Source organism: Solanum lycopersicum, chromosome 9 (assembly GCF_036512215.1).
Source record: "Solanum lycopersicum chromosome 9, SLM_r2.1".
Classification (NCBI taxonomy): domain Eukaryota; kingdom Viridiplantae; phylum Streptophyta; class Magnoliopsida; order Solanales; family Solanaceae; genus Solanum; species Solanum lycopersicum.
The window spans coordinates 7749232-7821320 of record NC_090808.1 but is presented as its reverse complement, the minus strand read 5'-3'; the positions used below and the strand labels follow the sequence as shown (position 1 = coordinate 7821320).

General features: G+C 34.1%; 1 protein-coding gene, 2 long non-coding RNA genes and 1 other non-coding gene across 4 annotated transcripts; 1 reads left to right on the top strand and 3 right to left on the bottom strand.

Annotated features, from left to right (window-relative positions):
- Nucleotides 1-7845: 7845 nt before the first annotated feature.
- Nucleotides 7846-9846, bottom strand: LOC112942157 (uncharacterized). Its single transcript, XR_003248165.1, has 2 exons — nucleotides 9730-9846; nucleotides 7846-8146 (listed from the first exon to the last, which is right to left on the bottom strand). It is a non-coding gene; the product is annotated as an uncharacterized lncRNA (long non-coding RNA).
- Nucleotides 9847-10577: 731 nt separating this feature from the next.
- On the top strand, nucleotides 10578-11286 carry LOC101260261 (wound-induced protein 1). The gene has a single exon (XM_004246778.5). The coding sequence runs from the start codon at nucleotides 10665-10667 to the stop codon at nucleotides 11157-11159; it is 495 nt and encodes a 164-aa protein (XP_004246826.1). The 5' UTR covers nucleotides 10578-10664; the 3' UTR covers nucleotides 11160-11286.
- A 48099-nt stretch (nucleotides 11287-59385) lies between these two features.
- LOC138338224 (uncharacterized) lies at nucleotides 59386-67128 on the bottom strand. The gene is made up of 2 exons (XR_011211658.1): nucleotides 66823-67128; nucleotides 59386-59873 (listed from the first exon to the last, which is right to left on the bottom strand). It is a non-coding gene; the product is annotated as an uncharacterized lncRNA (long non-coding RNA).
- Nucleotides 66882-67053, bottom strand: MIR164a (microRNA MIR164a). The gene has a single exon (NR_130075.1). It is a non-coding gene; the product is annotated as a microRNA MIR164a (primary transcript).
- Nucleotides 67129-72089: the final 4961 nt, after the last annotated feature.

The following is a 72089-nucleotide window of genomic DNA, read 5'->3' as shown; positions in this document are numbered from 1 at the left end:
GATTGATGGATTTGTGAAAATGACATATTTTGACAACTAGCACGGTTGTGACATTTTAACGTCTTGCCATGCTGTGTATGTTTAGCAGCAATAAGTAATATTCCTAATTAAAATTCTTAGGTTACTAAACTTAGTTTAGTGTCATAGATACCTCGTTTGTTCCCAAAATTTAAATCAATGTGTTAAAACTTTTAGTAATTTAATGTTTGCTAAAATTTTAATATTTTGAGCTAGAAGGGACAACAAGATATTTCGAGTAATTTGATAGTTGCACCCTTATGTCCTATTCAATCGTTTTTGAATAATTTGCTCTTTAATCTTTTTAGTTTCTTGCAAAATCATAAAAAAAAAAAATCTTCTTTTTGAATTATTTAAGTGGAATAGAAAAATTAACAAGCTACAACTCTCTTAATTTTAAGAAGGATGGTCTAGTTTGATTTGATACGAAGTTTAAGAAAGTAAAGAAAATCTTCCCATTTTGTGATTCTAGATTAAAAGTATATCAAAAGTCTTGGAGTCTTAAACATGTCACATGCGAAGCTGAAACTAACGTACTGCGAAAAAAGAAAAAAAGTCATTCTTTTAAAACAAACTTAAACGAAAAGCAGATAATTCTTTTTTAATAAAGAGAGGATTATATTTGTTAGGATTTAAAAATATAATAATAATAATAATAATAATAATAATAAATTTATTTTCTATCAATAACATAGTTGATTGTTCTAGTCTTTCTTTCTCAATCACGTACATCAAAGATTGCAACGAATATCCTCATAGACCTGCAAATAAATATAATTCATTGCACAAAAAAATTATTTATTTTAACAACTTATATAAATTAAAAAAGAAGAAAAGATGTAATGGATTAATTGAGTAACATCACAAATATCAACTCCATGTTGAGCACTAAAATTAGTTAATTCATGGCACAAAACAAACAATAATAAAAGAGTAAAGGACAAATTAAACCTCATTCACCATTATTAATCCTGCCAAAAATTATTGAATATTACCAAGCAATATCCCCCTCATTCTTGTAACAAAGTCTCCTGTTTTATGTCTGCCTTGGCTGATAGTGTTGTATAGTATTCTGTTTCTTGATAATATTTTTGGCCTTGACTTTCCCCTTTTAAGGAAGTAATTTAACTTTATCCTAAATGATGACCTTTTGTATCATAAAAATATTATAACATATTTAACGTGAGAAGTTTTCGATTTCTCTTTTTAGGTTCTCGTCAGATATTTGAAACTCATAAAATATTTTTACTAGTTTGAATTTATACTTGAAGATTTCATTTTGAGGTAAAACACTACTTATCAAATAAATCTCTTTTTTTAAAGTTCAAATCCAAACTATTTAAGAATAAAGAATTATTTATCTAAACAAAACTAACTTTGCTCATTCTCATCGAACACTATTTCTAGTAAAACATAATAATACAAAATGAGACTACATAGAGGAGGAAAGATTGAAACTAAGGAAAATGAAACTAGAAAATGGGATAATTTGCTGGCTTTCACATGTTAGACATATATAAAAGTATAAATATTAAATTGGAGTGTGAGAATCCTAGAGGCAAAAATGATTTTACAATTATAATAAGTGATGATTATTTAAATTATAATATTAGTAAAAATTGAAGTAAAGGACAGACACTAGCTTCCAATTTACCATGCACATTATTTTGAAATATTTTTTGAGTTTTACTTAGTCCTTGTTACAAACTACAAGCTCATCGTTTGTCCTAGAAATTATTAATTAATTGATTGATTTCACCATGAATAAATCTATAGTTTTGTCTATTTTGCCAACCACTTAAAATTTCATATTTTCAAATTTCGGTCATTATTCTGTTTTCATTTGAGCTCAACAAATAAAGAGCTTTTTTATAAGTTTGTTATGATACATTTATGTAGATGTTTTTGCCGTATTTTTTTATTAAGTTCATGTACTAAATGAATGAACGTCTTTTAATCATTCTAACTTGTGAAGACATTTTATACCGGAAATAAGCGACGATTATGTAGAAATTCATGTAGAAATCTCAGTTAGAGAAATTAAGGATTGTATTGATATATTGATGGTATTGATCAATATTGATATACTGATGATTATAATGTTGAGTTACAAGCTCCTTATATAGAAGAGAATTGTAGAGTCCTAAGTTAATTATACTTAGAGTCCTACTATAATGCCTATTACTTCTATAATAATAACAATGCAATTATATAATCTAAATCCTAATTATACTATAATTCTAATAGTAATCTAATCCTAGTTGTAATATAATTCTAATCATAATATAATTCTAGTCGAAATATAATCCTAATTAACATAGGTATTCTAATCCTAATGCGATTTTAATTCTACACCAGTGATGTAAACTCGTCGGTCAGCTTCGTTGAACCTGTTCCTTTGACATGTTCCAATCGTCAACTTCCTTCCTCATCAACACCTGCTGCAGATAGGTCAGTCAACTGCGTTGGACCTGTTTCTTTGACATGTTTCAATCGTCAGTTTCCTTCTTTTTCAACACTTCCCCTCAAGCTAGTGAGTTGAGGAACGGTTACTCCTAGATTGCTTTGAATATCCAGCAATTTTTTTTTGAATACCCAGCAAAAACTTGTTTTTTCAATGCTTCGATATATTGATGTTGTTGCCGAATATATAGCAAAAAAAACTTTGAATACCCAACAAAAACTTATTTTGTCAATGCTTCGGTATGTTGATGTTGTTGTTTTCTCTTCCCCTACCTTTTTGGGCAGATAATACCATGTTATGGTCTTGTTATGACACTTTTTCTTCCTCTTTCCTTATATCAAAGTCTGTGAAGGCATTAACAAATTGATTAAGGGTGGGATATGGTGCATTACTTTAACCTCTAGCAACATGAATTGCTTTTGTTGCTTGAATATATGCTTTAAAAAAAAGATATCCACATCTCCTTGGCAGTTGAGCAACCCACAATTAGGTCCATGCTTTCTTCGGTCAAGGTGCTTGAGATCCAACTATTTAGAAATGCATATTTCTCCTTTCAATCATAAATGGTGCCACTATCTTTTGCATCCTTCTAAGCCGCTATAATATTCCCAGTGGTATAACTACTTTTACTTGGTTTATATTATCTGAGATATAAACCAATTTGGATATGTGTGTAATTTTTATGAGGTAGTTTGCTGACTTAAATTTAATGGAGTAAGCGACAATGAGTTGATGAAGTAAGGAAGTCGAGACATTTTTGGTAGAAGTTGTCATTGCAACGTGTAGTTTTTTTTTTAATCAATACTCAGGTGCAGAAAAGTTTTAAGATCTGATACCATGTAGACTTAGATTCCTACTACAATACCTATTACATCTATAATAATAACAATGCAATTATATAATCTAAATCCTAATTATACTATAATTCTAATAGTAATCTAATCCTAGTCCTAATATAATTCTAATCATAATATAATTCTAGTCGAAATGTAATCCTAATTAACATAGGTAGTCTAATCCTAATGCCACTCTAATTCTATAACAGTGATGTAAACTCATCAGTTAGCTTCGTTGGACCTGTTTCTTTGACATGTTCCAATGTCAGCTTCCTTCCTCATCAACACTTGCTGCAGATAGGTCAGTCAATTGTGTTGGACCTGTTCCTTTGACATTTTCCAATCGTCTTCTTTAATAGATTATTCTATAAAAGAAAATTAAAAAATACAGAAGAAAGAAATATGAAAACATTCTCTCTCATATCTTTTATCTATATATATTGTTTTATATTATTCCATATTGCTAATTGTGGGGGTAATATACCACAAATAATAAAATATTACAGTTGAAAACAAAATGACAAAAATGAATAATAGTTTGAGGCGTGGATATCTCACTCATTTTAATGAGATTCAATCTCATTAATTGCGGCATAATTTACACCGATTCAGTCGTATCACTCTTGGCTTGTTTCCTCCAGGATACAACAGCCCAACAACATGTACAACTCAAACAACTTCGTATTAGTTGAAAAGTCCAAAGATGACCTTCTTCAACATATAATTACTCTGTTTTATATAGTGAATATAGTTAAAGACTTGAAAAATTATTCCTTATCTCAACTCTCTCTTTAACTACACTAACTCGTTATATACAAAATACAACACTTCTCATATTTGACTAAAACTCTATCTCATCTTCCAACAAAGTAACCACACTATTTATAAATAAGAAATGTGTCCTTGTATGAATGGAAAAACAATGGATGGTAAATTGAGCAAACGAATTGCCCAAAAGTTACATAACTTACAACCATAATAAGATAGAATAATAGGTGAATAATGAGTTAGAGGTTACAAGATTTGGGGAATATTATAGCCACATTCTACCATGTTAACTAATGTGAGTAATCCTTCACCCTCATTGTCCCTTGCGCTGGATGCATTTGGAGAATTTTTGAAGCAATCTATATCTATTTTATTCTTTTCAAAATGCGTGGAATATGTAAATACAATTTAATTCTTAACCCTATATATGTGTAAAAATCAAATTGACCCAAAATTATTGGGTGCTCAAAATTTAAATTGTTGCACCGCATTTCCATAACTTTGGGACTCCACATGAGATGTCCTTTAGTAACTATGGATCAGATCGTTACCATTATCTATTGTTCTCTTTTGTATTATCTTATCGCGTAAATTATTTTGCCCTGAAAAGTGTTTATGCATGGAAGTTGTGAATAATACTCCATAACCATGCTTCAATCATCCATAGATGCATTTGGAGAGAAATTAGAGAAGATAGAAATTTGGGAAAAAAGAATGAATGATTCTATTATGAATATAACACTTATTTATACAATGTGGAAACGTTCAAAAATATCTAATGGCTGTGTAACTTTTAAAAATAAAAGAATTGAAAAATGACTAACTAACTGTTGTTGTTCTAACTAATTAATTGATTATACTGCAGTAACTATTCTAACTAATTAAATAATTGTACTAACTATAATTATCAATACCCCCCTCAAGTTGGAGGTGTGGAGAACACAAATAAGTTGCTTAATGCTGTAGAATGTTTGATTGTTGTCAATATCTTAGTCAATATGTCTGCTAATTGATCATCAGAACTTATGTGATGTAGCGAGATGAGACCTGTCTGAAGTAAGTTCCTCACAAAGTGGCAGTCAACTTCAATGTGCTTGGTGCGTTCATGAAACACTGGGTTTCAAGCTATATGTAGAGCACACTGACTATCACAATACACTTCAATAGGTGCAGGCAATGTCAATGTTAGTTCTCCTAATAGTCTGTTCAGCCATACCAGTTCTCCTGCAACTTTCCTTAGAGCCCTATACTCTGCTTCTGCTAAAGATAGAGATATAGTCTCTTGCTTCTTGGATTTCCAGCTGAGTGGGTTGTTCCCTAGCAACACAATATAACCACTTACTGATTTCCTAGAGTCAGGGCATGCAGCCCAGTCAGAGTCATAATAAACTTTGACATTGTATTATTGTTCTTTGGACATGAAAATCCGTAGAGTAGGGTTTGTCTTAAGGTACTTTAGTATATGAAAAACTTCTTGTAAATGTGGCTCCTTAGGATCTTGCATAAACTGACTGAGATGTTGCACACTGTATGATATATCCATCCTAGTATTAGTTAAGAAATTTAGCTTCCCAATAAGTTGTCTATAAAAGAGTGGTTCTGTCAAATGTGTTCCTTCTTTGGCATGGAGTTTTACTGCAACATCAAGTGGAGAGGTGCAACTGCTCATGCTTGCAACCTTATAAATTTTAACATATCAAGAACAAACTTTCTTTGAGATATAATCAGTCCATCATCTTTGTAGAGAACTTCCATTCCTAGGAAATAATGTAACTTTCCCAAATCTTTGATCTTGAACTGGTCATGTAGAAATGTTATAAGTTCTTCAATTTCAGAAACATTTGTGCCTTTTAGAATCACATCATCTACATATACAAAAACAAATATGCTAGAGGTTTCAGACTTTTTATGAAAAAGAGAATAGTCATTCAATGAGTGAGTGTACCCTTTTGAATATAAGGCTTAAGCTAACTTGGCATACCATTGCCTGCTGGACTGTTTCAGACCATATAAAGAATTGTTCAGTCAATATACCAGCCCTGGTTTGTGTATTACTAAACTTGGGGGAGCTTTCATATAAACCTCTTCATGTAAGTCTCCATGGAGAAATGCATTATTAACATCAAGTTGAGATATATTCCAACCCTTTTTGACAGTTGTGTCTAATAAAACTCTCACTGTTGTCATTTTAATCACTGGTGGAAAGGTTTCTGCATAATCAACTTCAGCCTCTTGTGTAACCTTTCACTACAAGTCTTGTTTTGAATCTTTCAATAGTTCCATCAGCCCTATGTTTCACCTTATAAACCCATCTACATCCTATGGCCTTCTTGCCACTAGGCAGAGGAACAAGATCTCAAGCATGATTTGTGTGCAAAGCTTCAAACTCCTGTGTCATTGCTTGTTGCCATGCAGGGTTCATAGAGCCTCCCTATATGAAGAAGGCTCTTCATCATTACTGATATTTCTCACAAGAATTTGACTCTCAAGTATCAAGACCTAAGGTGGTACATGTTGGTGTTTGGAAAAAGCTGTATTTAGGGAAATATTTGAGTTCTGTAAATGTTTAGTCAAATTCTTGGGTAGAATACAATCATGCAGGTGTGTTGGTAACTTATGTTGTCTAGATGGTCTGTTGAGAACTTTGGGTACAGGTGCAGGTGTAGTTGCATGATTGGAAGATTGATTGTGCTGAATGGTGGGTATTTCAGTTACATGATTAGGTGAAATGTGAGGTAAAGTGTCATTTGCATCAATTACATTATTGTCAACTTGTTGTCCAGTTTGTGATTAAACATTAGTAGAACAGATCAATGAAGAGAACAGAATTCAAGACAGAAGGAAAAGAAGAAACATCAGAAAGAATAGTAAAAGGAAAAATATTTTCCTTAAAAACTATATCCTTGGAGATGTGTATATTTTTTGTGGCTAGACTAAGAACTTTGTAGCCTTTTGATCCAAAAGGGTAACCTATGAAAATATGGGGTGTTAAACTGGCTTTGAATTTATCCTTATGAGGTTTTGGGACAGTAGGATAACATAGGCAACCAAAAGTTTTCATATGAGAATAGATTGGTTTGGTTTTGTATAGCAACTCATAAGGATATTTTACTTTCACATGAGAATTAGGAAGTCTATTAATGATATATGTGACACATAACACACTAACCCAAGTATTTAAGAGGTAATTTTGATTGAAAAAGAAGAGCTCTAGCAGTTTCTAACAAGTATTTGTGTTTCCTTTTCACCACCCCATTCTGTTGTGGTGTATAAGGACATGTCTTTTCATGAATAATTCCCTTTGTTTTGAAGAAGATTGAAGTTTCTACATTGACAAATTCAAGTCCATTATCAGTTCTTATGGTCTGAACACATGTGTTGAATTGAGTTTCAATCATGGATAAAAAAGTTTTTATAACTCATAAGGTGTTACTTTTACATGTTAACAATTGAGTTCATGTACACCTACTATAATCATCAACAAAAGTGATAGAGTACCTACAATTATCATGAGTCACATTATGGTATGGACACCATAGGTCTATGTGCACAAGTTGGAATATTTTGGTAGAAGTATGGGTGCTGTGAGGAAAGGGCATTCTTTCTTGCCTTGCCATGTGACAAATATTACAAAGGAAAGGTTGTTTGGTAGAAAAATTCTCAGGTATGGACTTAATTTCCCTCATTTTCACAAAAGGAACATGTCCAAGTCTATTATGCCACAACACATTCACATCATTACTAGTATGAGATTTAAAGGAAGCAGAAATACAAGGGCTTTTATTGAATAGTATACAATGTTGATTACATTTACTATGTGTGCATGAAGAAATAGGACAAGAAACAGATTTGAAATTGTGATTACATGTACTATGTTTGCATGAAGAAATAGGACAAGAAACATAATTGAAATTGGAAGACTTGATATGAAACTAGGAGAAGAGGTTGAAGAGGTACATGCATCACCGGAATGATTGGATTTCATCAAGCATTTAGAACACAAAAAATATAACCCATCTTTTGCCTCACCAATCACTAGAGACCTCTTCATTGAAGGGGCCTGCAAAATACATGAGAATTCAGAAAAATACACAATGCTTTTAGGCATAGATTTTGAGAGACAATTAATGGAAATAAGATTGTATTTAAAGGAAAGCACATACAAGACTTCATGCAGAACAATGTTTGATGCTAGTATCACACTACCTATTTTCACTACTTTCACTTTGTAACCATTTGGTAGGGTAATCAATAAGGGACAAGGAAGGTAAGCAATATTTGTTAAGAGGGTTATGTTAAAAGTCATGTGGTTAGAGGCTCCTGAGTCAAGTATCCAAGAGTCAATTTTATTGTGAGGACATCTGCACGATAATTTGCCAAAATCAATTGAGGAAGTACATGCTATCATACATGCAAAAGCAGAATTCACAGTACCACCCGAAAAATCAATGTGTTGAGTATTGTCTTTCTCAGCTTGAAAGTGTTGTAACATTTCCACAAACTGAATATACTGTTCTTTTGTCAGCTGATGACCTGTTTCATTATGATTTGCCTTGTGCTTTTCTTCTCCTGAACAATTTTCACCCTGAACATCAACCATGAGACCTTTGCCTTTGTTAAACCTAGGAAGATTCTGATTGTTTGTCTGTGGATAACAATGCAACTTATAACATTTATCCCTAGTTTGCCCTGATTTTTTGCAATAATCACATACAAATCGAGACCTGTTACCATTGTAAGAATTGGTCCGGGAGTAATTAGTTCTGAAATTGGGATTATCTGTGGAAGAGTAATTTGATTTCATGGACCTAGAATTACTTGCTCCTGCTAAACCATTCCCATTGAAGTTAACAGATCAAATGATTTTCTTCCCTATACTTCTAGCATATAGAGAAGTAGACTCCATGAACATTTAAGTGTTAGGCTTAATTTCTCTTTGTTTTCTTCCTGTATCAACAAGGAAAACGTTTGTGGTAGAGAAGGTAATGGATTCATCATGAGAATGTTCCCTCGTATTACAGTATAAATTTCATTCAATCCCATAAGAAATTGTATCAATCCTCTATCCTGATTTACCTTGAACATATTATCCTTAGCTCTACAAGTACAATTACAATTACACTGAGTTTTCGCATGCAATGTATTCAATTCTTCCCACAATCTTTTCATCTTGGTGTAGTAAGTAGTGATGTCTAAAGTTCCCTGTGATAACTCGTTAATTTCACATTGAACTACTTTGCACCATTGATTTGGTCATATCGATCCTCTAGTTCTTTCCACAATTCGAATGAATTAGAAACATATTCCACACTTTCTGCAATTTCCTTTGACAGAGAATTGAGAATCCATGAAGTAACCAGTGAAGCACTTGAGTTATCCCAAGGATGCATATACAGAGGAGAACTGAGTTCTTCACTAATAACACCAGTGCTATTTACAGTAGTATCATTTGAAGGCGAACCAGTTTCAATTGTCATAGTAATTCAATTCAAGGATCTAAGTGAAGAAATGCAGCGGAAGAAAAAAAAACAACTCGATCTGAATTCGATCTAGCAATCAATCAGAATCACAACACAAAGAATAGAACAAAGTAATTCAACCTAGCAATCGATCAAAATTATAACAAAAAAAAGAGCAAATTACCTCCTACTCTGATACCATGTGAAGAATACTCCATAACCATGCTTCAATCATCCATAGATGCATTTGAAGAGAAATTAGAGAAGATAGAAATTTGGGGAAAAAGAACGAATGATTCTATTATGAATGTAACACTTATTTATACAGTGTAGAAACATTCAAAAATATCTAATAGCTTTGTAACGGAAAAAATAACAAAATTGAAAAATGACTAACTAACTGTTACTGTTCTAACTAATTAATTGATTACATTGCAGTAACTATTCTAACTACTTAAATGATTGTACTAACTATAATTATCAATAGAAGTTAAACTCGTTAAACAACTAATATTCATCGATGCCCCCATGATGCAATTTTTAATAATAAAAGCTCTATTTTACCTGTTATAATAGATAAATTCTTATTTTTAATACAAATCTCACTTCAATGACATTTTACTCATAAATATATTTCAAATAATTTAATACTTTTTTTAAAAAAATAATAGGATGTATATATAAGTTAAACTCCTTTGCAAAATATGTAGTCTAGCTACTTGTTGATATACGAAATGTGTTATTCCTTTTTCTTTTTTTTTAATTAGAAACAACTAATTAATTTTAAAGTTTTGATTCATTAGTAATAATATTCAACATATCATTTAGTTTATAAACAACTTGGTGATATCAAAACCATATAATGCCACCGAACCTTTTCCCGTAGTCCAATTGCATGATTAAATGAATTTATTTGGTATGTTCATGTCCCTATTGTCATTTAATTTGAAAGTGAGTGACCACCAACCTTGCTATAGACACTAAATATACTCCAATAATTTCTTCTATATAAGGATCTTCGTTTAGCCAAACTATAGTATTTCCACTAAACTTTTTGAGTTTCCAAAGTTTGTGAATACATACATATATATTTTTTCCCTTCCTATTTCCTTATAATAAATGGCTCCTTCCATTTACATAGATTCCAAACCAAATATTAATTTAGAAATAGAAAACAATAATAAGTCCATAGTGAAAACTCTTTACAAGGCATTATCATGTACATGTGGTGACACTAAAAAAGTTACCGGTATTATTGTTGATGACTTAGAATGGTGGTTTCATGGACCACAAAATTGTCACTATATGATGAAATTACTCACTGGAGAAGTATCTAATAATAATAATAATTCATTCAAGTTTGAGCCAAGAAGTGTAGATGCTATCGATGATCATCGTGTTATCGTTGAAGGATGGGAAGGTGCAAAAGCTTATTGGGTACATGTTTGGACATTTAAAGATGGTGTTATTACTCAATTTAGGGAGTATTTCAATACTTGGCTTACTGTGACTGAGTTGAGGCCTATGGGTTGGGTACACTCCACCACATTGTGGCAGAGCCACCCACGAGACCTCGCGAAACGCTCACTTCCCGGCCTTATGCTAGCAATTTGAATGTACTATAGTCCATTATTAGGGAAAACAAAGTAAGGAGTGTTTGCTTTTTTCCTTTACCTAATATGTGAAAATATGTTAATGTAACAAAGTTGTTATGTATCCAAAGACGGACAATTTGATGAAATTTTGTACTTTTGTTTTTGTTTTTACATAACGAATCTGCCGTTACTATTCTTCATTTGCACATTGTTTTAATGCATTATTCCATAAGCCAAACAAATATTGAAGTAGTTTAAAAGCTTTTGTGAATAATTTTCAGTGGATACATTTTTTTGTTATAATTCAAATTCATGAAAATTTTGAAATTTAACTTGGAATTAGATCTCAAAATAACATATTTCTAAAATTCAACACCAAAATGAAAAAGAAAATTTTCATAGTCGAGAGCTTGGAATATTCTCAAATACTCTCTCTCTTTCAAAAGATTGACCTAGTTTCGGAGTTTAAGAAAAAGAAAGAAGACTTTTTAATCACGTGGTTCAAATTTAAAGTTATGTCAAATGTACCAAAATATCCTTTAATCTTGTGGTCTTAAACATGCAACGTGGAAAGTTAAAGTTAAAGTGTTGCCAAAAAAAAGAAAGGAATCATTTTTTTCGAAACAAACTAAAAAGAAAACAGAGTCATTTTTTTTTTGAAATGGAGAGAGTATTTATTTTACTATTTTCTTTTCAAAATTATTACAGCTAACTGAAAGTTAGGTATCCTGAAGTTACAATTATTATTCATAATTCATATTTAAATAGTATAAGAATATTTTTGGCCGGAGTGGTCGTATATATTATATATATATGTAATAGAAGGGGTCCTTATCTAAATAAGGGGTCATTTGCTATTAAGGCAATAGGAAAAGTGCATATTGCAATTCAAAAGGATTATTAATACATGTATATTAATATATATCTTTTGATTATGAGTATGGACCATTAATTGTTTGGTTCAATGAAATTAGGGATTACGTACGAATTAATCATGTTTTTAGTTTAGGACCAGATTAATTAAACTTTCTATATGACTGTGTCAAGTCATAAAATTTCTTCCTATTCTCCCTCATAATACACTCAGATTAAAGAAGCTTAAGATACAGAGTAAATATTCCAAAAAGTTATTTAATTACAAAAATTTTGTAGTAAAATTATTTAATACTGTTTTGTCTTTATAAGATTATTCAACTTAAAATTTTTCTCTTATAAAATCATTCGATTGATTTAATTACAAAAAATACATTTTAACCCTTATAATGTTTTGGATTTGGAAAAGAAAACCTTTTTATATTTTGATGAGACAATAAACCACCTTAATCTTAAATCAATTACAAAAATAAATTAAATTATTTACATTTATTTTTATAATGTAAAAAACAATCCTCGAGTTAATCATTTCCAAGAACAAGATGCAAAGAGATTGGAAGAGGAAACAAAATATGAGAATCGAACGTGGTATCTTTTAGTATCTGGGTAAGCAAAGTAATAATTTATAATTTTAGTAGATTAATTGTAAAGTTCAAATTACCTTCTATTTTTATTTTTTCTATTTACGTAGACACTTAAATTGTATTATAATTAAATTCATATGAAATTTGAATTAAATTATGTGCATTTGGATTAAATGAATAACTTATGTTCATTTTATTGAGTTCCAATTCAAGGTCCATTCTATCTTGAAATTAAAATTCATAACATGTGTCACAGAGACTAGATATTCAAGACAAACAAGGTGATGCCACGCGTCTAACTCAGACAAAAGAGATTGGACCCAAGTTAATTCAGCAGCTGCATTGGCAAGAGTTTTGCATTCAAATTCAGTGGAGGACCTAGAAACAGTGCGTTGTTTCTTCAAGGACCAAGAGACAAGAGCAGCACCTAAATAGATTGCATAACAACCTGTGGATTTGCAATCATCTATGCAGCCTGCCCAATCTGAATCAGTAAGAGCCTGAAGTAGCAAACTAGATGAGCAATGAATGTTAAAACGATGATATTGAGTGTGTTGCAAGTAGCGTAGTATCCGATTAACCGCAACCCAATGATTTCCCATGGGATTGTGAATGAATTGAAATACTTTATTAACCACAAATGCAAGGTTCGGGCGCATGAGAGTGACATATTATAATGCACCGAGAACATGGCGATACATAGTTGCATTAGAAAATAACGGGTTGTCCTATCTATGAAGCTTTGTATTCACTGCCATAGGGGTTACTAAAGGTTTGAACTATTGCATACCAGCCTTGGAAAGAAGATTGCTGATGTATTGGTGTTGAGAGAGGAAAATACTATCTTGCCCTGGAGAAACTTGAACACCAAGGAAGTAGTTTAATGGACCCAAATCATGTTTGGAAAATTCGGACCCGAGCTTAGAAATAATGAAATCCAAAAATGAGGTCTGACTCCCTGTAATTATTATATCATCTACATAGACCAAGATATAGATTGTTACATCATTTTCTCTGTAAATAAACAAAGAAGTGTCTGATTTGGAGGCAACAAATCCCATATGCTTGAGAAAATGAAGAAGTTGCATATACCAGGCCATGAGTGCTCGTTTGAGGTCGTAGAGATAATTCTTTAGGTGACATACGTGGTTAGGATAGAGAGCATGAGTAAAACCTGATGGTTGAGACATGAAAACTTGCTCTTGAAGCTCCCCGTGCAAGAAAGCATTGGACATTCAATTGGTGTAAAGACCAACGATGTGTTGCTGCCATGGAAAGGACAATGCGAATTGTAGCTGGTTTGATGACCGTACTGAAAGTTTTTGAGTAGTCATGGCCTTCCAGTTAATGGAATCCTTTGGCAACGAAGCAAGCCTAATAACGATCAATAGCACAAGTGGAATTTCTTTTTTTATACGAAACACACATTTGCACCCCAGAACATTCATTGATGGATCATAAGGGACCAAGGACCATGTATCATTGTGGAGCAAAGCATCCATTTGGGATGTCATAGCTACTCTCCGTTCTTTGTATTTATTTGCTTTAGTGAAACAAGTTAGTTCAATTGTTGGATGGGATGGTGAGGAGGCAGAAGTTAAATTAATGGAAGGCTTCATATTGCGAAGTTTCATGTGATGAGTTCTTGATATTTGTGGCTTGGGTGGTAGAGACAGATTAGGAACAAGAGTGGAATTAGAGAAGTCGGCCACTGGAAGTGATGTAAGCAGGGACAAGGTCGACGATGAAGGACAAGGGTCAATAGGAGAGGTGATGGGTACAGTAGTCTGGTGGGGACTGTGACTAGTACTACAATGTGATGACAAAGAATGAGGAGTGTCACGAGGTGCGGGTGGAAATAAACTATAAGGTGTGGGCTGTTGTGGAGGACTAGAATTTGGAGGAATAGCAAGAGGGAGAGAAATCCAAGGGTGTGATGAAGTTGGTTAGTATGGGGGAGGGCCAAGGATATAAGCTTCGGCAAATGAGAATTTGCTCTCATCAAATTTGATGTGTCGGGCAATTTAAACTCGTCCAGTGGAGCGATCAAGGCATTTATAACCCAAGTTGCTGGGACTATATCCTAGAAAGACACAAGGCTTGCTTCAAAAATCAAACTTGTGCTTATTGTAGGGGCGTAATTACAGATAACATAAACAACTGGAAGTTTTCAGAAAATCATAGTCAGGTATGGAGTGATGGACGAGTTCATATGGAAAAAGACCATTAGTTGCAGATGAAGGGAGTTGATTAATTAGATAAACTGTTGATTCGAATAAAAAATGCATGTAGCGAGCAGGAGTAGAATTATGAGCAAGAAGACTAAGTCTAGTTTCGACAATATGTTGATGTTTTCGTTCAACCTTACCTTGTTGTTCATGGGTATGTGGACATGATATACGATGTGAGCTACCAAGATTGGATAAAATAGGTGACATGGAATGAAATTCCCCTCCCCAATCAAATTGTATAGATTTAATTTTAGTATTGAATTGTCTCTCAACAAGAGTTCTAAATTTTTGAAACACGGCTAAGTTATCGGACGTGTTCGAAATGGGAAATCCCCAAGTATAACTTGTACAGTTGTCAACAAAAACTAAAAAATATTTATGGCCTTGTGACGAAAGAAGTGGAGCTAGACCCCAAACATCGACATATAATAATTGTAAAATTGAAGAACTTTTATTGAGACTCAAAAGAAGAGATAATTTGTGTGACTTTCCCAAATGACAATCACTGCATACATTATTAAATCTAGAACTAGTACAAAGCAAATTATTTTTCCTAAGTATTTGTTGAAGAATTCGTTGATGTGGATGACTGAGACAAAGATGCCAACATGAAGATGATGCCTTGATGGAATAACGAGCTGACACAAAGGAAGAGTCCACTGGAGAAAATGAATTGAGAGTGTAGAGACCACCAATACTCTGACCGAAAAGAAGAGGCTTCTTGGTATCCTGATCCTTAACAAGAAAGTGATATGGGTAAAATTAAAAAAAAAACACATTATTGTCGATAGAAAAACGCTGAACAGAAACAAGAGATTTTGTAATAGTGGGAACATGTAAAATAGTCATAAAGGAAAAAGAGCGAGAGGGAGAGGTAAGAAGAGATCTACTAGTGTGGTGAATGGGATGGCCATGAACATTGCCGATATGAACTTGATCTGGTCACTTGTACTCCTCAACTTAATGAATATTAGTGAGATTCGGGTGATGTGATGAGTAGCGCCTCTATCTGGAAACCATTAATTGTTGGTGGGTGGGAGGAATAGATGAGCTAGGTATGCACTAACATAGGGTGAGTTGTTGTAGCGTTGGAAGTATTGGCAAAATGATTGCCGCCATTGCGAATTTGGCATCTAGGACGGGAATAATAGGAGTTCCATTGTTGATTGTTATTGGAGAAAGTTCGTTGATGGGAACGTCCACCACGACCGTGATATGAACGACCTCTACCTCAATTGGAATTGGAGTTGACATTACGATCAGTTGGAGTACTTTTATCGCTAAGGTGAGCTTCTAGTTGGTTAATGGATTCCGAAGGGGTAGAAGATGATAGAGAGAGGGATGAGAACGAGGAGCCATTGATGAACTCGTGATTAGCAATAAATTATGAAATTCTGTGAAAGTTACTGGCTCGGGATGGGCTGATAAGGTAGTAACAATGTTTTAAATTCTGATCGCAACCCTTTAAAGATATATTTATTTGGGTCTACAAGAATAAATAGTCGTCCAGCAGCAGAAAATTCATCCTAGATGAGTTTGACCTTATGTAAGTATTGCGAGATAGAGAGATCATCTTGTTTTAAGTTCTGTAGTTGCATATAGAGATTGGGAACCCGTGTATTAAATGGTGTAGATAGAGTAGCTGCAAGTGCGTCCCAGACCTCCTTTGATGTATTCATTCCAATGATTATTGGATGTTTTTTTTTTCGGAGAGGGATGAGATAAGAAGACTAAGGATTAACTGATCTTGTTGTATCTATCGTGAGTAATCTGGGTTTTTCTAAGCACCAAAAGTGTTGCTGATAGTTGACGCTGGGCACGGAGTACACCCGTCAATGTAACCATGAAGATTTTGACCACGAAGGAAAGTTAATAGTTGTGTGCGCCAGAAAAGGTAGTTTTTCGAGGTAAGTTTAATGGAGATAAAGTGCTGAGCATAACTAAGAGTTGTGGGTGAAGAAGAAGCGGAAGAGATGGAGGAATTGACTCTTGTCATGGCGTCTGACACCATATAAAGCCACAAAAGATATAATTCAATTATTAATATTATGTGGCTTATTTTACTTCTGTACAAGGATGTGTATATACACTATTGGATGTCTTTAATACTATAGTAGTATAATCCTAATAGGATTCAATTAGTATAACAATAATAGCACTATCCATACTTAGCAGGTTGTCTTTTAGTGGTGCCCAACTTGAATTCGGAATCATATGTATTAATAAAGAACAATGGGTTAGATGAATCTTGATACATCACTTTTGTTTACCCACAATTTTGACCTATGTATAATCCTTTTGAATTGCTATTTGATTAAATATATGTGTTTTGAAATTATTTTTCTTTACGGGTTTAGAATTATAGTTAATTTTATCTAAATAATTGTATATTTCAATATTCACAATTTACAAAAAATATTGTAATTATTGTTATTATTTTATTTATTAGTTGTCAAAGTTAAATTAAATACTTATTTATTGAAACATTTTTAATATTAACCTCTTTCAGTCACTACTTTGCCGCCACCTCGAGGTAGCCATCAGCGAATCCTTTCTCTCTCCCCGGCGTGACTACCACACCTCTCCTCGCAAAGCTGAATTGGCAACATTGAAAGTTCTCTGTTCCGTCGAGGTGAACGGAAAATAACAAGAAGATGCCCAAAGAAGTAATAACAGACGAATAGGAAAGCCGGAGGTTCTTATCCGATTACTGTTGAAAGGCTCCATTATCCAGGTATTTGGTAAATCAAAGATTTGCCAGAGCATTGTTAATCGCATCCTCTTTAGATCTAATCTTTTTTAATTTTACCCATTCATGATTTGAGACTCTTGGTTTCAAAATTACTTTCAGTCGTATTAAGTTCATGATATATTTTTTCTTTTTCACATGTTAATCCCCATAATTTTATATTACTACTCAGCGTGATAGCCTTGACTATTTGGATATCTAATTAGCTTGATGTTCTAGAAAATTTAATGCTCAAGTATATACCATTTTGTTTTGGTAATTGATCATTTTCTTTTCTTATTGAGCATTATTACTTAATATAAAAATTGTGACTTTATCTTTCGCCTAAAATCAATTCAATTACTTCATAAATTATGTCATTATTACTGGTTAACTTATGGTAAGTTTCTGATCTGAATAATTAGTTTTCTCGTTTCTATCTATTATGCCATAACTTTAGAATTAGCATTGTTATGGTCGGTTTGGATTTAATTGGTTATAATTTCCTCGACTTTAGGAATTTTTCATATAGCTTATCTTAAATCATATGATAATTTTGGTACTTGTTTAATTTTGGTATAGTCTGATTGCTTACTATTAGTGTTGAGATTAACACATAAAACAATCTACTGAACTATGTTCCCAATCCATAAGGATGAGAAAAGAAGAGCTGTAATTTGGGGAAAATTTCATCATCTTACTAATGCACAAGTGTTTGTATTTATACAATGAGAAGTAACTAACTAACAACTACTTTACATCTGGATTCAACTTCTAGAATCTTCAGTAACTAACAAAAATAACCAACTAATCCTAGCTAACTAATAACAAGATTAAGTTAACTAATCTAATCTCAGCACCCCCCCCCCCTTCAAGTTGAAAGTATGGAGAACACTGACAACTTGTGGAGTGCTGCAGAATGTTCAATCCCAGTCAGTGTCTTTGTTAAGATGTCTGCTAGTTGATTGTCAGAGCCTACGTGGTGCAATGAAATAAGGTCTGCTTGTAGAAGATTTCTCATAAAGTAAGAGTCAACTTCAATATGCTTTGTTCTTTCATGAAATACAGGGTTTCTAGCAATATGGAGGGATAATTGACTATCACAATAGACATCAAAAGGGGTTGGTATTGGTACTGTGAGTTCCTCAAATATTTTTTTGAGCCAAACCAATTCACCTACAACCTTTCTTAAAGCCCTGTACTCTGCCTCAGCTGAAGAAAGTGATATGGTCTCTTGTTTTTTTGATTTCCAACTCAAAGGACTGTTACCTAGCAATATAATGTAACCACTTACTGACTTCCTCATATCAGGGCAAGCAACCAGTCAGAATCACAACAAGCTCTGACATTATAAGATTGATCATGTGACATGAAGATCCCTAGAGTAGTATCTGTTTTGAGATACCTCAAGATATGAAATGCTATTTTCAAGTGAGGTTCCGTGGGGTCTTGCATGAATTGACTAAGATATTGCACACTATAGGATATATCCATCCTAGTGTTAGTTAGGAAATTCAATTTTCCAACAAGCTTTCTATAAAATGTAGGATGTGAAAGTGGAGGCCCTTATCTTGGAGCTTTATTGTAGGATCTAGGGGAGAATTTCAGTTGCTCATTCTGGAAATATAGTTCTTTAGTAGATCAAGGACAAACCTTTTTTGGGAAATAATGAGACCATCCTCTTTGTAAAGTACCTCCATTACAAGAAAATAGTGCAATCTTTCCAAATCTTTAATTTTGAACTTGTCATGCATGAAGGCCTTAAGTTCCTTTATTTCAACCATATTTGTACTAGTAAAAAGAACATCATCTACATAAACAACTACAAAAACACTGGAATTTGCAGTCTTCATGTGGAAAAGTGCATAATAATTCATTGAGTGAGTGTAACCTTTAGAATATAGGACCTCTGCTAGCTTAGCATACCACTGACGACTAGCTTGCTTCAACCCATATAATGACTTGTTCAATTTGCAGACTAATCCTGACTTGTCCACTGCCAAGCCTGGGGAATTTCCATGTACACTTCCTCAGGTAACTCTCCTTAAATGAAGGCATTATTAACATCAAGTTGATAAATGTTGCAGCCCTTCTTTACAGCTGTAGCCAATAAAGCTCTCACAGTAGTAATCTTAATCACTCATGAGAAAGTCTTACTGTAATCAATTCCAGCTTGTTGAGGGTATCTTTTCACTACAAGTAATGCTTTGAACCTTTCAATGGTCCTATCAGCCTTGTGTTTCACCTTATACACCCACGTGCAACCTATTTCCCTTTTACAATTTGACAAATTTACCAAGTCCCAAGTATGACTTAAATGAAGTGCCTCAAATTCATATGTCATGGCTAACTACCAGGTAGGATTCACAGGAATTTTTTCATATGAAGAAGGTTCATCATCATTGCTAATGCTTCTAATAATAGTTTGAATCTCGGTTTCAGGAATCTCATGTGGTATATAATGATGTTTTGAAAAGCAGCATTTAGTGAAATATTAGTATTTGGATAAATATTTTCATGTTTGGTTATTTTTTTGGGCAAAATATAGTCATGAAGGTAAGCAGGTAATCTATGTGATCTATGAGGTCTGGTAGGTGATATATCGTGGTTTCACGGTATTACTAATACTTTTTCCTTAAGTTTAGTCTGTCCAAAAGACTTTTTGTGCTAATTTTTATATAAGTTTCTCCTTATTTGTAGGAAATCTGTCCAAAGATGAATGCGGAGGTTTTTGAGCGAAGAAATGAAGAAGATACCACCTACGGAGCTTGTGACGATCCGTTATTCTCGTGACAGTTCGTAGGTGGCAGTGTAGTGCAGCTGCTGAAGGAAGATGGGGAAGTCTGACCAAGTGTGGGGTTACGGAAAGCGTGAAAGACCGTCGTAGCCATGACGGTCCGTCCTGCAGGTTTTTCATGAAGATCAGAGAAGTAGTCCCAGTACCCATATTCCAAGAGTTCAAGTGTTTTGGAACGGAGACCCTCGACGGACCGTTGTGCCTCTGACGAACCATCATACCGGCCATCGAGGATAATGAAAAGAGCAGTAGAAGAAATTGCACAAGTATGGGACGATGGAATCCATGACGGCCAGTCGTGATCACGATGATCCGTCGCGAGGTATGTCGACCCAGCCGCGTTTCGACAGATTTCCAACAAATAGAGTCCTTGTTTAATTAGGTTTTTATTTTTTACTAATTAGTTCGAAAAAACCTCATTTTTGAGGTTAGACTCTGGATTATTTTGTTAGACCCTTGATTATTTTTAGACTCGTAGTTAGACTCCTTGTTCTTCAATTAATTTCAGTAATTGATTGTTGGTGATTTTTGTTGATTAATCGAGCGAACTTTTGAATTTTACTCTTTCTCATTGAAGTGAGTGCATGAATTCTTATATCATATATTTGAATATTGTGATTATGACTATGGGTAACTAAACTCCATAACTAGGGTTTTGGGAACCATAGCAAATAATGAGGTAAAACCTAACTAAAATAACAATTCTAAAATAGTGGCTTGCATGTATTGATAATTCTTTCACTTAGAAGTATTTTTAACGGATGGCCAATGCTAGAACTCGCCTTAATGCTACTTGCCGGACCAAGACGGTAGATAATAGAAAAAGAATTATCAACATAGAGTTAGTGTATACTATCTAATAGGCTAGTATTGATTGGTACGAGGTAATAACTTAGTCAAATATCGAATACGATGCTTAATATGAGGTAAAGATAAGGGTTAGGATAGCAACACACTTAGCCGGACCAAGGTGCGGAGTGAAATTTTCTAGATGCCGGACCAAGGATTTAGAAATACATAACTTATCACTTTGCATGCAAGATACTAGGAAAGAATTGTTATAGTTAGACTTATCAAGTTATGAACCTGTGGGGAACACGTAAACCCTAGTTACTTTCATTAATTGATTAAACTCCAACATTCAAAGTTGTTAGTTGTCTCTTTTAACTTCGCTAGTTATTGTCATTTATTTAGGAATGGAAACCCCCATTTTTTATCATTTTTGGTTTCCAAGGAAGTAATTGACTGAACGACAGTAATAATAGATTGAAGTTAAGTCTAAACTATTTTTCTCATAGAAACGATCCCAACCTCATTAGTTGGGTTATTTACTTGACACGACCGCTTTACTTCTTATTTCAGAAGTAAGTTTGAGCGTATCAAATCTTGGGGCCGCTGCCGGGGAAAGTAGCTTTTAGCTTAACTTAAACTTATTACTATAGTTTAGTTGATATTTTCTTGATTTTACTTTGTTTTATTGTTTTTTATTCGTGTAGAAGCACCCCTTTGTATGCCAAATACACGGAGAGGAAGAGAACCAATGTTTCCCTACGATCACGAATTAGAGCGTACACTACGCAACATAAATAGAAACTTGGGAATTAATGATGATGATCCAAACAAGAACATCCCAACTTCGGTTGATGTTCATGGTCAGTTGTTACACGATGCTCCGAGTGAACATCAACAGAGGGGACAAAATCCCGCTCCACGGCCCCAAGCATACTACAGAGGCTATGACAACATAGCAGACTCCGATGGGCCACTTATCTTGCCTCCTCTAACACCAGGCCACACCTCCGTGGTAACTAGTAGCCTGATGCAAATGCTCACTGCTAGAGGTTTGCTTCCAGGGCTACCTTATGAGGATCCACATGCCTATATAGCTAAGGTAAGGGCAGTGTGTAAAAGCTGTGTAGGAAGGTCTAACTTGGACTTGGATGTAGTAGGGCTTAGAGTGTTTCCTCTCTCACTGACGGGAGAGGCTGCTATATGATTCACTTGGAACCAACTAAGGGATGTTTTCTTAGCATGCTACTATCCAGTCTCCAAGAAACTAAACCACAAAGACAGAGTGAACAACTTTGTGGCACTACCAGGAGAGTCAGTTAGTAGTTTTTGGGATAGATTCACCTTGAGAAATGTCCCAAATCACCGTATAGATGATGAGTCACTGAAGAAATACTTCTATCAGGGTCAGGATGATAATAATAAAGCGATGTTGGACACTATAGCAGGTGAAAAATTAGAGAAAATCTCCCGGAATAATAAAGCTTGGAGTACTAGGAAGTCAGATACCGGGAGAAATACCTTCACAGTGCAGTCCACTCACAACCCAGCCACATATGAGATTCGTGAAGAAATGGCTCAGATGAAAACTGATTTTGGGTTGGTACTAAAACATATCACTGGGGTGAAGAAAAGATAAATGCAGTTAACTACTTGCCTAAACCACCACCTCCTAATGATGAATGCTATTTTGCGGAGGACTCTTATGCAATAAATAAGCAGACGAGGGGTTTCCGACCGAGCGCCCAAGGCTCAAATCAGGATAATTGGCGCCAAGGTCAAGGGAACCAAGGTCGGATCTATGGTAGCTATAACCGTGAGGGTCATTATGTCCGAGATGGAAACTACAATCGCGACAACAACTTCAACAGGGGTAACTATGGTAACAACAATGATAGGAATGGGCCCTATGTCCCTCCTCAAAATCGTGAAGTTACTCCTAGGGATGGTGGAGATAGTATGGCGCGAGTTGAGGATATGTTGCACAAAATGATGAGGAGGTTCGATGCTAGTGATGAGCACATTAAAGATTTAAGGTGAGATTTAGCAGGTATTGGGCAAAAAGTCGATACACATGCAATATCAATTAAGCAAATCGAGTTGCAAATGGCCCAATTATTTGCGACTGTGAACACACGGCAACCGGACGCTCTTCTTAGCAACACTGTCTAAAATCCAAAAAATGATGCACACTGTATCGCAATCACTACTCGTGGTGGTATGCCGTCTAATGAGGAAAAGGTCAGAAAGGCTGATGATAAGGTGGTAAAGGGTAGTGGTGAAGCAAAAGACAACAATGGAAAAGATGCAGAAGTCCCTATGAAGGTAATTATCATGCCTAGACCACCACCTCCCTTCCCTCAGAGATTAGTGAAAAAGACCGAGGATGGTAAATATCAGCATTTTATAACAATGTTGAAGCAGCTTTCTATCAACGTCCTTTTGGTAGAAGCTCTAGAACAAATGCCCGGTTATGCCAAGTTTATGAAAGATCTGGTTACAAAGAAAAGATTGGTCACTTTCGAGGATGATGATAGAATGCAGCATTGTAGTGCTATTGCTACAAGATCTCTCGTACAAAATAAAGAAGATACGGGTGCGTTCACTATTCCTTGTTCAGTCGGATCATTAAATTTCACGAAAGCATTATGTGATCTGGGGGCAAGAATATATCTCATGCCCCTCTTGATTTACAAGAAGTTGGGTTTGGGTGACCCAAAACCCACTGCGATGCGGCTACTGATGGCTGATCGAACAGTAAAAAGGCCTATAGGGATACTCCATGATGTTCTAGTAAAAGTGGAGTCGTTCATATTTCTGGCAGATTTTGTTATTCTTGATTGTGAAGTCGATTTTGAAGTGCCTATTATTCTTTGGAGGTCATTCCTTGCTACAGGTAGAGCCTTAGTTGATATGGAAAAGGGGCAGATAAAATTTTGGTTGAACAATGAAGAAGCGACCTTCAACATTTGTAAGACCATGAGGCAGAGTGGTGAGCTCCAATCGGTATCCGCCATATCCCACAAAGAAAAGATGAAGAAGGAGAATGAACAAAAAAGTGCAAAACAAGAGTTTATGGTTGGGTATTTGGTGCTTTTAGACAGTTTTGGGTTGCCTTGTCTTCCAGGCAAGCTCAAGTCCAAACGGGCTGGCCCTTACTTGATTACCCAAGTACTCTCTCATGGAGTAGTTGAGTTAAAAACCAAGGAAGGAGTGCGGTTGAAGGTGAATAGAGAACGAATAAAACTCTACTTTGGGCATACTGCATCGGTGAATGAAGTGATAGAAGCATACCATCTTGATGAAGGGTGAGTAACCAAGTGTCCTCAGTCGTGCCGCGACGTTAAATCAGACGCTTGTTGGGAGGCAACCCAATACTTATAGTTTTTTCTTTCTAGTAATGGTAGCATTTTCTACTAATGGGTTTTAAAGTTGCAGGCACATCACCTGGAAGTTTTGCAGAAAATTACTATGCAACAATCACTAACGGATACAGCGACGGACCGATGCTCCTGCGATGGACAGTCGCATGAATCCATCGTGTCAGGTACGTCTTTATGTTATTATCAAACTAGGACACACGCGACGGAACCAATGACGAACCGTCACAAATGAGACGGACCGTCATCGGGGAATCGTCGCGTCTTTAATGAAGCGTACCTGACCCGACCCGACTGGGGTTTTTTAAAAAAATCATCATTTAAAACCCCCACCCCTTCATTTCACCCTATTCTTTCACTCTTTCTCCCATTTCCCTCCCTTTTCAACTTTCAAAGCTCTCTTACAACCGATCATTTTCCCCAAATTCTTAAATTCATCATCTACTAGTCGAAGCTGCTGCTGTGGGTGTTTACTTGATCACCAAGTACCTTTCCCTCTTGTTTTTATCAAATTCTCAGATATGTGTCTGTAATTTCTACTCATTTATATTGCATTTTTGTTTACCAATTAGTAGTAGCTTACTTCTTCTTGATATGTCATTCTTTATCAAATTTTGTCTGACCTAGGTTAAAAAAAATCCTCGAAATTGCCGTGTTAAAACCCTAGAAATAGATGCTTTAGCATTGTTAGTTTACTAGGTATTTGGGTTGACAAATGTAGGTCAAAACACTACCAATTCGATTTGGCTCATAGGGGATGAATGGGTCATCTCTAATTCTATCATTAAGTTACCAAACGAGACCCCGATGATGGACCGTCGCACCCACGATGGACCGTCGTACCCACGATGGACCGTCGTACCCACGACGGACCGTCGTTGGTTCCGTTCCAACCTCCCTAACACCACACTGTCCAATTTTCTCCAAGTGTCCACCAATGGCCACATGCGACGGACCGTCGTTCCTGCACAACCGTTTTGGTTGTCAGAGACCCTATTCCGACAGGGTCTCACTTTTTCCAAGTGTCCTCCAACGGACACATGTGACGGACAGTCATCCCTACGATTGTTCGTCCTGCACAACCGTTCTGGTTGGTAGAGACCCTGTTCCTTAGGGTCTCTCTCTATTTTTCTAAGTGTCCTCAAACGGACAAAGTACGACGGACCATCGTACCCACGACGGTCCATCATGCATGACCGTTATGATGGTCAGAGACCCCTCTTCTAAGGGTCTCCATATTTTTTTCAAGTGTCCTCTGACGCACACCTACGACGGACCGTCGTAACTGTGACGGTCCGTCCTGCGCATACGGTCATAATTGTCAGAGACTCTTCTTCAGGGTTCTCCATATAAACATAGCCTAAGTAAGACACGAGGGACCCCATGACGGTCCGTCGTACTCACGACGAGCCGTCACCTGGTCCGTTGTGTTTCACTGTTACTATAGCAATGTCATTTTATTTTAATTTTTTTTATTTATTTTGTGTGGTTTTACTTGTCTTGTTTGCTCCTTCTAGTACGAATATTGATCCTTTACAGGTACTATCTACTATGGCACTAAAACAAGATCGAGTATATACACGCGGGCGATCGAAGTCTGTCGCCCCGTCTGCCCGCCCGGTCATTGACTCTGATGATAAGAGTGACCCCGAGTACGTGCCCCCAGGCACTTCCACTCCATCTCGTGTTGCACGTGCTGCCAGAGCCACACCCAAAAAGTTTGCGACCGGCGTAGTCACTACCTCCCAGTCTGATGAGGAGCGCACACTGACCAGCACACCTTCTGGGTCAGCCACTAATGAAGAAGGAGCGTCTGGGTCCTTAGGAGTTTCGTGGTTGGAGGAAGCCTCCGGATCTGCTGAGGTTTCCGCACCCGCCACCGTTGCAGCGTCGTCCTCGCCTGATGAGTCTGACAGTTCAGAATCCACACCCGGTTCACTAGCTTGAGCTCTCACCCCGATTACTGACCACCCCAACCGGTGGTGTGTCGATGGGCAATTTCAAGTTTATTCCGATGCATAGTTCCTAAATGACAAAGGAGTTATGACTCGGACACTTACATTGGTGCGGTGGGTCCTTACGGGAAATCTCCCCATGATGCTTGAGATCCACAATCTCTTCACCAGACATCGACTGGAGTGGACAGCTCGTCCGTTGGGATGTTATAGTGAATAGCTGGTCCGAGAGTTCTACGCATCCTACGTAGCGACTCTCCGATCACAGATTGATACGCGGGCTGCCCCCGCCAAACAGGCCCCACTGGAGCAGGTTCGAGTATGTGGCGTTCAAGTTGATATCTCCCTGCCTGCCATCCGCCGGTTTCTATACGGCGAGAATGTTGATGCTAATCGAACCCCTCTCACTGCCTAGTTTTACTACCGATGGCAGATTGTTAAAGATGGACAATTCTTGCGTGAGCTATCGCTGAGAGAGACCACCAAGAGGTTGATGGACCTACACTTGTCCGTTGATGGAGAGGGTGCTGACTGGGTGACCGAGCCGAAGGGGGCCATCAAGAAGGCCAACCAAACTTTCACGGTGAAGTTTTTGTGGTTGATTGTCTGCCACTGTCTTTCCCCCACAGCCGTTGATAATATCATCACATGGGATCGAGTAGTACTGATGGTGGCGATGATAGCCGGGTTTGAGGTGGATTTTGCATGGCTTCTACATGCGGTCATGCATGAGAGGGCTTTTAAGGTCACAACTACTTATCCTTTGTCGTGCATGATATTTTCTCTATGCAGGTCCGCAGGTGTGCCTATATGGCACGTTGATCAGCTCAAGACCCCTCTGGGCATTATTGATATCGGCCTCATCAGGGATGAGGCCAATGAGTTGGCTCCACGCAGAGGGCCCCGTCCAGAGTTTCCTCCACTTGGTGACAATCTGGCTGATACGGTAGCACAGGACCACACGGCTACGCAAGCGGCTTCCACTGACACTACCCCAGTCGAGTCTATCCCGGGTAGTAGCACTGCCCCGAGCTCCTATCGCTCAGCCCCTTTACCCGCTCTTGTCCCGCTTCCTAGGGTCCAGAAATTAGAGGTGCAAATGGCTACACGTCTGCATCATATCCAACCTTTGATGCAGAGGTCTATTGCCGAGGCAGAAGAGCGCTTGGAGTGGAGAATGGTCCAGCACAAAGAGCGGAAGATCGCTGAGGTTCATCCACGTTTGTACGCTTTTGAGTTGCGGGTGCTAGCCCGTCCAGCCCCTCCGATGGATGTGTCGACCCTTCGGGTTGCGGTCGATAGTCTTTGCATAGATATTGATATGATCTTAGAGGCTAGGGTGCCTGAGTCTAAGGCCCCTTTTGCAGAGCCTGCTGAAGACACAGTGATGGCGGCCCTATTCGCCACTTCAGAGATTCCACAACCTCCCCCTCGAGAGCAGGCCAAGATGCGTAGGGGTCGAGAGGAGGATGAAGCTCGAGCACGGAAGAAGGAGCGCCGTGAGATAGAGGCTGCGAAGAGAGCCTCACTTGCTGAAGAGGAGGCACGTCAAATGAGAGTAGGAGAGTTAGCTGCTGGGGCGTCTAGCTCCAGAACTGTGGAGATAGCAGGAGGCACTGCTGATAGTGTTGTTGATGCTGAGGACACCACTGAGAATGTCTAGATTACAGAGGTTGTGGGTTCCGGGGAACTGGACCCACCAGCTTGCTGATCGTCGGTGCTTTGCACCCCAGGTTTGCTTCACCTACGTTCTAGTATTTCAATTTTTTTATGCATTGGAGACAATTGCATGTATTTTTGTTGGGGGTGGGGTAAATGGAAAGTGAGTGCTAGGGTAAAGTCTGAGTAGCCCAATTCACTATCCTTTTTTAGAGTTTTCTTGCCTGTGTTGTTTTTCCCCAAGAGACTGATTACTTTTTATGTTGAATCGGCATGTCTATATCTTGTGTACATATTTTAGTTCTAGAGCATGATGGCTAAAATGATATCCTGATAAAATGGAAAATGATGCATGACTAGGCATAGTAATTGATAAATGTGTGGCTCTAAGCATGACATAGAGGTACACCACTGCATGACCCTAAGTCTAAAATTTGAACTAGGTATCTGATAATCTGGTAGAGTGATGAGATGTCAAGTGAGTGTGAGGAAGATTTGAATAGTCCACTATTTGTACTGAGCTAGAACTTGCCTGGTTAGTCCTGCTAAAACTAAGTTGTAATAGAGAATTAGGAAAGGATCATGGGCCCTTATTCAATATAGCCCATTTTTAGCCTAAGTAAAATAAAACCAAATGAAATTTATCCTTCTTTGATCCAAATTATTTAAACTTAAATTAGACCTTTCTTTTACACCCCAACTGATCTTTTCTGGGAATAATGTGTTGGCTCTGGTCCCTCCTTGGACATGTGCACCTCAACTTATGCTTTTAGCATAAGTTGAGGGTGGCTAATGCAGTAAACAACCTTTTTATGGCCCCGAACCAACTTTGGGTATTGTACTTTGACTCATGGCAAAGCCATGAGTTAAGGGTGGCTATTATAAGGAATGCTCTGGAAAGTGGGGCTGAAAGAACAAAGAGAGAGAAAGAACCAAAGTAAAGTGACTCAAGAATTAGTTGAAAAAAAATAAAAAAAATTTTACAAGAAATACAAGCAAGAAAAGAACAGACTCATTTACACAAATGAAAAAAAAAGAAAATAGCAAGGTGAAAGAATATGGGAAACTGGGCAAAATAAAATGATGGAAAATGGTATGTTTAGCCGATATGTCAAGGAGGGGAAAAAGTAACTAAAGTATACCTAAATATACCATACCTGACCCTGAGCCTGTGTTACCAACTAAGAAAGTCCTATTGTGATCCTAAGGGTTGTATAGCGAACATAAAGCAGTGAAAATAAGGGCAAGCTTATGGCAATAGTTATGAATGAGTGAATTTGTTCTGAGAGCGAGTGTTAAAAAGTAATCCTTATACTCAAACTGAAATCATTGTGTGAAAAATGAGGATTTTGTTTTGAAGTGAGGACACTAGTTGCTATACCAGAAATATTAGCACCTTGTTGAGAAATTGAAGATGATAGGTGTTAGTGCATGGTGAGTCTGTGTCATGCTCTGATTCCACATAGTTCAAGCCTAATAGTGATAGCATGCATAAATATGATGAGATTAATCGGGATTGATAGTCAAATGATTGCAAAAGGATAAAACATGGATACTATTGTACAAAGATTGTGTATTGAGTCATAGTGCGTCGCTTGAGGACAAACAATGAATTTAAGTTGAGGGTGTTGATATACCGTGGTTTCATGGTATTATTAATACTTTTTCCTTAAGTTTAGTGTGTCCAAAAGCTTTTTGGTGCTAAATTTTATATGAGTTTCTCCTTATTTAAAGGAAATCTGTCCAAAGATGAATGCGGAGGTTTTTGAGCGAAGAAATGAAGAAGAGACCACCTACGGAGCTTGTGACGGTCTGCCATTCTCGTGAGAGTCCGTAGGTGGCAGCGTAGTGCAGCTGCTGAAAGAAGATGGGGAAGTCTGACCAAGTGTGAGGTTACGGAAAGCGTGACGGACCGTCGTAGCCATGACGGTCCTTCCTGTAGGTTTGTCATGAAGATTAGAGAAGTAGTCCAGTACCCATATTCCAAGAGATCAAGTGTTTTGGAACGGAGACCCTCGACGGACCGTTATGCCTCTGACGATCCGTCATACCTGCCGACGAGGGTAATGAAGAGAGCAGCAGAAGAAATTGCACAAGTATGGGACGACAGAATCCATGATGGCCTGTCGTGACCACGACGATCCGTCGCGAGGTCCGTCGACCCAGCCCCATTTTGACAGATTTCCAGCAAATAGAGTCCTTGTTTAATTAGGTTTTTATTTTTTTATAAATAGTTCGAAAAAACCTCATTTTTGAGGTTAGACTCTCGATTATTTTGTTAGACCCTTGATTATTTTTAGACTCGTTTTTAGACTCTTTGTTCTTCAATTAATTTCAGTAATTGATTGTTGGTGATTTTTGTTGATTAATCAAGCGAACTTTCGGATTTTACTCTTTCTCATTGAAGTAAGTGCATGAATTCTTATATCATATATTTGAATATTGTGATTATAACTATGGGTAACTAAACTCCATAACTAGGGTTGTGGGAACCATACGTAAATAGTGAGGTAAAACCTAACTAAAATAACAATTCTAGAATAATGTCTTGCATGTATTGATAATTCTTTCACTTAGAATTCTTTTTAACGGATGGCCAACGTTAGAACTCACCTTAATGCTACTTGCCGGACCAAGGAAGTTGATAATAGGAAAAGAATTATCAACATAGATTTAGTGTATACTATCTAATAGACTAGTATTGATTGGTACAAGGTAACAACTTAGTCAAATATCGAATACGATGCTTAATATGAGGTAAAGATAAGGGTTAGGATAGCAACACACTTAGCCGGACCAAGGTGCGGAGTGAAATTTTCTAGATGTCGGACCAAGGATTTAGAAATACATAACTTATCACTTTGCATGCAAGATACTAGGAAAGAATTGTTATAGTTAGACTTATCAAGTTATGAACCTGTGGGGAACACGTAAACCCTAGTTACTTTCATTAATTGATTAAACTCCAACATTCGAAGCTGTTAGTTATCTCCTTTAACTTTGCTAGTTATTGTCATTTATTTAGGAACAGAAACCCCCCTTTTTATCATTTTTGCTTTCCAAGGAAGTAATTGACTGAACGATAGTAATAATAGATTGAAGTTAAGTCTAAACTATTTTCCTCGTGGGAACGATCCCAACTTCATTAGTTGGGTTATTTACTTGACACGACCGCTTTACTTCTTATTTGAGAAGTAAGTTTGAGCGTATTAGTAGGAACTATAGTTGACTCACTATTAGGAGGAATAATAGAAGGTTGTTGGGAGGGAGGTGAAGAAGGAGTAGATGGGAAGTCAATTGGGGCAGAAGGCAAGTCGACTGAATGAGGTATGTTTCTAGCATCAAGTACATTATTATTAACATGTGGTACATTATGTGAACCAATTTCAGTATTAATAGAATCAACGAAAGGCACTGAGTTTAAAATAGAAGGAAAAGAAGATACAATAGAGACAAAAAAAAGGAAATATATTTTCTTTAAAAACTATATCTCTAGAAATGTGTATTTTTCTTGTGGTTAGACTGAGAACCTTGTATCCCTTTGGTCCAAAAGGGAACCCTATAAGAATATGAGGTGCGGTCCTAGATTGGAATTTATCTCTTTGACACTAGGATAGTAGAGTAGCACAAACATCCAAATGATCTCATATGGGATAGGGTGGTTTGGAACTCTCTAACAACTCAAAAGGAGATTTTCCTTTAATTTGAGAAGTAGGGAGTCTATTGATGATATATGTGGCACATAGAATGCATTCTCCCCAATATTTGAGTGGTAGTTTGGATTGAAAAAGAAGTGCTCTAGAAGTTTCTAATAAATATTTATGATTTTTTTCCACCACATCATTTTGTTGTGGTTTGTGGGGAAAGGTTCTCTCATGAATAATCCATTTGGATTTAAGAAAGGATTATGTTTTTGTGTTAATGAACTCAAGTCTATTATCAATTCTTATGGACTTTATTTTGGTGTGAAACTGATTTTCAATCATTGATATAAAAGTCTTGATTACTGCTAGGGTATTACTCATACATGATAGTAGTTGAGTCCAAGTACATTTGATGTAGTCATCAACTAAGGTAATGAAATATTTGTGATTGTCATGAGTTATTGTATGCTAGGGACCGCAAAGATCAGCATGTAGTAGTTGGAATATTTTGTGGAGATATTGGTACTGTGGTGAAATGGCAACCTTGGTTGTCTTGCCATTGGATAAATATTGCTTAAAAAAGATTGTTTCCAGGGAAAGTTATTGGTATGGATCTTATTTCCCTCATTTTTACAAAGGGTACATGTCCAAGTTTGTTATACCACCATACATTCATATCACAAGTAAGAGACATTCAAAAAGCTGAAACATAAGACTGGTTCATGTCTATTGTAATAGAATTTTGCATAGTGGATTTGTGTAAACACTTATTCTTCCTAGATATGATGTCTATATTTGAAAGATGATTACAATGAGTAGTAGTACAAATATTCTAAATGTAAGTAGGGGCACTTAAAGCATCATGAGTAGGAACATCACACTTCACATCAGAATGACTGTTATTCTTCACATGTTAGACAAAAAATAATCCATTTCTGGCTTCACCAATTTCTAGAGGCCTCCTCATTAAAGGGGCCTGTAGAACGCATGAAGTTTCAGTAAAGTATATAATACTTTTGGGCAAAGTCATAGAAAGACGTTGAATGGATATAAAATTATACTTAAAAGAGGACACATAAAGTACTTTATGCAATATAATTTTTGATGCAATTATCACAGTCCCAATTTAAGTGACTTTCATCTTATAGCCATTTGGCAAAGTGATCAGGAAAGGATAGGGAAGGTATGTGTTGGCAAAGAGGTATTTTATATCAAAGGTTATATGATTTAATGTACCTGAGTCTAGAATCCAAAAATCAACTTTCTTTTGAAACACTTGCAAGATAATTTTCCAAAATCAATAGAAGAAGTGCAAACTATCATACCTGCAAAGTTCATATTGGCATTTACATGATCAATATTTGAAGCACTATCTCCACGACTTGCTGAATGAAAATGTTGCAGTTGATTCACAAACTTCTCATATTGTTCTCTTGTCAGCTTGGGACTCTGTGTATCATGTGTAACAGCATGTTTCTCACACCCATTTTCTATCACATTGGATGAGAAACCATGCACATCATTCATAAGACCTATGCCTTTGTTATTCCTGAAATTGTGATTGTTACTGCGATATCCATTTTGAGAGTTTTGATTGTTGTTTGATTATTGTTGATTGGCATGTGGGTATCTGTGAAGTTTATAGCACCTATCCCTAGTATGTCTTGTCTTCCTGCAATAGTCACATACTATACGACCCCTATTTCCATTATGAGTTGTCTGAGAGTAGTTGGTTCTAAAATTGGTGTTACCGATTGCATTTTGATGAGACTGTCTAGAGGTACTCGCTCCTCCTAAACTACTAGCATTGAATGAACCTGATTCCATCATCATTTTTCAAGAATTGCCCACATTAAGAGCAATCGACTCCATGAACAATTGAGTGTTAGGCTTGATTTCTCGTTGTTTTTCATCTTGCACTAACAGTAAAAATGTTTGTGCAAAGGATGGTAGCGGGTTCATCATGAGGATGTTTCCTACAATTACAGTGTAAGTCTCTTTCAATCCCACAAGGAATTGAGTTAATCTCTTTTCTTGTTCTGCTCTGAAAAAATTTTCCTTCGCTCCACAATTGTAGCATTTACATTGAGATTTAACATGTAGAGTGCTCAATTCCTCCCACAGTCTCTTCATCCTAGTGTAGTACGTTGTGATATCTAAAGTTCATTGAGACAAATCATTTATCTCCCTTTGGATCTGGTAAAATTTTCCTCCATTCGTTTGATCGTAACGAGCTTCCAATTCACTCCGTAACTCGATTGAGTCATTCACATACTCCACACTATCTGCAATTTCCTTAACATGCAACTTTAGAATCCAAGAGTTAACTATGTTATCACACCTTTCACATTGACAATATTGAGGCATCTCCAGATCTGGCCTCTTACACTCTCCATTAACAAAATCGAGTTTCTTTTTCACCGAGAGGGCTCTGTAAACACGTCTCTTCCACGACCTAAATCATGTTCCATTGAAAGGAATTGGTACTAATGCTACACCTGGATTATCAGAGGGATGCATGTACAAGGAAAATTTGACATTTTCAATCCCAACACTATTAGGATTTCCACCAGTATCACTCGATTCCTCACCATTGTCATCCACCATCTAGATCAACAATTCAACTAGAGAAAGACAGAGATGGAAGAAAGAAAAATTCACACAGAAGAAAAGCAACAGATCTGCAATGTATTGCATGTGAAATAATGAATCACGAAGTTATCGATCAATTTGAGTCGGGCCCTGATACTATGTTGAGATTAACACATCAAAGAATATACTGAACTGTGCTCTTAATCCAAAGGACGAGAAAAGAAGAGCTGAGTAATTTGAGGAAAAATTCATCATCTTACTACTGCACAAGTGTATGTATTTATACAATGAGAAGTAACTAATTAACAACTACTTTACAGTTGATATTCAGCTTCTGGAATCTTCAGTCACTTACAGAAATAACCAACTAATCCTAGATAACTAATGACAAGATTAAGTTAACTAATCTAATCTAACAAGTTTATTCATTTGGCCTTAATTAAGGAAAATATTATTATTAATTATCCTTTCCTAGATTAACCAAAACACTTTCTCTACTATACTTCCACTTCTTATTTGACACACTTTTTGACTCTAGAAAAGCACTCTACGAATATTTGAAAATCTAATATTTGAAAATGCATAGCCAAACGCTAGATAAAGAAAAAGGGAAAAACTATTCAAGCTTTCTTTGGTTTATTGTTTTGGCTCACTAGATTGGATTCTCATAACAAGCTTATTTATTAACTATCTGCTTAATCGGTTAGTAACCTTTATGAACATTATTTTATTTTTATATTCATCATTATTTATTTTAAACTTATCCTTATTGAAAAGGAAGTATCCAAGTCAGTCTTCTTATCTTTCTTATCTCTTTCGGTTGTGGCTCTACAGTTAACTTGTATTGTATTGTATTCTTAAAAACCTTGTTTATAGGACCATTTAGTATTGAATAAGAACTATGTTCCAATTTATGTAGAAGTGGTGTCTATTCAATAAACTTTCAATATCTAATTTAATTAGAAATCATGCTTATTGGATTTTATACATATTTTCATCCTGCTTATCACTAATTATCATAGATGTTGTCCATCACTATCAACCTAGTAATTAAAATTGTCCTCATATGTCTAATTATTTAACTTTGCTCCATGTTATTAAAGCTTTGTGTTATGACTTATATTTTTGTTTATGTATGAACACACATGACTCTTTCATGATCCTTCACAACTTATTTTATTTTTAAGCATGCTAATAACTAATTCATAGGCCAAATTGAGAACTTATGTGCTAACTGCTCGTCCAATATGTTTTGTTTGATCCTTAAGGACCTAATTAGGAGCCTTACATTTTGGACGTTAGACGCCTCTTAGGACGTTAACTTTTCTTTTTCTTTAGTTTGCTTTATGCTTCAATAATAAATGAATTTTGAAAGGGGTAGGGATAGATAGACCCTTATCGGAAATGATTTAAGTTGACTTGAGCAAAAAAAGACAAACATTGATTTGTCTCCCGAATGATAAGTCGAGCGTTGATCCGATTTGCATCCGTGTTCTTTGAAGAACTTTCTCAAATTGTCTCCAACGTTGGTATATGATGATTCAATAAATTCTCCAACTTCAATGAATGTCAATGCCTTAATTGCTGACTCAATTGATGTAGACGAGAAGTTTGCAATGGCTAAGCAAGTCATTGAAACCTTGGAGAAATTTCTTGAAAGAAGTCTTCATGTTGCTCAACTTATGAAAAAGTTTGAGGCCTTCACACTTGGAGAATAATAGTACGTCCCCATTTTTTCACTTGGTTTTGATCCATGAATCAAGTACATTTGAAGAATCTCTAATGAAGTCCAAATTTCAAAAGGAGAAACAGTTTGCTTCTGTTGCAATATTATATCTCCAACAATCACAATGATAACAAACACTACTAGAGCTCAATATGGAGGAACACCACAAAGTTTATTGTATTAATCCAAGACCAACAAGGTAATGCCACATCTCCAAATAAGGTGGTAGTCACGGTCAAATTCAAGAACCAATCACGATTCGTCAAATGTCAAGATAATATTTTGGTCGATCATAAGCAACTTTGTCCACACTCTACAACTATGAATAGGGGATAACCTTGACATTCAAGGTAGGAGAAAACAATTTTGAAGATAATTTTGAAAAGACATTAACAATATACAACAAGTATTGAAGAAAGTCATAACATAAATTACATAGTACCTCAAATGAGTGGTCAACATAGTTCTTTTTGGTGATCAACTTAAAATGATGAAGTGATTTCCAACGTTTCCAGATATTAAATACATATCAAGGAGGTCTACATTAACCTATATTTGAGAAATATGTTAATGAAGACCCTTGGATCACAAAGAAGGTTAGAAGAGAAGAATAGAGAATGTAACAAAATTGTATTCAGAAATTTTGTCAATAAAAATCACATTTTTTCATTATTTATTTTGATTGCATTTAATTTTTAGAGCTACGAAACTGTTTTTGATTTAGCGCTGAAATTCACTTCAATCAAAACAAATATAAGGGAAAATTTGATTTTATTGATGAATTTGTGAATACAATGGTGTTACTATCTTGATTTTTCTTTCCTAAACTTTTATGCTATTAGAGTACCTTCGGTAGAATGTTTATCTAATGTAGGATGATGTAGGCTTCCTTGAGATGTATTTGATCTCACAGAACACCGGAAAACACTTTGTTGTTTCAAGTCAATCGTCGGGAAGAACTTCATTGGGCACTCTTCAGAAGAATTATGTAGTTGATGTTGTGTCTTGTTGAAGTCTTTTCTGAATTGTCTTTAAAATCGCACCCCTCCCTCTTGAATGTCAAGTCCACCCTCAATTTATAGTTGTAGGTGGTGTACAAGGTTGCTTATGATTATCCAAAAGATGTCATTTGACATTTGAAGAATTGTGATTGGTTCTTGAATTTGGTCGGGTCTACCACCACATTTAGACACGAGGCATCGCCTTCTTGGTCTTGGATAGTTAGTCACTATGACACGTGACATGAGTTTGGTTTTCGAGGTAGAATGAACCTTGGACTTAAACTCAATAAAGTGGATTAAATCATTCGTAAAACCAAAGTTATTCATTCAAACCAATTGCACATGAATTTAATTCAAATTTCATATGAATTATAATTCAATGAAATTTATGTGTATACAAATATCTTTTACTTCGAGATTTGTTGATATGTAATCCTGATGATGAAACTTGAAATATTTATGAATGTGTTTTTTTTTTTGACGTGTAGGCTTTGTAGAACTTGACGCGAAAGTTGAAATCTTCATGAATTTATTTCTTAGACTTCAAAAGTATTTGTTTCTTGTAATCACAATCTAATTAGGCCATTACAAATGATTTGTGTGCAATCATCCTAATTAGTTTTTAACAAATTTATTCTTGCTCGACAACAAAGTGGTTCCTTTATATTGATTTGAATTATATGGGTTAACTGAGCGATAACATTTTTTTCATGTTATCTTTATCACAATGAATCAGAAAACATGAAAATACTAACTTTTCTTTGGTATATAATTTAATTAATTAATTTATGTTGAGGTATTCTTCTTTTCATTGACTTTTTGATTCATCCTTTTCTTATTTGTGCTGTTTCAAATTTAGGTGGTGAATCGATTAACCTATATCAGATTTTCTTCTTTCAAATTCACCTTTACATTCCTTATGGAAAGATTAAAAATCTTTCACAAGAACCTCTCTCTATATACAAGTCACAAAGAATTTTAGATGTTGCAAAGACAAGTTTTTTGAGTGCGTTTACCTTTGCAGCCAAGACTGGTTTTATCAAATCAAGAGACGTAACTTCCATTATATCGCAAAAACGTACATCAAAAATACTCTTTGTACTTTCTTTGGCTATTTAAAGGTTGTTTAGCAGTAACACATTTTTGATGGTTCAGTTTTGTACATCTCTAGTGTAAAATTCATATCTCATTTTAGAAAAATTGAAATCACAAGATGTTTGATTTTTGCTAAACTAGAAACATGAACTACAAAATACTAAAGATTTGTAGTCAAACTCCTCTACCATTTGTACAATTTTGATTTCCAATATTAAAAATCAAAACTATAGCAATGGAAGAGGAATTTAGCTGCAAATCTTTGTGACGTTGTAGTTCTATCTTTCTAGTTTCAGAAAATCAAACGACTTACGATTTTAATTTTCCTACAATAAGATATGAATTTTATATTACGGATAGGCAAAGACCATCAAAAATTGATTCAATATTAAAAATCAAAATTGTAACAATTGAATAGGAATTTGACTAGAAATATTTACTATATTGTAGTTCCATATTTCTAGTATTGGGAATATCAAATGTCTTGCAATTTTGATTTTTCTATAATGAGAGAGAAAGTATAAAGAATACTTTTGCTCTAAGTATTTGAGATATGATGGAGACTACGTCTCTCGATTTGATAAAACCAAGCGGTGTGACAGTCCAAAAATTAAACACACTCGGACAACTTATCTTTGTAGCGTCTGAAATTTTATGATGAAAATTCTTTTTGCATTAGAGAGGATTATATTGAGATTTTGGTGAAATTTAATCCTTGCACAAGGATTGTTAAGGTCTTTTTGCATTAGAGAGGATTATATTGAGATTTTGGTGAAATTTAATCCTTGCACAAGGATTGTTAAGGTAGAATTTGAAGAAGAAAATCTTATTTGTGTTGATTAATTCATTGCCCATTTTTGAACCACACCAATATGAAAAGGACGAACAAAAAAGTTTAGGAGAGAAGAATACCTTAATTGAAATTCATCAATTGACTTGGATACTAAATGAAAGTTAATATTCTTTTTTATTTGGTTCAAAATCTCTAATCAATTTTCTTGTTTTATGATTTCTTGCGAAAAATGTCACATTAAAAAATGTTATCTCTATAGATTCATCTATTTCAAATCAATATTGAGGGATCACATTGTTGTCAAACAAGAAAGTTTTTTTTTTCAAGAAAGAGCACTGCACTCAAATCATTTGAAGTGACCTATAACTAGAATGCAACGAAAAGATAAATACTTTTGAAGCCTCAAAAATGAAAACATATTCATAAAGACTTCAACTCTCATCGTCAAGTTTAGACAATCATACAAGTTGAGAAGTCTCAAAAATGAAAACACATTCATGAAGACTTAAAACTCTCATCGTAAAGCTTAGGCAAGTCCACACGTCGACATTCTCAAAAAAATAATAACACATTTATGAATAATTCAAGTCTAATTGTCAAGCTTTGGAACGCCTACACATTGACAAGTCTCGAATTAAGTGGCATTTGAAGACACCTAAATTTTATTGGATTAAAATTCATACGAAATTTGAATTATCTATGTGAACTTGGAGTTAATGAATAGTTTATTTTACAAATGATTAAGTCTATTTTATTGAGTTCAAGTACAACGTCTGTTCTACCTTGAAGCCCAAACTCATGCAACCTGTCACAACGACTAGGCATCCAAGACCAACAAGGTGATACCATGTGTCCAAATAAGATGTTAATCCCTGTCAAATTCAATAACCAATCATAATAGGCCAAGTGTCAAAATAACATCCTTCAGCCAATCACAAGAAACTTTGTCCATCCCTTAATCTATAAATAGCAGATAGCCGTCATATTTTAATTGTGGGGGGGGGGGGGGGGCGGGTTGAAGAAAGCTACAACATCAACTACATAGTTTTTTAAAGGAGAGTGGTCAACATACTTCTTCCTGAAGTTTGACTTGAAACAACAAAGTTATCCCGGTCACACAAACCAAATATGATGCCCAACGGAATTCGGCGTTCAAAAAAACAATGAAACCATTGAATCACTAATTCAAAGTCTCCTTGACTTGGCACCCAAAGCCACAATTTTATCAACTATCACCTAAAAAGACGAAAAATGCCTCTGGTCCTTTGAAAACTTAACCAAAACCCCGCTTAGGCCTAAAATCACCTTCCGAATCCAACAAAATTGATGAAAATTCAATACGAGCATCCGAACGTTGACTAAAAGTTAAACTCTAGTCCTAAATTCATTGAAATTTTAACTTTATGTGCTCAAATCCACATAAAGACTTCGAAACTAAAAACGGCAACAACACTCCTAGATCAATTCCTCATTTTTGAGATGATGAAACCGATAAAAAAATTTCAAGACTCGTAGTTCAAGACGTTGACCAAACTTATATAAACTTCTTGTCTCAAAAACTCTAAAACTTTAAAAATCACAACTTTTTGATCCCGTTTTAAAACCAACCTCATAAATTAATCCAATATGACTCAGAGTAACTATCAAAAGTAGGGGTGTCCAAAAATCGAACCGAAAATCGAACCAAACCGCAAACCGAAAAAAATCCAACTAGTGATTTGGTTTAACTTGGTTTGGTGTTGGAAAAAAAATCCGACAATATTTGGGTTGGGTTGGTTTCAACTAAAAAAAATCAACCTGACACCAAACCAACCCAACATTATATATATAATTTTAAAATTTTATTTTATATGTAAAAATACTTACTTTGATATAATTTTTAAATATCTCTTATACTTTTTCATAGTTTTTATCTTTTAATATATTTATTTCATGTTTGGAAGTTAGAATTCTTCATGATCTAATAAAGATTATAGTCCATACATGTTGGTAATTATAATAAAGTTTATATAAAAATCAAATTAATACTAATGCAAAAAGAAATCAATTCAACACTAAGAATGCAATAATAGTGGTTTTACATAGATTTAGACAATTAAAATACATGATCAAAATTTACTTTCTTTTAATATTTAGTCATGTAACTAATACTTACTTAACTTATTTTAGCATGAATTAGTACTTTAAATTATGATCAATTGCATTTTGGTAGGACTAAAGAAAAAGTAAAAGTAAATTATATGTTTGTATGAATACTTTATCAAAAAAATCCGAGTCTTATTGGTTTGGTTTGGTTTATAAATTCAAAAATCCAATACAAATGGTTTAGTTTGATATTTGAAAAACCTGAACCAATCCGGTCATGTACACCCCTAATCAGAAGGGTTAAAGAGGTAATTTAAAAAAAAATCAAAGATAACCTTTAGGGTTATCACACTAGGATAACTAATGAGAAAAATCAGTGCCTGCTACCATGACTATTTGATTTCACGCCTAAGACTCAAAAGTATGTTTGAGCCTCTATAATAAAGGGTCTCAAACATCTTGATATGGATTCATAAAATATAAAAACTTATGCTTATTTGCATAAATATCACACTTCCGAGTGGTGTATCCCTTCTACTAACTATTCACTCTTCATATGTTGAGGTATTAATAAGGAGAATTTGACTAACAAATAAATCTCATGCCAAAGTCATAAGTATGATAAATTGATCAAGCCCATTCTCAAAAGAGGAAGCGATCGACGTCAATTTTTCTAGAAATATGATAAGTACATCTTAATTTATTCGTCATGATATATATTATTGTTAACAAAATGAGACCCATTTTGCAAATTAGCTTAATTAGAAAGGATCTTTTTTTTAAAAAAAAAATAATGTTTAATTAATGTAAATAAGTCATTCAAATAAACCATACTTTTGAACACTCTTTCCAAGTTACTTACTATATTTTCTTTTAGCCACAAGATTGTTTTTTAAATTTGTTGATCAACCATAGTTGTGAAATTTTGAAAGTGCTTGAAACCATCTTCAAAATTCACTTGAACCCTTACATCGAACCTAAGGTTTTAAGATATATTCAAAATGATTTCTTAATTTCTCTCTATTTTCACAATAAATTGTCAAGCTAAGAAAAGTTTTGATTAAGTTCAAAATACAGTGTAACACAATCCAGAATGCTTTTCAGGTGCTAGCTCAAGCCATGACCATTCAAGTCAACCGATAAATTGTTGCTCAGGTCAACCCAAATGGAAATACAACAAGAGCAAGAGTTTGAATGCACTTGAAAAATCCTCATGAGTTTCATGGTTCTAAGATGGACGAGAATCCACAATAGTTCATTATGACATTCAGAAGATCAAGTATATTATGAGAATCACTTCATTTGAGAGTGCTAACGTTGTCACTTACTAATTGAAAGAAGTGGCAACCGATGAAAGAAAGTTGAGAAATTTGATCAGGTCCATTAAACTAGAAATGTTGAGCCTAGTTACCAAAGATCCTAATGAAATAAAAAACATATAGAATAAAAGAAAAAAGTTCACTATCCCAAAAGAAGTTACACTTGAAGGATAGTTCAAAGATGAGGATGGAGTTATATGGAAAAGGGAGGTAGATCAACTTTTCAAAATGGACACCCCACAATAATAATAATAATAATAATAAAAAGAGCTCAGGAAGAGATTATATTAACCGGTGTGTAAATCGAAAAGGGGAAGTAGATCTTTGAATTCAAAAGAAGGCATTGTGATCAAGAAGATAAATTCAACAATAACCATGGACCACCAGATCAAAATCAACGAGAGTGTAAAAATGGAAATACAATGTAGTTTTTTATGACGTGAAGTCCATTGAAACAGAATTTGTGCAGGTAGACATCAGGGAAGAAGGCCAGTCTATGTCAGCTAATGAGGCCATCAGAGGAACAAACTAATTAGAATCTCAGGAAACTGACAACATTTCAACTTCTCAGACTCAAGAAAACACCATATTCCACAACTACCTATCACCCTGGAACAATCGGAATCCTGACAGGGTATACGACCAGACTCACACCATTCAAGAAGACAATAGAGATTGCCAAAATTATTCTATTTCCTAAATATATCCAATTATTGATACATTATCATGGAATATTATAGGGATATGATAAACATGATCTCTTGAGAGACTCCAAACAATTCAACAATTTTTTCAACTCCACTTACTATGTCTACATAGACCTATGGCAGACAATAGCAAGATGGAAAAGGTTAAGAATGGAACATAGTTATTGCAATTGTTTCAATTAGATATCCATATGGACTTCTGAGATATACATCAGAATCCATCATGTTTTGATCAAATATCTGACCAATCATCTTATCTGTTTAACTGTGGTGTATGCTATATATATTGAAGACCTAAGAATAGAGCTTTGGAATGACTTGAGAGATATGATTAATACTATTCAAGGAATATGGGTGTCATTGAAGATTTCAATGTTATTATCCATAATGAAGAGAAAGAAAATGCAGAACCTATAAAGTAAAGGAAATTCTTAATTTCCTATATTATCTTAGCGATAGCTAGTGTTATAATAGGGATCCTCCAACTATCATCTGAAAAAGACTTGATAGTTAGTTTATAACTCTGTTTTGTTTGACTCCATCTCCAACTCCTGAATGACTCATTATTTCAGAATGGGCTCTTATCATGCCCCTCTTCTTGTCAAAATTAAAAATGAAAACACCCCATACATAAGACATTTCCAATCCCTCACTTGGATTGATTTTCCAAGAAAGCTGCAAAGGAAATATATATATATATATATATATAAAATATGATGTACATTTTGCACAAGAAAATCAAAAAGGTTAGTGAAGATCTTAGATACTGGTTCAGGCAAACCTTTGGTGCTGTTTATTCGACGCCAAAAAATTGGAAGTTGATATCAAAGTGCTTGAGGATAATTGCGTAAATGACAACACTCCTGAGAATAGGACATAGCTTTCTAGCTACAGGGTTAATAGATACCTCAAGATTTGAGAAAGTATTTTGAACAGAAAGCTAGAACTAAATGGTTTGAGGAAGCGGATGCCAACATTGCATATTTTCACAATATTATCTTTTGGGAAAATTCGGACAAGCACAAAAGTATATATGGTAAAAGTAATGAAAATAAAATGAGAAAATAATGACACCAAGAATTTTACGTGGAAACCCTTCTGAATAAGGGAAAAAACCACGAGCCAAGAGGAGCAACTGATATTACTATAGTAAAGAATTTTACACTGTGTAGTCATGAATACAACACTCAATATGACTACTACACACTCAAAAGGAACAATACTCTTTTGGTTTCCGTCTTACTAAAATATCGCTCACACTCTATTTTTCTTCACAGACTATTTTCTTATATAGTCTATGGAATACCTCACTTTGCTCTCAAAATGGTTTTTCTCTCTAACTTGGTGTGTTCTACAAATGAGCAAGAATGCTCTATTTATAGAAGGATAAAATCATACCTATGTCACTAATGACATATGTAAACATAACAAAGTCAAAAATGGTTGCAAATCTTACCAATTTGCCAACTACCAAATCTTTTATTTTCAACTCCAATTACTATTCCTTTTTAACAATTGCTTGTACCAATCGAATAGCTAAAATTGACTAAAACAATGGGATGGATTCAACAAATCTCCCCCTCCAGTCCCATTTACTGGAAGAAGGTATCTTCAACTTCTTTAGAGAGAGCTCATGCCCACAAGTTCTTTGAATAACTCGAACTTGTCTTTTGGTATCATCTTGGTCAGCATATCTGCAGGATTTTCACTTGTATGAATCTTTTTGACGTGAAATGATACATTCTCCACTTTCTCACGAATCCAATGATATCTGACGTCAATGTGTTTTGTTCTTGCATGGTACATGGAGTTCTTGCTCAAGTCTATTGCACTCTGACTGTCATAATAGACAATATACTCCATCTGATTCAAATTAAGCTCTTGAAGAAATCGCTTTAGCCATATCATCTCCGTGCCGATTTCAGTAGCCGCAATATACTCAGCTTCAGTTGTAGATAGTGCAACACACTTCTGCAACTTTGACTGCCATGATATAGCTCCCCTTGAAAAAGTAAACAAATATCCAGTAGTGGATTTTCTGTTGTCAAGGTCACCTGCCATATCAGAATCTGTATAGCCTTTCAAAAGATTGGATTTGATGCTCCAAAACACAAGCATTCATCTGAGCTTCCTCTAAGATACCTGAGTATCCATTTCACAACTTTCCAATGCTCTTTTCCCGGATTTTTGAGAAATCTACTGACAACACCAACTGCGTGAGCAATATCAGGTCTAGTTCACACCATTGCATACATTAGACTTCCGACGACGGAGGAATATGGAACTTTGGCCATGTTCTCTTTTTCCTCCCTAGCTGTAGGACACATCTTCTTGCTCAACTTCATATGACCAGCAAGAGGTATACTAACAGGCTTAGCATTCTTCATATTGAAGCACTCCAGTACGCGTTCAATGTAATTCTTCTGGGACAAATAAATCTTCCTTTTATCTCTAAGACGAGTAATTTTCATGCCCAAAATTTGTTTGGCATGACCCAAGTCTTTCATAGCAAAAGACTTACACAACTCTTTCTTTAGCTCGTCAATCTTGGAAGTATTTTTTCCCACAATCAACATATCATCCACATACAACAAAAGGATGATAAAATCATTGTCAGAAAATTTTTGTACAAATACGCAATGATCTGAAGAAGTCTTCTTATAGCCTTGCTCCCCATAACATATTCAAACTTTTTTTACCACTGTCTAGGAGCTTGTTTTAGGCCATAGAGACTCTTTTTGAGTTTGCATACAAAATTTTCTTTACCATCTACTTTGAAGCCCTCAGGTTGTTCCATGTAAATCTCTTCTTCTAGGCCACCGTGAAGGAAAGCCGTCTTCACATCCATCTGCTCAATCTCTAAATTAAGACTAGCAGCCAAACCTAGAACTGTGCGAATCGAGGACATTTTCACAACAGGGGAAAATATTTCGTCAAAGTCAATACCTTTCCTTTGACCGAATCCCTTAACAACCAATCTAGCTTTGTACCTGGGTTTCAAGTTGTGTTCTTCAACTTTAACTTTGAACACCCACTTGTTCTTCAAAGCTCTCATGCCCTTGGGCAATTTTACCAACTCATAAGTGTGGTTATCATGCAAAGACTTCATCTCGTCTTGCATGGCTTCAATCCATTGATTCTTGTGCTCATCTACCATGGCCTCCTCATAACATTCAGGTTCTCCCCCGTCAGTGAGTAACACATACTCATTGGGTGAATAACGGGAGGAAGGAAACCGCTGTCTTGTGGACCTCCGAAGCGGAATATTTGATTCGCCTACAACTTCATGAACAACAGGATCATCAATAACAATATCATTGTTATTATCAACATCAACATGTTGATTCAATAAATGATTCTGGGCGTCACCATGATTATCAAACCCAATAACATCATGCACACTTGTGTGAGGAACTTCATCATGATGGACTATACCATCAAAATTTGAAGATTCTACCTTCTCTGCTTTGTCAATATCTTCAATTGTTTGATTCTCCATGAAAATAATATCACGGCTTCTCACAAGTTTCTTTTCAATTGGATCATATAGCCTGTAACCAAATTCATCTAGGCCATATCCAATGAAGATGCATTGCCTTGTCTTGGCATCTAATTTTGACCTCTCATCTTTCGGCACATGTACAAAAGCTTTGCAACCAAATACTCTCAAATGGTCATAGGAAACATCCTTTCCATACCAAACACTATATGGTACATCACTTTGCAAAGCAACAGCAGGAGATAGATTAATAACATGTGCAGCAGTCAATAAAGCCTCACCCCAAAATGAGTTTGGAAACTTTGCTTCAGAAAGCAAACATTTAACTCTTTCCATCAAGGTCCTGTTCATCTTCTCAGCCAAACCATTAAGCTGAGGAGTCTTGGGAGGAGTCTTCTGGTGTCTAATACCTTGATGCTTGCAGTATTCGTCAAATGGTCCACAATATTCACCACCATTATCAGTACGAATACATTTCAATTTCTTTCCAGTTTCTCTTTCAACTGAAGCCTGAAACTGCTTAAAGACACCTAACACTTGGTCTTTAGTCTTCAAGACATAGACCCAAAGTTTTCTCGAGCAATCATCAATGAAAGTGACAAAGTAAAGTGCACCACCCAATGTCTTTGTCTTCATTGGACCACATAAATCAGAGTGCACTAACTCAAGCAACTCTGTCTTTCTCGAAGGAGGGTAGGACTTAAAGGAAACTCTATTTTGTTTACCAGCCAAGCAGTGCTCACATTTTTCTAATTTAGCACTTTAGAAATTTGACAATAATTTCTTCTTGGCTAGAACATTAAGTCCTTTCTCGCTAATGTGGCTAAGCCTCTTGTGCTATAATGTTGAAGAGTTATCACTCTCAACCGCATTCACCATATCAACACAAGCAGAGTCCGTAGTCCAGTATAGACCACGACGTTTGTTACACGAGCCACAACCAAGGAACCCTTAATGAGCTTTCATTTTCCATCACTGTTGGTACTAACATATCCTTCATCATCTAAAACACCAACAGAAATTAGGTGCAGACGAACATCAGGAGTATGTTTCACATTGTTCAAAACTAGTTTAGTTCCAACACTAGTTTCCAAACAAATTGTACCAATATCAACCACCCTAGAAACAGTCTCATTACCCATACTCAAGGTTCCAAAATCACCAGGAGTGTAGGAAGAGAAAAAATCCTTCCTTGATGTCACATGAGATGCGGCACCAGTGTCCACAACCCAGTTTGACTCATCACAAACAATATTTATCATGTTTGCATCAAGAACGGTAACAAGATCTTCGGTGGTGACGGTGGCTAGGCAATTTTCATTGCCATCTTGTTTAGTTTCCTCTTTGTTATTGTTCTCCCTCTTCAACTTCCTGCAGAACTTCTTTGTGTGCCCTTTCATGCCACAATGATAGCACTTAATATCCTTAAGTCTGCCTTTGGATTTGCTCCTATTTTGTTCTCTATGCTGAGAACTACGAGTTTTATTTCTCCCCCTGGGGCCAGTTATCAGGACATCCGACGAAGAGGAACCTTGAGTTTTTCTTCTCATTTCTTCGTTCAAGATACTACTCTTGGCGGAATCCATAGAGATTACACCATCCAGAGCAGAATTTGACAACGACATTCTAAATGTTTCCCAAGAATCTGGTAGGGAACCAAGAAGGAGCAAGCCTTGAATTTCTTCATCAAATTTGATGCCCATAGCAGATAATTGGTTCATAATCCCCTGAAAATTATTCAGATGGTCTGTCATCGGAGAGCCATCATGATACTTCAAACTCAACATCTGCTTTATTAAGAACATTTTGTTGTTGCCAGTCTTTCGAGCATACAAACTTTCAAGATGCTCCCAAAGGGTTCGAGCATGTGTTTCTCCAGAGATATGGTTCAACACATTATCGTCGACCCATTTCCTAATGAATCCACAAACCTGTCTACGCAACAGATTCCACTCTTCATCTGTCATATTATCAGGCTTTACAATGGTAAATACTGGTTTATAAAAATTCTTGACATAAACTAGATCTTCCATTTTCCCCTTCCAAATGGCGTAATTAACACCATTCAAAGTAACCATTCTACTTGTGTTGGCTTCCATTGTTTTCCCCAAAAAATATAGTTATCGCAAATCAAAGTAAATCTTTTCTGATGTGAAAGTTCAGACTGTGCTGCAACCACAGAGCATACTCAGATAAAACCTTGGCTCTGATACCAGTTTGTTGGGGAAACGCGGACAATCACAAAAGTATATATGGTAAAAGTAATGGAAATAAAATGAGAAAATAACGACACCAAGAATTTTACGTGGAAACCCTTCTGAATAAGGGAAAAAACCACGAGCCAAGAGGAGCAACTGATATTACTATAGTAAGGAATTTTACACTGTGTGGTCTTGAATACAACACTCAATGTGACTACTACACACTCAAAAGGAACAACACTCTTTTGGTTTCCGTCTTACTAAAATATCGCTCACACTCTATTTTTCTTCACAGACTATTTTCTTATATAGTCTATGGAATACCTCACTTTGCTCTCAAAATGGTTTTCTCTCTAACTTGGTGTGTTCTACAAATGAGCAAGAATGCTCTATTTATAGAAGGATAAAACCATACCTATGTCATTAATGACATATGTAAACATAGCAAAGTCAAAAATGGTTGCAAATCTTACCAATTTGCTAACTACCAAATCTTTTCTTTTCAACTCCAATTACTATTCCTTTTTAACAATTGCTTGCACCAATTGAATAGCTAAAATTGACTAAAACAATGGGATGGATTCAACATTATCAAGGACAAGAGAAAGAAGCTAATCTCTAAAATTATGGATGAAAATTATCAGTGGATAAAAGGAGATAAGGAGATGATAGCATTAATGAAGTTGCAGACTTGCAGTCAGACATTTTCATAATATGTTTACTGAAGATACCCATCCTACCAGATTTAATGTTCTAGTTTGTATTGAGAGATGCATCACTAATGAAGATAACACAATGTTGGTTTTCACCCCACTATACAGGAGATAAAAGAATGCATATTTTATATTGACAAAAATAGTGCTCGAGGCTTTGATGGATTGGGTGAACATTTCTATCGAAGTGTATGAACCCTTATCTATAATAATCTTTGGATGGAGTGAAAACTTTCTTTCATGGTGATAAACTTCCTAAATTTCTTACTCACACGGTCACACCTAACTGGTTATGATACCCAATATATTGATATCCTAAAAGTTTACTAATTTGAGACCTATTAGTGTATGCAATATCTCTACTAAAATAAAAAATTCTCAATAACAGAATCACCAACATTTTCCCAAATAAAATTTTCATGAACGGTAAAATATAGAGACAATTATCACGAACTTAGAGTCTCGATATTAATCCGTGCGGCACATGACAACTTACTCATGAATCTTTCACGATCTTGTAAGTTCAGGTAAGCCTTTAAAACTAAGATCGATAAGAAAATGAAAGGAAAGACTTCGAGAATTTTGGAAGAATGCTTTATATTGCTTGGAAGATTGCTTACAACTTTCTTGGATAATTTATAAATGAGAGCTCCTCTATTTATACTACTTCCTAGAGGGCTAAAGTGTAAATTATATTTACTTTATAAGTCCTCCTAATAATTATACTTTTGTCCCTCTCTAGAACATTCTACATGTTCTAGGATATTCCAAAGCTTTCTAAGACATCTTCTAAGTTATTCTAGAGCCTTATAAGGAAAGACCTAAGGAATTCTAGAGTCTTTTTGGAATATCTAGGGGTTTCTAGAGTTTTCTATAAACTTCTCCAAAACTCTAGACTCTTACGCGGTTACGCCCTATCTGGATGCAAAATCTTATTGAGAATTGGCGGGACATGACACAATGGACTAATTCCTTGTTGTATTATTCCAAGAATAAGAGTTATTTGTAGGTGTACATGTAAATCTATCTAAAGAAATAAAATTAGAAAATATTCCTAAATATCACTAAGATCCCTAAATATCTCTACCTATAATTATGCTATAAGTAGATATGACTATGTACATTTTGTAACACTCCCCCTCAATTTGGATCATAGATATTAATCATGTTCAGCTTGTTAAAAAGATATTCCACCCGAGCTCCATTCAAAGCCTTCGTAAATATATCACTCAATTGCTCTCCTGTCTTCACATAGCCAGTAGAAATCACGTTGTCTTCAATCTTCTCACTGACTGAGTAGGCGTTTGACCATGGGATATCATATCACGATATGGTATCGTGAGATGAAATCAGCGTTTGGACATTTGATTTCACGTTGATTCCATCTCATGATTCCATGAGTTGAGAGCATTCCAACTCGCATACTCAGACATTCAATGTACTGATGTCAGTTGGCCTGCATCATATTATGATGCATACACAAGTAACCAGGATTAGCATCCAGCACCTCGTTTATCCAGCTTGAGCACTCAGAGTCTATTGGTGAACCTCATTGCCTTCCAGAGGATCCTTGTATTTGCTTTCTAGTCTAGTTTATTAGGATGTTAGGGGATCATCCCAACATCCATCTCAGTTGTTTATAGGTTTCATAGATAGTTAGTAGTTCATTTGTCTTTACGTTATTATTCTATGTTAAAGACTTGGTTTGCCATTTTTGGCCAAGTTGAATGTTATTTCTTTTAACACTCTAAGTTATATTCTTTAGTTATTTGAGCAAGTCCATTTGATCACCGTAATAATGTTAGAATCTCATGCTAAGTTAAGTAAGTCAGGCCAAGGGTCCGATTGAAGTCAACAATGATCTTCGAGTGTCATTTCCGCCCAGGATATAGGCTCGGGGTGTGACACTAACTTTGTGACACCACTTTCATCTTGTAACTAACTTTTAATAACAACTACTATATTCAACAAAACAAAATGAACAAAAGAGATAAGAAAAATAAAAGACAAAATTATAAAACAAAACAAAATGAACTATAGAGATAAGAAAAATAAAAGACAAAATTATAAAAAGAATGTGTCTAACAAAATTGAAGAAACACAAATTAAAAAAAGTACCCTTCAGATTTATCCATGAATCTACCAATTAATTACTTCAAACTTATAGACTACTTTTAGATTAACACATTCAAAGATGAGACTAGACAAGATGGCTATGTGAAGACAGGAGAGAAGTTCAAAGATTAGAAATTTGTTATGAGTTTCAATCTGAGATGAAGTTCAAGCCCTTCAACAAGGGCTTCGCATGATTGTTGAACATAACCTAACTCCTCTTGATATCAGTCTAGACTTCATTGAGGTGATCCACATACTATAATATGATAATGTTCTTACTCCAACTTCATCATTGTAGATAGGTTACAGATGCAAACGCTGAGAGTAATGCCACCTACTCAGATATTCTGAAAACATAATATAGTGACAGATTTACTCACTACATTAGAAATAATTATTGACGTAATTAATTCTTAATTTTTGTTAAATATGTATTTCTAGCAACAATTAACAGTCTTTGTATAGGTCCCTAAAGTCTTTAGCTACGTTGGTTCTAATGACATTTAACTAATATCGACATAAACTTTAGCATAATATCAATATCTAAAAATTGTTTTTGTTGTAGTGACTCAGCAAGAGGTTGTAAAGTGCAAAGTTTTTGGGTCCCCAATCTTCTTGTTACTTATAGCTAATGTAGTTCAAGCAGATACTTTAGATATCAATATGTATTCAATAGAACTCTTTACTTGTAATAGATGTACAACTGGCCACTCATTGGCTCAAATCAGGGGCGGACCTACATTTGTTCAATGAACTCACTTAGTTGAAAAATAACACACGCATGCATATATATATATATATAAAATTAATTTTATAACTTTTATATGTATATACTAATTTTTGACCTGACTATCACAAGTCTGACCCTTACCGAAGTAATTATGAGGATTCAAAATTCCCAGTCAATTGAGTTCAAATCCCTGTTGGGTCCGCCACGGGCTCAAACATCTAACATTCTTGTTGCATGTAACAGAACCTCTTTTCTTTCACACACCACACATCCATTATATAACTTTAAAATTTGAAATGTTAAATTAAACAAGACGTGTCGTGTGAAAATGCATGTCCATCTATAAATTTGATATCAAAGAAGACCAAAGAAAAACCATAGTATAAAATAGACACACTTGAATGCTTTGCTGACCACATTTGCCTAAACCATTGAACATATTCTATACATATCAAGGATGGAAATGACAAGTCAATATTTTCTACAATTCAACAATTTTTTGGTTTCAAATCACTAACGTGCTTCCAAAACATAGGCTTGTAATAAGCTATTTTGTACATTTTGTACAACTCATTCTAGGGTCAACTGACATATCTTGTCTTCTACTACTATAATCAAATAAACATATTGACTAGATGAACAAAAATGAAAGGAACTATCAAGAAATTCGCACAATCATTATGAGTTTATTAAGTATGTATTTTTAAAGACAATTAATATTTTTTGTAAATGTCATTAAAATCTATATAGCAATATTGAAATCAGTGAAAATTAACTAATATCGCTAAAAAATTTATCACTCTTTATTAATCTGAATATTTGTTGTCACCAGATAATATTTTTGTTGTAATAAATTTTAATCATTGTGGTATTATATTGAGTTTATATATATTAGTTGGTCCTTTTCCTTAATACCTCATGGGGGTGAAACTATACCTTTTTCTTATTTTTAATTATGTTTTCCTTTTTTTCTTTCATTTTTATTTTTGTTCATTAAGTTTTTCTTTCTTATTTCCCTTCCCATTCATTTTTCCGGGAAAAAAAATCAAATATAAAAATAATTTAACTCAAATATTATTTTCAAAAAATAGTTCAAAAACATTTATTCAATTCACATCGAGAAAAAAGAAAGAGGCATTCGAATGACAAATAAAGTTGTCTCATGTTTTGTTTATTACGAAAGTAAAGAAGTGATAAAGTTATGCGTACTTGAAGAAGAATATGATCGGTAAGCATAAATGTGATAGCTAATTTTTCAAATCAAATCAAAATCGAGAAAAAACAAATAAAGTTTGGCTAAATTCTTTTAGATGGAATATCTTGCGGTGAACAGGGACGTAGCCAGAATTTTTACGAAGAGTGTTCAGGAATTACATTAACTAAAAAAAATGACGAATGGGTGTACAATTTTTTTTAAATCAAACTACGTACTATTAATAATTAAATTACTTTATGAATAAATGTACCAAAAAAAATTCAAGTTAAACTATATAATATTTAAGTTTAATGTGTATATTTAGTTTAATATAATGTGATCGGACATAAAAAAAATGAGAAAATTCAAGTTAGAATAACATCATTTTTACGCTTCGAGTGACGATGACGATAACAACAAGACATGTAAAATAAAGAGTACAATCAAACAAGTTTTTTTGAAAAAATTATATATGGAGCCTTTCTTGCTTTTAGTTGTTTTATATAAAATTCCAGGGTTACTTATTAACTTAAATTATATTTTAAAAAATAAATTTTATTTTTAAAAAAAAAAGTCAAATCAATTAAAATTCTGATTGGCTTTTAAAAATTTAATTTATTTTTAGTAAATTTTCAAGTTATATCTAATTAAGGATTATTTTATCAAATATTATTAAATTTTAGTTATTTGTAATAATAGATTATTAAAGTATTATCTATTTTAAATTTTCAAGTTGTATTTGATTGAGGATCATTTTATCAAATAATATTAAATTGTAATTATTTGTAATAATATATTATTAAAGTATTATTTAGATTTTGTTATAAAGTATTTGTATCATTGTAAATGTCTATTATTTTGAGTCCCTTTAGTATATGGTTAAAAGTCCAACTTGGGGACCAAGTTGAATTTCCCCTATAAATAGAGGGGTTCTCTTTATTATAAAATCAACCTTCAAGAGAAATAATAAGTCTTCTATTCATAAAAGGAGATAGAACAAATCACATTCCACCAAAACTTTTCTATACACATGAACTTCAAAAGAATGGTGATACAAATGTGCAACATATTCGTTCAAGTGACAATGTGGCTGATCTATTCACCAAGTCTCTACCAATTACAACTTTCAAAAAGATGGCGCACAAGCTTGGGTTGCGAAGATTCAAGTCTCTAGATTGATGTTCTCATTAGAGAGAGTTAATACACGTTGTACTCTTTTTCCCTTACGAGGTTTTGTCCCACTGATTTTTCCTTGTAAGGTTTTTAATGAGGCAGCCTAAATGCGTATTAATAGACATGTGTACTTTTTTCCTTTACTAGAGTTTTTCTTTTCTTAAAGTTTTTTTAGTAAGTTTTTGATGAGGCACTTCATCTATGAATTAGACATTCATGGAGACTGTTATAAAGTATTTGTATTATAATGAATGTCTATCATGTGAAGTCCTTTTAGAATATAGTTAAGAGTCCTACTTGGAGTACCAATTTAGATTTCCCCTATAAAAAGAGGATTCTTCTTCATTGTAAAATCATCCCTCAAGAGAAATAATAAGTCTTCTATTCTCTCTATTTTCTTTTCCTTATTGTTATCGGTACAAGACTCTACTTTCTCAAAAATTGAAGGTTAGGTTTGAAGAATTAATAAGGTAATATTTATTCTTTTGTTTTAGTTTTAATGGTCAATCTTATGAAACTAGAGTTCATTGTTCTTCAAAGTACGGGCAAGAACTACCTCATGGGTGTTGGATGCTGAAATTCACCTTGATGTAATGGGTCTTGGAGACACCATAAAACAAGAAAATATGGCATCAAAGCAAAATTATGCACGAGCAATGATATTATTGCGTCATCATCTTGACGAGATTCTGAAAATCGAATATCTGACAGTTAAAGATCCACTTCTTTTATGGAAAAGCCTAAAAGAAAGATCTGACCACTTGAAGATAGTCATACATCCAAAAGCATGATATGATTGGATGCATCTAAGGTTACAAAAATTTAAGTCTATACATGAGTATAATTCTGTCATGTTTAGAATCACCTCTCAGTTGAATATTGAGAAACAATTAGTGAGATCGATAAGTTGAAAAGACATTCTCCACTTTTCATGCCTCGAATGTGCTCTTGCAGCAACAATATCGAGAGAAGGATTTGAAAAAGTATTCTGAACTAATTTCTCATCTTCTTGTGGTTGAGCAAAATAATAATTTATTAATAAAAAATCATGAGAATCGGCCTACTGGATCTGAACCACTTTTGAAAGTTAATGAGGTAAACGCCCACCATGCTAGGCGTGGAAAAGGTTGCGGTCCTAATCGTTGTCGTGGACGTGATCGTGATTATGGTAAAGAACGTAATTCTATTCCTGGTTTTAATCATTCATCAAATAAAAATCACAATCAAAAGGAAAACGAGAGGATGTGAAACGTGAAGCAACTAGAGAAGGTTCTTTTCGATTTGGTGGAAGAGGTCATTATGCATGTGATTTTTGTACTTTTAAATATTTGGTTAATCTTTATCAAGAATCGCTAAAGAAGAAAGAGAAAAATCCTAAGGCAAATTTTATCTCTGAAAATCAAGTTGACATCATACACTTGGATGTAGCAGATTTCTTCGCTCATCTTGAAGAAAAGATAGATCACTTAATTGGTCATAGTTCTGTGAACATGGAAGAGTGATATTTTTTATGGTAGTACTTATTATTAAATTTCATGTAATGATAGTTGTTTACATGAGTATTAGTATTTTAAATTAGTTTAGTCATATTCTTCTATTTCATTAGTTTGTTTCATCTTAATTAGATAATATATATTTTCCGATGATTTATTTATATGATTCTAATACGATAGTTTTAGTCAAATACTAAACTTTATCACGTATTTGCATTATATTAAGTTTTTAACTTGATGAAATGTTAAAAGCATGAAGTCTGTTATTAACTAGGATTTATCATGTGTCTCTATTATATTAGGTCTTTAACTTGATCTAATGTTTAAAACATGAAGTCTGTTATTAACTAGGATTTATCTTGTGTTTATATTATATTAGGTTTTTAATTTGATCTAATGTTAAAAACATGCAGTCTGTTATTAACTAGGATTAAATAATGATTTTTATTTTATCTTTTTTCCTAACAACTCGTTATTGACTTAGAGAAAGCAATAAATTAAGGCTCAAATTCTAATATTTAATTATTAGTTTATTACATTGAATATATTGTACCCTTTTGACAACACTAATATTTAATATATATTTATTTTATGTATGTCATCTAAAAACATATTATAGAAATATGAAGACATTTGCTTGATTGATTCTGATGCAACACATACGATATTCAAAAATAAGAAGTATTTTCCTTATTTAAGTATGGACAAAATAAATGTTACTACAATTTTTGGTAGTACTAATATGATTGAGGGCTTTGGAAGATTCATTGTGCCCAAGGAAACTAAATTTATCTTTAATAATGCTATGTTTTCTCCAAAATCTAAGAGAAAGTAGTTGAGTTTTAAAGATATCCGTGAAAATAGTTATCATAACCAATCAATGGGTAAAATAAATCTTGAATATCTTGGTATCACCAAGAATGTCTCTGGACAAACATGTGTTATAGAAAAGTTTTATGCTTTATCTTCTGACATGTATTGGACAAAGCTTAGTGCAATTGAGACACATTATAGTAAATAAGAAGATTACAGATTTCAATACATTTGTACAGTGGCATGATCGTCTGGGACATCCTGGGTCTATAATGATGAGACAAATTATAGAAAATTCGAATGGACATCCACTAAAGGATTTAAAAGTTTTTTTAAATAATGAATTTTCTTATACTGCTTGTTATCAAGGCAAGTTAATTGTGAGACCATCACCAATTAAAGTTGAGATTGAGTCCCCTGCTTCTTGAAACGTATAAATGGGGATATTTATGGACCTATTCACCCACCTAGTGCGTCATTTAGATACTTTATGGTTATAATAGATGTTTCTTCTAGATAGTCTCATGTGTTCCTATTGTCATCTAGTAACTTGGCATTTGCAAAAGTATTGGCACAAACGACAAGGTTAAGGGCATACTCTCCTGATAATCAGATTAAGTCCATTCATCTGGATAATGCTACACAGTTTTCATTCCAATCATTTATTGATTATTGTTTAGCAATTGGGATAAGAGTTGAACACTACGTTGCTCATGGTCATACTCAGAATGGTCTCGTTGAGTCATTAATTAAACGTCTGAAATTAATAGCAATATCATTGCTTATAAAAACTAGGTTGTCCACTTTTGTGTGGGGCCATGCAATTTTGCATGCTACAACACTTATTCGTCTCAGACCGATAAATTATCATAAGATTTCCCCATTGCAATTGGTTATGGGTCAAGAACCTATTATATCTCATCCATGAACTTTTTGATGTGTTGTACATGTGTTTGTGGCACCACAAACCACACTAAGATGGGCCCTCAAAGATTCTACAAATATATGTGGATTTTGAGTCACCCTCCATCATTCACGATCTTGAATCATTGATTGGAGACATGTTTACTGCTCGATTTGTAGATTGTCAGTTTGATGAGACAGTTTTCACAAAATTAGGGAAAGAGAATAGTGAAATAAAATGAAAAATTTTGTAAAAAAATTTATCATTGTCTCATCTTGATCCATATTGTTCTATTTGTGAGCAAAAAGTATAAAAGATTATTCATTCGCAGAAAATTACAAATCAAATGCTAGACGCATTCACAGATTTGAAAAGGATTACTACATCACATATTCCTGTAGAGAATGTCCCAATTCGAATTGATGTCCCTATAAGACCATCTACTAGTGTCATAGCTAATGAGTCAAAAGCACGCCTAAAGCGTGGTAGATCATTTGGTTTTAGGGATCATAATTCTAGAAAAAGAAAGATTAAATTTCAAGATGGCACTATGAAAAAATCTCATATGAAAGTTCAAAATTTAAATAATTCTGATATTCATCAAAGAATCAATGAACTTGAAACTCAAGAAAATAATGAACTATCCATAAATTTAAGAGATGTCGAAACTAATCTGAATCGATCAGAAATAGTGGTCGATTATGTCTTTGCATATAATGTTGTAACAAATATCATGCAAGATAATGAGGATATTGAACTTCAATCTGTTACAGAATGTCGACAAAGAAATGATTGGTCAAAATATCAAGAAGAAGTTTAATCATAGTTGAATTCACTAGCTAAGCGGGAAATTTTTGGACCTATAGTTCAAACACCTAAGGGTATTAAATATGTTGGTTGCAAATAAATTTTTGTGCAAAAAAATAAGAAAAATGAAATAGAAAGGTATAAAGCACACCTTGTGGCACAAGAATTTCCTCAAGCCTGGAGTCGATTATGAAGAGAGATACTCACTCGTTATGGATGAAATAACATTACGCTATCTCATTAGTTTCACAGTCCATGAGCAACTTGAAATGCATTTGATTGATGTGGTACAACCTACCTTTATGGATCACTTAATAATGAGATATACATGAAAATTCCTGAAGGATTTTCGATGCCTAAATCTTTTAATTCAAAATTTCGAGAAATGTATTCAATAAAATTGCAAAGATCATTATATGGTCTGAAGCAATCTGGACGCATGTGGTACAACTTTCTTAGTGAGTATTTAATCAACGAAGGTTATACAAATAATGCAATTTGTCCATGTCTTTATAAAGAAAAAAATATCAAATTTTATTATACTTGTTGTTTATGTTGATGACATAAATATTATTGGAACTCCAATAGAGCTTCAATAGATAATTGATTATTTAAAGAATGAATTTGAAATGAAAGATCTGGGAAGAACAAAATTATGTCTTGGTTTGCAAATTGAGCATTTGACAAATGATATTTTTGTTATTCAATCTGCCTACACATAAAAAAATGTTGAAAAGATTTTGTACTCCGATGATTGTTTGTTTAGTTGATGTGAATAAGGATCCATTTCAGCCTCAAAAACAGGATGAGGAAATTCTTGGTTATGAAGTACCATATCTTAGTGCAATTGGTGCACTAATGTATCTTGATAATACTACAAGGCCTGATATAGCTTTTGCTATTAATGTTTTTGCAAGGTATAGTTCTGCTCCTACTAGAAAACATTGGAATGGGATCAAACACATTTTGCTATATTTTAAAGGACAATTGATGTGGGCTGATTTTATTCTAATAATTGTAGCCCAAACTTCTGATTATGCTGATGCAGGATATATTTATCTGATCCACACAAAGCTCGATCTCAAATAGGCTATGTGTTTATATGTGGGGGGGACTGTCATATCTTGGAGATCTAAAGAACAGTCAATCGTAGCCACTTTATCTAATCATGCTGAGATAATAGCTATTCGTGAAGCAAGTAGAGAATGTATATGGTTAAGTTGTATAATGCATCTCATTCGAGAGAAATATGGTTTGGAGTGTGATATAGTACCTACCACTTTATATGAAGATAATGCAGCATGTATAGCACAACTTAAGGGAGGATTCATAAAAGGAAATAGAACAAAGCACATTCCACCAAAACTTTTCTGTACGCATGAACTTCAAAAGAATGGTGATATAAATATGCAACAGATTCGTGCAAGTGACAATGTGGCTAATATATTCACCAAGTCTCTACCAATTGCAACTTTCAAGAGGATGATGCACAAGCTTGGATTGCCAAGATTCAAGTCTCTGGATTGATGTTCTCATTAGGGGTAGTTAATATGTGTTGTATTCTTTTTCCTTGTAAGGTTTTTATGAGGCAGCCTAGATGCATATTAATAGACATGTGTACTCTTTTCCTTTAGTAGAGTTTTTCTTTTCTTAAAGTTTTTTTAGTAAGGTTTTTGACGATGCACATCATCTATGAATTAGACATTCAGGGAGAGTGTTATAAAGTATTTGTATTATAGTGAATGTCCATCATGTAAGTCCTTTTAGGATATGGTTAAGAGTCCTACTTGGGGACCAAGTTAGATTTCCCCTATAAATAGAGGGGTCCTTTTCATTGGTGAGGATCGAACTTGCGATCCCCAGCTCCCAGAGCGCGACTTTAATAGCCCCAAGAACCACTAGGCTATACATGCTTGTTGGGCTCAGGGTATCCAAAATACATTAACTAGTCACTTTGAGTACCATTTTACTTATTTTACAGTGAATTATATGGAAATTTTTCTGAGAATTAGTACGAAAATTTGCTAGAAAATAAGTTTTCTGCGAATTTTCATACTAATCCCTAGGAAAATCTCCGTGTAATTTACAATTTTTTTATAGTGGTATAATTTTCTAACGAATCGGACACCCTGACACTACTGTAGCTCCTCCCCTGGCGGTGAAGAAGAAAATTGAGAAAGAAATTTGGAGAATGTCAAGTTTTGTTAAAAGAAGCATAAATATATATGGTTGAATTTTAACACATAAATATTATCAAAGCTTAAGTCATCGATAGCCACTTAAAGTTGTCCGCAAAATTCACTTAAATACCTCTTCTTAGGCTTGTTCCAATTGAACCCCCGTACTAATAAAAAAATTTACCTATCAAACACTTTATAGACAATCAGCTGAAATAAGCGAGTGTGTGTTATACACTTGCTGGTGATGTGGCATAGTAACTAATTAAAAAAAAACACGTGGTATTGGACCTAGAATAACAAAAAAAAATAATAAGGAAAAATTATATATTTTTTTAGAAATAAAAAAAGAAGAAAATCTCCTTTACCCTTCTCCTCTTTCTCCATAACCTTCCCTAAATACACCATAGACTACCATTTTTAAATCTTACTCTTATCCTCAAACTTCATTTAGATTTATTGATGTTCTTTTTTCTTCTTGTGTTGTCGGTTCTTTAAAATTTAAATAAATTAACAATTTCAAAGAATAATTTCAAATTCATATTATTCTTGCCCAAAAAATGGAGTTTGCCGGAAATAATGAACACTAAAGTAAAGTAAAAAGATGATTGATCACTAATTGCTCGTTATTTTAATTTTTTTTAATCTTTATTTAATGAAATTTTCTTAACATCCCATTTCAAAGGAAAGGAATCTCTGTTTCATCTTCTTCCTTTTTTTGTTTTTCTTTTGTTTTAAGATTTTTATTTAATTTATGTTTGGGTTTAATTTGACAAAATAGATGAACAAGGTTAGATACTTTTGATGGCAGCAGAGATAACATTTTTTACGTCTGAAAAACTTACAGTGGGTAATTTGAATGTGTAGTTGGTTGTTTGAAAGGCTAAGGTTGTTTGACAGTGGTAGACTTGTGGATGATAGCAACCGATTTAATAAATTGGTGTATTTGAGAAAGAGAATGGCTGAAAATCGAAAAAGAAGGAGAAAGAATTATGAGTGGTGATGGTTGCAGAATTATGAGCGGTGATGGTTGCAGCTTGCCATGGAAAAATGGTGTTGAGCTTTCTCAAAGAAGAAGAAGACATAAAATCTTTTTTTTTTTTACTGAAAAGTTATGCTTTCATGCTCCTTTCTTTGTGTGTACTACAAACGTTTTGCCATGTCAGCAAAAAGGGTTTAATAGGTAAAAAAATTTGTTGTCTAGGTGTTCAATTGGAACAAGCCTAAGAAGAGGTGTCTAAGTGAAATTTGCGGACAATTTTAAGTGGCTATCGATGACTTAAGCCTATTATCAAACTAAAGACTTTGGAGTAAAAACATAAGAAGAATAAAATAAAATAAAAAGAAACATCATCGACCAAACACTCGCAACATAAGAACAATAAGATAAATGATTTCTTGGCATTAAAAAAAAAGGCAGACCACATATTCAAAGAATTTGTAATAGTTAACAAATATTACTTAAACATATTGACATATATTGATTTAGCTTTATTTTCAAAATTCCAATAATGCAAACATATGTATTGACATACAAATTCAATTATATTTCCTAACTCTAAGCAAAACAATAGTTAAAAATAACATTAGCAAATATTATTTAAAGATATGTGGGATAAAATTGAGAGAGAGAAAAGTGGGCAATGAATTTCTTTTTTCTTCTTTTAAATTAAGTCAAATTGAGAAATAAAATGAAGGTGAGTAAATTATATTAGGATATACTTTATTTGCTAATATATTGACATTTTGACATTTTTAATAATTATTTTAAACTATAATTATTTTTAATAATTATGTTAGGAATATTGATTACTTAGCTAATTTATCCTTCTTTTAAGATATCATTCTACTTGTAAACTCAAACACGATAAGATATATACATTATTATATGTAAAGAAGAAATTAAAAGTGAAACTTGTATAGCTCAAAGCTTTTTAAAAACAATAATTGAAGTTCTACGAAGAAGAAGAAGGGGAAAATTGAAAATTGAAAAAAGAAAAAGAAAATATGATTGATAAAAGAAAATGTTATGAATAAAAATTTATCAATTTTTTTTGTTACTCAGCCCCATGCCAAGTAGAAAAAGGTTACTATGTCTAGTATCTCTATCACATTGTGACAGTTTTTCCTTTTTCGTTTCTCTAAAAAATATCACTTTACGATGATTAGAAATAATTAAACTTAAAAATTTTTAATTTTTTCTTAATGAAAAGATTTACAACTGCACAACTATTTAAAAATTATTTTTGACCATATTTCTTTTAAAAAAATTATCTTAAAACTTCATGCTAATTTAAATGGTGTTACGTCTTTTTCATTTTGATACACTAGCTAGTATGTAAAAGAGATGAACATTTGGGCTTAAAAATATGTCTGGGCCAATTTTCTACTCGGATAGGTGTTAAGTGGGCCCTTAGCGGACGGGACGTCTCTCTTCTCTATCTCTCAATCTCGCTTGCCCCTGTCCTTCCTCTTTCAATCTCATTTGCTATATATATATATATATATATATATATATATATGTATATATATATATATATACAACTTCTTTCTAATCGATGTTGAGGTTGAAAGGTTCTATTGATTCCACTTCAAATTGATTCGGAGGATCCTAGGACAAGATCTCCACAAATTTAAAGTGTCTTTTCGACATAAAATATAAATTCAGAAAGTCAATTATTTAATTTATTACGTGGACAAAATACTTTGAATCGTATTATTTTGAGTAAGAAAGTAGCTTTACACACACATATATATATATAATAACAGAAAATTCAGTATTAGATACTACAAAATCATGCAAGTGATGGTGGCATTAGTTAGGTGAATTCTTTGCATCTATCAATCAAATGAATGCGAAAATTCTCTCACCATTATTGATAGAGTCCTGTGGGATAGGAGGCTATATAGATCAAATGAAGACAAAAAGATATTGCTTTCCTTCTTGGTGAAAAACTAATTTCCAATTTTGACACTAAAGATATTATACAAATATATTTTTAGTAAACTAGCTTATAGTATCCAAATCTCTACCACTTCTCCAACAACCTATTAGTCCCTTTAGTGGAACACACACGTGGACATATACATACAATGCAAAATTTAAATACGAGTAATAATATTGTGATCTACCCAACAAGAAAATAAAGAATTAGCCATAGGTAAAATTTCATTGCTAAATCGTAAAAAAAGATCCATGCTAAGAAATAAGAAACTCATCTTATTTATGAATAGTGATATATTATAAGAAAATTCAATTATCTAAGAGTTATTTAGCTATGGACTAAAAGGAATCACCAAGTGTTACTAACTCCATGTTTTCTAGTAGTGCTTCTAACATCAATCACAAGCCTTAGTTCAAAATAATAGCATTTGGTATACATATACTTTTCTTCTTGAGTTTTGTTTTTATATACTGATAATAATATATCATCAAATTGGCCTATAATAATAGATAAATATTCCTAGTAACTAGTAAGCTTGATATTATAATAACATGGAAAGTAGTGTAATGACCTTATTATAGCCAGTTATACTAATGAATTGATACTAAAAAAAATATTATTTACATTTATAAACATCCATATGTATATAATTATATCCTTTTCTTCAATTGGAAAGAGACCTTTTCAGCTTTCATGATACTCTCCGGGTCTCAATTTTGTTTATTTTAGACCTTATTTATTTATTTATATTTTACTGAAGATCTCAGTTAGATTGAACTCATTAATCAAGTGCGATTGTTTTTAAAATATGCTTTTATATATTTTTAACAATGGTTGTAAAGCCAAAAATGTTTTTGTAGATTACTTATTATGTTTTCCAATTTTAATATTTGAATATAACAATATAAGATGAGTTGATTATTGATCAGTACCAAAATTTGTGGAAACTACGTATTTCTTATCAAATTTAAAGAGTGGGTATCAAAATTTAATTCACTTACATGATACTTGTTTATATAGAATATAGTATATTCTTAAGGTATTGTGTTCAATAAGAATATTAAAAAAAAAAAGTCTAAATATATTATTAAAGTATCAGATCATAGAGATTGATGTGTGTCCTTAAGGAATTTAAATTTCTCATTATATATGAGGCTGTGAATTATTTCCTCCCAAGATAAAAATGAATATACTTGTTACGAAAATAGTGACACCTTAAACTTCGATAACTTTAATGAGTCAAAAGCCAACAATGAAATCACAAAAAGGGTCGATTTTGTTTGTAAGAAAATATACGCAGAGAGAAGAAAATGTTATGCTTGAAAAGTGAAACAATCCTTTCTTTTTATAACCACAAATTAATCAATATAAAACTCTCCAAATTAATTTTAGGGAAAGAGAAATTCAATTGCATTATTTATTGAAGTCGAACAACGATAACAACACGAGTACACTTTATTCTTAACTATTTAAGAACTTAATAAAGTCCTGTTTCTTAATTATCTCAGTTAAACTCCACACCTCTATCAATTCATTCTTTGCCACATATCGGTTTTCTCCATTCTATCAACGAAAAAGAAATGGCTTTTCATTTTTCAAATTTAAGTCGTACAAACCCTTAACCGCTAATTTTTTACTCTAATGCGTGCCCTCTCAATTTAGTGGGAAATGATTCCACCAAGCACATTTTGCACTAAGCCTTTCTGGCTTCTAACAATTAACTAATTTTTGTATTTTGTGCTCTCCATCCACTCAAAATATAATTAAATTGTTATTCTTTTCTCCCTTATTTATAAGCCTATATTTCTTTTTTTTAATTGACGTGACATTTTTTGCTTCAACAAAATAAATTTGAAGCTAAATTGGACCAACTTGTCGTGATACTTTTTGCTTCTCTAAAGTACATTTGAAGCTAAATTATGTCAATATATAATTAATGCAAATACATATATATATTACAGATCAAAGTTTACATAGTTTAGATCTCAGAAAATAAAAAAGTTATCATATTGAGTTATAAATCATTTTATTGTTTGGTTGTTGTATGCATTTATGTTCAATTTCATCAATCAAAATGTTGCAGATTGTGTAGCTTATATTGAAATATTTCCAATTATCTCTGGTGGTCCTAATATGTTACATCTAAGTCTACATCCTAAAGTAATTGGGAGAGGTCAAGTTGAAACAAATCTAAGGCAATAGTTTCTTAAAATATCACATATTGTGAAATCATAATTATCTATTCTAGTCTTTTATTTGCATATTTACCTTTCAACCATGGATTATTTGTCAACAAAATTTATTATAATTTAGACCACATGATCAATTTAATGTTTATCTTTCTTTGACATTGTATAGTATATTGCATCTTTAATTCCATCACCAACAACTCATATTCTTCACGAGTATCACCATCACAATCATTAAGACGATTAAACTTTTTATCTCATGAACACGAGAATATAACAAATATCAACATCATCTTTTAAAATGAAAGACCTAACTCAATATCAAAAATTATTACGAAATGAAAGTTATCTAAACATCATAAGAATACAACCATACTTCCCCTCAACCCATGTGAAATACTCAAGACATTCTTTGACATTCTTAGAATATAACATCTGAAGCGTGCATAATATAATATGAAGATCAAGTGGGACTAAAAGAAAATCTAAAATTTATTGATTCTGAATTACTAGGTGTTGAATTATTTTTTTTTATGTATATTAAGTGGATTTTTACAACGTTAATACATGATTTTGACTTTTGGCCAAATCTATTATTATGAATTTTGCCAAATTCATAACTAGAACTTTAGCTTTGGTCCTAGCTGGGCCCAATATTGAATAAACCAAGATTAATTAAGATATACGCTTAATTATTCAAAATCATATAAGAAGACATTCGGATCTATCACTAACCTAAAATCAGAAATATTTTTTTCGAAATTACTTACCTTTCAATCAAGAATTGGATTGAGAGTATGAATATCATACTGATAATAAGGTTGAGTGGTCATGATGGGGAAAACAGGCACATGAATAACTAACTCATCATTTTATCACATACATGTAAAGTACAAACACTATTTGCTGTAAAATACAGTACTATGATAGCAGAATTTTCGAAACATCGATAAATCTTGCGTATGAGTTAGTAATGCACGTGCCCTGCTTCTCCATCTCGATCGTCACTCACCTAGAAAATTGCTTTGAAAGAAGAAGGGAAGAGAGAGTTGAATTTGCTTTCGAATTGAAATATGATGTATAATATTTGCTCAAGCTAAGGTCACATTTATAACCAAAGAAAAACAAAACTGTGGACTGATGTCCTGAAGGTTTTGTTTGGTGTAGGTGTAAAGGTTCGTTTAGTTGGGAACAAGCTATCTCATGATTAATTATTTTGACATTAGTTATCTCATCACTATGATATAAATGGTGAAATAAGTTATTTCAAACTTAACAACCAAACAAACACACCAAAATTTTATCTCGGATTTATTTATTTTTATCTCTCATGTCAAACGATCAGATCACTTTAAAGACGATTAGTTGAAAGTGGGACCTTTAAAGTTGTCTCGTGAAATAGAGGACCACTTAACTAGTCACTATGGCACATGTTGTACATTACTAAGCTCATAACTGTTCCACTATGAAAAATAGTAGGTATAGTTTATGTTTTTAGCACCTGAAAAATGCACTATTAATTAATTAGCTATAACTATTTCAAATGCACACGCAAGTACACGTGATTTGTATATCTAATTTTGTGTTATAGTACCTACACATTACGTAATATTAGAATTTAGATGAACTTTGTCTTTGCAATGTATATTTAATTTTTACTTGATAAAAGGAATAGACAGGGCTGAAATAGTAGTCTCAATCAACAGGAATACAATGTCCCACCTACAAATTTTAGGCATTTTTCCTTCTTCCTTTCCCGTTTTCTCCCGGGGGGAGGGGGTTGATTTAAAGAGTTTGATTGGGATCAAAACTTGTGGCCTTCAACACTACTAAACAAAAATTCTAAAAATCGACCGACGGGGTCAGCTCAAAAATCGAAGGAAAATTTACCTTGTTCGTGAGCTCTTCTTTTTTTTTCTTGTAAAATATAGATGGAACGAAAACTGATAGATATCCATCAATTTTTTTCACCACAAGTTTTGAAGTGCATAATTGCAATTGAAAACAATAGAAATATTTCATCAAATAATATATGCGATTGTCAGAATAACTTTTAAAAAATCGACAAAAACCGATCGACAAAATTTGTGGTCCCTTGAGATTAATGTTTGTCAATTTCACGATAGTAACGAAGCAAAATTGACAATGTATTATGTAAAATATGAATTCTTCCTTCCGAATTTTTGTTTTCTAAATTTCACTAGGGATCATTTAATTTGAGTTTATTGCATGATATTTTTTTTAATTATTATTCTATAAAAGTCATCCAATTCTAAAGTTTATCACATAAAATTAATTCTAAAGTTTATCAGATAAAATCAATTTTCTATTATTTTTTATTTTTATAACATAAAAGCCAAGTCATCTAACTTTAAAATTTTATTACTCAAAAGATATTTTTCTTTTTTTCGTCTCATAAAAATCATCAAACCTTCTTCAAGTTAACTAAAAAGTAAATTTCACTTGAATTTTATATATTTTGTATTGGATATATAATATGACGCCCCAAAATAGGTTAATTACCTTTGGAGTATTTATAAAAATCTTCCTAACTATTTTGCTTCATAACACTAATGGTAGTTTATGATATTATATTTACTTTTCTTGTTCATTTAAAATTTACTTCTTTTTTAGCTCAGTATCATTAATGCAAGAGAGTGTGATTTAACTATTCTAAACTTACTAATATACTCATTTTTGTAGAGAATTTTATAACACTCTATTTTAATTAGCAAAAGATTAATGTTGGAAAAAGAAAATCTAATGAAACCATTCCCTAAGATCACCATCCACAGATTTTAAAACTCTAGAATCGAGTTTCTAAATTATGGGACTAATTTACTTATTTTTATCGATGATAACGATGGAAAACACATGAAATTTTCCCTAGGTTGCCCTTGCTCTTCCCCAAAATGCAATTGTCAAATAATGAGTGGTACTTTTAGAATTTTTCTGCATTAACTGTGATTAACACTATTATAATGGTCCAATCTCGCTATAGCGGTGCCATCGTAGGATCATCCGCTATAGCGAGAATTAAATTCACTGCTATAATTGTATGTCATCCGCTATAGCAGCTTGCACGGGATAGAGACTTAGAAATCCTTCAAAATTAGCCTATTTTAATAAGAACTCACTGATGCAGTGAGTTAACCATTACAATGGCTTCACTGATGTAGTAGAGAAGCAGCCATTGTAGAGAGGAAGAAGAAGAAAAGAATTTCAATCTATTTCATTCCAAAATTGTATCTCATTTCATCCATTACACCTTCATTATATACATGTGATTTGGAAGATTCTAGACTAATTGAAGAGGAGAAAACATGTGATCAACTAACTAACTAACTAACCATGTGCCTACTAACTAACAATGTGACAGCTAACTAACAGCTAACTAACAATATGAACATCAACTAACAAGAAATATTAACTAACTCTGCTATTAATAGATGTAATTCTCAATGCCCCTCCTCAAGTTGGAGGTAAGGACTTTACAGCCAACTTGTTCAGAATTGCAGCATGTTTAATGCCAGTGAGAGACTTAGTAAAAATGTCTGCCAATTGTTCATTTGTGGTTACATGTTGAATTGAAATGAGCCCTTCCTGCAGTTTGTTGCGTACGAAATGGCAATCAACTTCAATATGTTTGGTTCTTTCATGGAACACAGGGTTATGTGCTATGTGTATAGCAGCTTGACTGTCGCAATATACAACTATGGGAGAAGTGTGAGGTATTGTTAACTCATTGATCAGCCTGTGTAGCCACACCAACTCACCTACCACCTTCCTGAGTGACCTGTACTCAGCCTCTGCAGATGATAGTGATATAGTTTCCTGCTTCTTGGATTTCCAGCTGATAGGACTATCTCCAAGTAATACCACGAATCGACTTACTGATTTCCTGGAATCTGGACATGTAGCCCAATCTGAATCACAATATGCCTTCATAACACAATTAGGATCCTTTGATAAGTAGATTCCCAGGGTAGGATCCTGTTTTATATACCTGAGCAAGTGGAAGACTGCTTGTAAATGAGGAATTCTGGGATCTTGCATGAACTGGCTCAGTTGTTGAACACTGAAAGAAATATCCATTCTGGTATTAGTAAGAAAGTTTAGCTTTCCCACAAGCTTCCTGTAATAGGTAGGATCAGGTAGTGGACTTCCTTCCTTGGCTTTCAGCTTAACATTTGGATCAAGGGGTGATGATAAAGCTGTGTATCTGAAACAATCATACTCCTTCAGTAAATCTAGTGCGAACTTCCTTTGTGAGATAAGAACCCCTCCTGCAGTGTCAAGTATCTCCATACCTAAAAAATAATGAAGCCTACCAAGGTCTTTAATCTTGAATGTCTTATCAAGGTATAACTTTAGTTGAGTGATCTCAGTGGAATCTGTGCCTGTTAAGACTATATCATCAACATAAACTGCCACAAACACTACCATTGAATTGGACTTCTTGTAAAACAAGGAGTAATCATAGTGTGAATGTGTATATCCCCTAAGAGATAATGCCTCAGTCAACTTAGCATACCACTGTCTGCTAGCTTGTTTAAGCCCATATAAGGACTTTTTAAGCTTGCAAACTAAGCCTGGCTCACCCACATCAAGACCTTGAGGTATTGTCATATACACCTCTTCATTTAAATCACCATGCAGAAATGCATTATTGACATCAAGTTGAAACATTTTCCAGCCTTTCTTCACAGCACATGCCATCAATGTTCTCACAGTGGTCATCTTGACAACAGGTGAATATGTTCCTGTGTAGTCTATTCCAACCTTTTGTGTGTATCCCTTAACCACCAATCTAGCCTTGAATCTCTCAATGCTGCCATCAGCTTTATGTTTCACTTTGTATACCCATTTACAACCAATAGCTTGTTTATTCATAGGTAGTTTAACCAAATCCCAAGTTCTGTTTGCATGTAAAGCATTAAATTCTTGTTCCATTGCCTTTTGTCATGCAGGACTTAATGCTGCCTCTTCATAGGAGTATGGTTCACTATCACAGCAAATATTTTCAACCAAGACTTGACTTTGAGAAACAATGACATCAGGACTAGTGTATTTACTGAGTAATGCATTAGATATCAGGCTACTTTGGTTGGTATTGGGAATGGTATTGGCAACAGAGTTGTTCTTTAGGTTGGGAAGTGACAAGACATAGTCCTTTAAATGACAAGGTATCTTAGTTTCTCTAGTGCATTTTCTCTGTGGTATATGTGGGATTGGTGTAGTTTGTGTAGGTGGTGAATGTATAGGCTGAGGATTAAGAGACAGAGTTGGATGATCATCAATTACATCTAAATGATTATTTGGCAATGTATCACAGGGTTCAGAGAAATCAGTAGAGTAAGTCTTTGCAATAGAAGGAAAATTACTATTTTCTGAAGAGAAAGAAAAAGGGAATATGCCTTCATGAAAAATTACATCTCTAGAGGTTTGTATTTTCTTTGTGACAAGACTCATTACCTTGTACCCTTTGATTCCAGGTGGATATCCTATAAAGATATGGGGGTGGTTCTTGGTTCCAGCTTGTCTCTGTGAACTCTAGGCAATGTGGGATAACATAGACATCCAAAGGATCTTAGTTGACAATACTTTGGTTTTTCCTTATATAACATCTCATAAGGACATTTATTTTGAAGAAAAGTGGATGGAAGTCTGTTAATGAGGTATATAGATGTAAGAATGCAATCACCCCAGTACTTAGTTGGTAACTTGGATTGGAAAAGAAGTGCTCTAGCAGTTTCAAGCAAGTATCTGTGTTTTCTCTCCACTATGCTATTCTGCTGTGGAGTGTAAGGGCAGCTTCTCTGATGTGTAATGCCTTTGGCTTGGAAAAACTTAAGTGCTTCATTGTTGTTGAATTCTAACCCATTGTCTGATCTAATACACTTTACAGTCGTTTGGAACTGATTTTCTATCATATTGATAAAGGTTTGGAGAATCTGTATGGCATTACTTTTGGTGCTCAACAAATATGTCCAGGTAGCTCTACTATAGTCATCTACAAGGGTGATGCAATATCTGC

What these genes read in the sequence shown, in the direction of transcription:
- LOC101260261 (XM_004246778.5), top strand. Translation starts at nt 10,665, where the DNA reads ATGGCTCCTTCCATTTACATAGATTCCAAACCAAATATTAATTTAGAA.